The sequence below is a fragment of the Nothoprocta perdicaria genome, unplaced genomic scaffold (genome assembly GCF_003342845.1).
Source record: "Nothoprocta perdicaria isolate Ctin4 unplaced genomic scaffold, notPer1 scaffold_238, whole genome shotgun sequence".
Taxonomy (NCBI): Eukaryota; Metazoa; Chordata; class Aves; order Tinamiformes; family Tinamidae; genus Nothoprocta; species Nothoprocta perdicaria.
The window spans coordinates 23,021-77,636 of NW_020455464.1; the positions used below are offsets into that span (position 1 = coordinate 23,021).

Consider the following 54,616-nt stretch of genomic DNA (forward strand, 5'->3'; position numbering starts at 1 on the left):
GGGCGCGGCGGGGAGGCGGCGTCGCTGCCCGGCGCCCCCGGAGGAGCCTCGCCGGCCCTCGGGGCTGGGACCCATCGCGCCCGCGCGTGACTGGGGTGACGCGGAGCGGGGAGAGCATCTTTGGCCGGGACGTACCTCCGCTGGGCGTCCGCCCGGACCGCGCCATCTGCAGCCTTTGCTGCTGGGCGCGCTGCTTCCCCGTGATTTACGCGCCGTGTTGCGTTTTGGGTGGGTTGTGGCCATTTTTGTGCATGTCTGCTCTGCCGAGGATGGCTCCTCTCATGGGAGCCCTACACGGCTGGTTTTCAGCTGCAATCGGAGGCATCCACGGGTGTGCGGTGCACACGTGAACGCTGCCCTSCAGACACTCAGCCCTGGAAGGAGCTCATCCCCTCACACACCTCTTCAACAAGAGGAGACATTTGATGTGATTCCGAATCACAAGTGCCAAGGGCTTTTATTGAAAATCTGCCTGTAGCAGCTGGAGGTGCTAAACACCAGCCTGGTCGCGAAATGTGGTCCTCGAAGACATACGCGGACGTGCACATCTGCACAGTGACTTTTCCAAGTGTTGCATTTAGGTGCACTTCATGAGCTGGCGGCTTATTTCCCAGGGGCGGAGGTGGACAAAACCTGCTCACTCCTCGTTGCCTTCAAGCACATGCAGGTAGAACTGCAGTGTGTGACGTGATCCTGCAGGCTGGTAGTTCTGAAATGAGGATTTTCTCCCAGTCCCACTGAGCCTGACAAAGTGGCACCTGTGGGCAGAATTGGTCAGAATGCCAGGACCTAGCTGCCCATGGCCTGGCACCCAAGCACCTCCTGTGTCTTTAGTCTCTCTCCCTGATAACACTACCATTAACAGCACTCTCTGAAGCTGCGTAAAATGGCAGAGTAAGTCCTTAGACAGATTCCTTGCATTTTGTAGCAAATTCCRTCTTGCAACAGGCTGTGTCTGTCACATTTTCAGTATTTTCAGGAGGTGAAAKAACTTCTACTGGAACAAAGAAACCCTTGTAAAAATGGCTGTAGTTACAGTGCCTGTCACCATGCAATGTCATCTCCTTTTTATAGCCTGAGGAATGTGTGCAACAGACCAGCTGTCCACAAACCCCTGGTAATTAAGCTTACATATTGCTTTTTTCTTAGCGCACCCTAGGTAATGACCTTTTGGTTTATTAATTAACTTAGTTTGGAGGCACAATGTCACACTTGTGAACAGAAGAGACATACATTAGAATTTTTCATAAGAACGTGTGTGAATGGTACTAAGCAAGGCAGAAAGTTAGTGAAATGTATTGTAAAGGCTGTTCAATTTTTCTAGAAAGTGCTGGGTTACCAGAACATGTCAAATGGAATCGTGTTTATTGCTATTAGATCTTTGTTCAGAAATGCAAAAGGATAAAATGTTTATATTTTCCCTGATCATGATACAAATCAAATTCAGCTTTGACCTAAAGCCCCTCAGAGYGCATCATTACCAGCGTCATGCTCAGCCTTTTGAAGCAGTGCGCTTATCCTTACTAATATCCTTACTCTGGTGAAAATTTTTGATGATTACCTGTGACTGAAACTGAAGCCTCTCCAGACTTGGAGCACTTCCCCTTCCAAAGACTTTGCTTTTTGGGAGCATTTCCCTATTTGTCACTTACATATCCAAAGCATTGGAGTTTCTTTGAAAAGAGTCTGAGGAAGAAAATCTGATTTAAATGTATCTTAGCAACATCACATCTTTTGGCTACAAACACATATATCTGAATTATTAAAAGAAAATAACATTTGGGAAAGTGTTTGACACTCAGTTACTTTCCTAACAGAGGTTCTGTTTAAGAGAGATCTATGAACTCACATCAGGAGTGTGAAATTTACAGACTTTCAGATTTAGGGTTCTTTCTGAGACTTGTCACTGGTCTCATTTATGGGTGAGATTTGCCTGAATCCTGGGCCTCAGAAGTTTGTTGTCTCTTAGTTCTTAGTGCGTTGCTTAACGCATTTGAAGAAATGTGAGGCATCACATTTTATCCTGAAAATCATCAGAACTGTCTCAAAAGCTTTACTCTAACCCGTATGCCAAATGACCTTTGTGCTGTAAGCTGTCAGAGGGAGGTGAAGGGGAAGGCAGAATCAATGAGCTGCCTGGAAAACATATGGACAGGGTGGCTGCTTCTTCCYAAGTTAACGTGAGCAGTGGCCTCCTGTCTCTGTGATACACCAAGAGCACWGCAGCAATGCTACAGCAGCGCAGGATTGCAGCTTGGCTGTGTTTTCCTTGCACTGCAAGGAAGCAGTGAATGCCCAGGTGACTTCTTCCCTGGACTTGCCTGGATTGCCTACAGGAGGCAGAGGAAGGAGAGGAGTTATCCCCAGGTCAGGAGTTGGATTGCAAAAGAAGGGATGTCTTGCATCCCTCTCCTCTCCTGGCCTTCCTGAGTCCAAAACTACTGAGCTAAACAAAGCAATGACATCAGCTTACTTCAAGTGGATCTCCTACCTTTCCTAAAGAAGAGAAACTCAAAATATCCCTGAAATGTACTCACTGAAGCAGCTGTTCAGCACAACTGGTACAAAGCACAACTAGGAAGGGAGAGCTCAATTCACTTTGTAAGATTCCTGGCTTCTCTCTTTTACYCTCTTATTGTCTCTCAGGGATCACTGCTGCAAGGCCACCAAAGCCAAAGTGATGAGGATCAAAGGCTGAAGAGAGGTAAATGATTATTCATTCAGTAAGCTGTAGGACCTAGCGTAATACCACGTATCCTWGTATATGGCAGTGTCTAGTGCCATATTCATGGGAAAGATGTGAATTAAAATATTTAAATGGAAATAGCCATCTATCAAGAAAGACTGTGATGAGCAGGTTTTCCTACTTCAGTACGGAATGTTTACAGAAGGGATTTAAAAGCTACTTCTGCGTGAGTCAGATGAAAACATTCCTACATATTGCTCTCTCTCCCTTCTTCCTCTTTCTTCCTTTCTTCTTTTTTTCATTAATATTTATTCATTCAGCCGTCAGGCTTAGGATCTTAAAAACAGGGCTTTCCTGCGATGTATCATCCTGTGGCAGGAAACATGGAGCACTGCTCAGAGAAGCAGGAAAGGAAGCTGAAGAGCCTGAGGAGGGAGCTGGGAGCTGTCCAAGGTGTTCACGCAGTGAGAGGTGATGAAGCACAGGGCTGCAGGAGTTCTGACAGGGAGAAAAGGCAGCGAGTGAGCATACCACCCCCCTGGCATCCCCAGCATGCCTGAGCACCTGCTTTTGCATCTCAGAATCAAGAAATTTTCTCAGTCCCATTGCAAGATTAGACACCCGACTTGTCCCATTCCCTTCTTGGAAAAGTCACAAGCATCTCAGCTTCCTTTCTGCCTACTCTCTTGAGACAGCAGTTACGTTATATGTAGTTCTTATCTATAGCAAGAACATTGCAGAAACTTTAAATCATGGAGCTGTAATTTCTTTTTGGAGTCCAGCAAGTGCAACAGCCACTGGACCATCCATTCCATGCTTTATGGTATCATTCTAGTAGTCCATATGCCAAAACTTTGCTCTTTGATTTTAACAAAAATGKTTTTTTTTWTATATTATCTTAGAATAATGAGTAGTAATATCTCAGTATTTTAGTATGTTTTCTATATGTGTCTCTGATTTAGAAGGATACAAATGCTCAGGTGTATTCTAGAGCTACCAACTGTAGTTAGGAGGACTAGGTGCCCTCTCTATTCAGRTATGAGGACGTTGGACAACTTCTGAAAGCACAAGCACCTGTGGGTGCAGTGTCCACACGTGGTAGCACTGCTGGAAGCCCACCAGTGCGTTCCRACGAGAATGAATGTTTCACAGACAGAAGGAGCAGCAGGGCAGTTAACAACGTCCTCCACAATTGATGGCTTCTTGCCACAAGGAAGACCACACTCAAGTCAGGGAGCACATTGTGCTGCTGAGGCCAGGCAGGTTCACGTGCAAAGGTAACTTGGAAGCACTGAAGCAGAGAGCCCTGTAAGATCATCCAGGTTTTCACAATAAGGTGTTTGAGTTTCTGGCAGCCGTGGTTTAAAAATGAAAAGCTTGCTGTGCAAGCTTCACAGCAGGATTCAATATTCTTCATTTCCTTTTCCTCATACTTTTACCAAGAAGTAATCTAGTAGTTTAGATCAAGCTGCTTTCTTCTGGGCCAATTGTCTTTGCTTACACAAGGCAGTGTGAACATTACACAGAATGAAGACAATTAGTTGCCCTGTTGCCCTGGAAAATATATCAGCAAACCAGAGCTGTTTTCTTCCCAGCAGGGAAAAAATGACGGGAATATAGTAAAGCAAGTAAATTATTACCCTCTAGGTTTCTAACAAGGGCAGTTGAACAGCAAACATCTGATCTCATTCTTGAGTTCTGAAATGTAATGTTTTAATTACTTGAAATTTATGCTAAACATAGACAAAACATCCTGAATTCAATGTGATCACCTYAGAACATAACAGAAGGCTCTGGTGTTCCTACTGTTATTTGGATTTTTCAGATCTTTCCTTTGACTTCTTAGGTCTTTCTAAGACATTGTGGTATTTCTCTGCCTATTTTTCTCTATCAGATGCCAGACAATTTGATGCAGGTCAGATTCTGTTCAGAAAAGCTGTGTAACACTGCAATTGTGGAAGAGTCTTTGATTGTTTCTATGGACAAAAAATATAATGCAGATGGCCAGCATTGTCTTTTGAGAGTCTCCTATCCTGCTGAGGCTCAGAAATGCCCAGAGATTACAAAACTGGATAACAAATGAAAAGGAAGATTAAACTAAAGTTAAACACATTTCCGTATGCTAACAATTCTAAGCCTGTTTTTCAACAAAGGGAAAACCAACTGTTATTTGCTCTTCTGACACATAAAGGATTTCCCTGTTCTCCATGTAATATATGTTCTGTTTTTACATAAACCTAGGATTTTACTTCATATGCACAGATCACACCAGTATGGCTAAAAGCTGARTACAGAGACCAAGAATACTCTGCAATCCTTTGTCTTAAAAAAAGAAAAAAGACCTTTGGAAAGAATCAACCTCAGATCAGTTCACACTTTTATAAATCCCTGAAGCTAGAAAAGCCACTAAAATTGGTGAAACATTCCTGATATTAACATTCATTAGGCTAACAAGCCTAATGAAAACACCAGAATGATGTTTCCAAATTCTCAGAATTATTTAAGGRAAAAACGTATTTTTGTTTGTTTRTTTTTTGTCTTATAAAAACAGGAAGATGATTTACAGACCCAGGAATCAGCTAATGCTTAGGTGACAGTTGCAATATTTGCAAATCTACCTATTCTTCTTACAAGAACACTGCAAGATTTGTRAGCATACTTACTAGCCTGCTTGTAATATTTACACATGCCTCCGAAGATTCCATGTAGCACATGATGACAGTTTCCATGGATTATAAATGATCTAACCCTAAATATTTTCACAATATCTTGCAAAACAGGCCTTTCTTGTTCTTTGAATGCTTTTGGAACCACAGACAACTTGTCCTTGCTTAATCTGAACAAATTTTCTAGGTCATCTGTCTGATTTCTCAACACTTTGATGTGTTCATTAGTTTCAGAAGAATGGGGTTTCTGCAAGTCACTATCAGTCTGTCTTTGGTTTCCACTGAATTGCCTTTCCAGCTGCTTATCTCAATTTATTGCAGTCAGAATCATTTCTCTTACAGCAGAGGGATGGCTAGAACAGTTTGTGCTGCTTACTGTCCTTTCATCTCCATTTAAGACCAAAGGTAAGACAGGAGTCACGATCTGGCAAATATAACCAGTTACTACCCTTCCACTTCTCTCATGTCCTAGGCAGCCATTTAGTTTCCTGTATGTTTCTGGAATCTGAAATGAAGATGCCCATTTCCAGAAGTGTGCTGTTGAGCTAACAAGATGTGCAAAGGCACTCAGAGGGCTCTGGGAGAACAGCAATTGCTATGAAAGATAGGTGTACGAAGAGGATATTGGTGGATCTTTACAAAGAGGAGGAAGGAGTGTTAACTTTGTGGGTGGCATTGGAAGGGTGGCGTTGGCAGGGTAATTTGATAAGCCACATGAGCAAATTATCTAGATGGTTGGTAACTGTCCCAGCAGCCAGGAACACCAGAGCTAGAGACATGGCAGTATCTCAGATGAATGACAGAAGGGGTCAAAGGAAAATATGTAGCACCCTGAAATGRGGTGGACATGGAGATAGGGAGAAAGCAACAAGAGGTGTACGTGCCTTGCTGACTGCAGAGAAGACAGGCTTCCAAATGACCGATGGGTGGGGTGGAGAGYGGTAGTGTTTTTAGAAGTGACAGATAAAAGGGCCCTGGCCAAAGTTTGCAAATGAAGATGACTAAGTGAGTGTTGTCACATTACATTTCAATTTTATGATGAACTCCAGGAAGGTGAGATGGAAAGGTACCTGCTGGATCATCATGTCTGGCTTATTGCTGCCTTAGGCTACACCATTCTGTAAATGTTTCTGAAATGGATCATGCTCCACTGATAAAACCTGGGAGGCTTTCCATCCTGCTGCGGGGCTATATTCACCAGTCAGCCCTCTGATGGTTGATAACCTTAACGATTCCAGTCTAAATGTGTTCAGGTTCAGTCTGYGACAGTTTGTTCTCAGATCATGTAATGTTACTCATTATAGTATTCAGCCATCTGCTGTATTTCTAGAGAACCTTCCTGTGTGTTGGACTAACCAAGCTGTAATATCCCTTCATAAGGCAGACCTTCCATTGCCTTCCATCCCTCCTAGTGCTTCTTCACATGTGTTCGAGTCTGAGGTCACTCTGAGAAGCCTTGCTGAGTTTCACRCAGTATTCCCCATCAGGACAGTTGCCTTCTTCAGGACTCTCCCAAACTCTTCGGGAACGTTGCCTGTACAATTATAATTATTATGATTACTGTTACTAGGAGGCAATTATCTTTTTCTTAGATTATTCGGTTTATGACCTCATCTTTATGATATGGCATTTATATGGCATTATTTGTTGGGAGGATTATAAATATTCACTTCACAGATGTAGGGAGTCACTAATTTTATTGAAAGACCATGAACGGGACAAATTGTATGTTTGGTAAAATTTCATTCATCTTAACAGAGTTTGGGACTAACCAATGAATTGATTCATTTTTTTTCTCACAATAACTGATTTTTTCTATAATATAGAAATTAGTGTAATAAGATAAAGCAGCATGATAACTTTTTTTTCTTATAGTGTACAGTGACTGTCTAGCTTTATTATTTTATCATCTATTCCTCAGCTAGAAATTACATCTGTATCCTGAAAATATTTGATAGATGAATGGACATGAAAAACACATACAGCATATCCATTGTAAATGGAAGGAAAACTGAGATAGGGACTATTGGAAGAGCTGGAGAGGCTATGTTACAGCTTTGCCACTTGGAAACAGCAATTTTGGGATAACAGTGTTTCTGCAGAATAGTTGTTACTCATAGTCATAGGAGACTGCCTGTTATTTCCCTTTTCCTAGGTGAATGGCATATGGCCTTTAACATAACCAYGCTTGGTTTGACTCGGGAAGCGTGGCTGGTGTGCAGGGCTGTGCTGTGGGGAGGGAGTAGTGACTCTGCTACAGGCTCTGGTGGCACAGAAAGCTGTGGGGCTAGGGCACTTGGCCAGTGGCAGAGGCCTTCCTGCCTGCTGTGMGAAGCTGGCTTTTTCTTGCTTTGCTCTCTGGACAGTACTGAATGTCTCCTTAGTTCCCAAAAGTCCATCATAGGGAGCCACTGTGCGCTGAATGTTTCCTAATGCTGCAATCAGATGAGGGCATCATTCGTGTGAAGGAATTTACAACTGCTGCGCCCACAGCAGGCTTATCAGAGAGGGATGCAGAAGGTCTCAGCACGACGAGAGTAGTAACACACCTTCCTTAATGCATTCCAGAAGAATGTTTTCCGGAAGACTGAGATCTGACTTTGAGCCTTTCTTCTTCTGCAAGATTTCTCTAAGGACTTTTCTTTACAAATCTTTGTAAACAAACTGGTAGCCTGGAAAACTCTAGCATCCAGAAAATTAAGACCTGCTGCCATACAATTAAATGCTAGCAAGTCTGAATCCTAGCTCTGTGATGGCATACAGTTTTCTAACAATCTTGATTTTCATTCAAAGAATGCTGACTTACAAGTTAACATGTACAACAGCAAAATGTATAAAATTAGGAAAGGATAAAAGTAAATATAAACATCACTGATTTAATAAGAGTAATAATTTCTTCTACATCCTCCATTTTAGAATTGTGTAGTTGACACTCTTTAGTTAAAAAGCAGCCAAATATAGTATAAAACCTCTAGACAGAGCAGAAACAAAATGGATTTTATACAGTGTTGCTCAACGACCCCAGCTATATGGTAGAGTAAAAAAAAAAACATTTCCTGCCTGTGTCTCAATCTGGCATAGTGTACATTCTATAYTTTGTTTAAAATCAATTCAGTGAACTTTGTCATCCGGCTTTTTCAACCCAATCAGTCTGCTGTAAAGATAAGCCAATTAATACCCATCAGTTTCATAGAAGTAATTGCATTGTTTAGTATGTCACGTGTACATCACATAAAACAATTTGAAAAGATTAATTACTTTGTTAATATTGTAGTCCTAGTTACTACAGTATGATAAAAATATCAGCTTTGAACCATGAGACATGCCTACATTTTTTCTTTTTCCAGTGCTGTTTCAAAGAAGAAAATCCTGGAARTTCTCCATTTTCCCTCAGAATCAGCAAAAATCACCAATTCTGCTTTGCAGAAAAAGAATTTTCGTGTTTTAGGATTACTTGAAACCAAGAAAAAATAGTTCCATTTTGTTTTGTTTTTCCACATAGGACGTGGTGGATTTTCAAACACATCATTTTCTAAAACTAATGGATTTTTCTGCAGTAATATTCCCTGCCTTTCTTTTTCCATCTGAGCAATTCACTGCTAGGAGTCCTTCCTGTTATGAAGTCCTTTCTGTGATGAAGCTGTTTTGTATTTTCCACGTTGCTGAGCACATTCATGGAGTCCTTCACAATTAACAGCACCAGGCCCCTTGTTGATGTTGTCATCCTTAAGCACAAATACACAACAGAGAATCCTACCTGTTCARTAGGTATTTTATCTGGATTAGATTCTCGTTCAGTCAGAAATAATACGAGGAATGCCTGTATGTGGACCTCAGTTATTTGCTTCTAAATCTTACATTCATTTACTTGGGAAGAGGGGAAGTTAAAAAAGGTAAAAACATGGCATGTCATGTCATGTTATGAAAGGTTGAAAGTTTCTAGAAGAGCATCAAACTCAAGATGTTAAGGATATAAGCAATAGAGTGACTTCACACTGGTTTTCCTGGGCAGACTAAGATACCTTGTGGTCCTTAGATTTTAAATTCCATACTGGTTTGAGTTAACTCCACATAATTGGAGTTTCATATAATAAAAGCAGTTTCAGGATTTAGCCATGTCTCCATGCCCAAGAGAAAAATAAACAGTTTTTGCATTTGTTTGCTCAGGCTGGTTGATAAGGATTCAGCATTCTGCTCCCAACACATTTTTAGGTTACAATAGCTGTAGTAAAATCTCTGACACTCCCCATGTATGATGCTACAGATGAGTTGTGAAATGATGGCAGCTGACAAGGGTGCCTGTTTTCTTCACTTGTTTCTAAATTTGTATCATTAACTTTACTGTAGTTGGAGGAAAATGTGGTAAGACCATACCTGTTTCCCTGCWGATGATTTGCCTTTTTCCTAAAATAACCTGCAGTCTGGTTATGGGCCAGGTTGTTGTAAACAGATCCACCAAATACTCAATAGTCCCGGTACAAAATTTACTTGGTATCTGTTGCTTACTCCCAACATATGCACATACAGGGTAGACTGGTTCTGCTTCCTTCTTGTCGATAGTGCACATCTTCCAGACCCTGCAAAGCCTCAGGCTTTACATGTGTGATGGAGAGTGCTATGTGCAGCCCAGCCCCTTGCAGTCCTTCCTTTTCCCTGTGTGTCACAACAAAAGAACTAGGTCATCCCATGAAAGGAGAGTACATCCTCTCACTAGCTTTTTGTGCTGGAGCTCCTGGGATTCTCTGAAAGATGGGTTTCTCTTGATATGTTCATTCCCAGTGGTTTTCTTTGACTCTGTTGACACACACTTTACAAAGTCATAGACATGGTTTTGCTGAGTTTTCACCTTCATCCTTCCCTCCTGCTTAGTGCTGCAGAAGAGGACTGGACCCTGTGTAGCACATGCCACTGAGAAATAAGTACAGGACTGTTCTTACAGTAGAAACATTAGCTAAGTTAACTATGTGACARGAAGGGAAAACAAGAGGAGTTGGGAAAGGAAGAAAACAATTTGGAATGGAGAGAAAGGAGGAATGAGTGAAACTTATGCGAGGAAGAGGGCAAGAAGGAGAAACAGCATATTACACTGTCTTTTAAAACGCAAAAGTAAAGTTCTCAATAAWTGAAAAAAAAATGAGAGGAAGGAAAAACCTTAACAAATAACAGAGACCCTGCTTACTGTAGAGAGCTTTGTGATGGTTGGAGGTAACTCCATACTGGAATGAGCTCCACAGATGATGGAGTATAGTTCATGCAGACAGATTAACATTGTAATAAAATAACTACAAGAGAGTGTAATCATGTTAACCTGGTATCATGTGAAATATGGCCATGCCAGACCACACTTCTTTCTGTGTATTAGAATTTCCAGAACAGCTTTCCAGTGATTTGGGATTGAGGCGAGGATGAAAATTTTCTATATAAAGTTCTATATTGGTCCAGTTTCAGTATGGAAATAAATTTATTCATACTGACCTTTTCTTGTTTCTGTTACAAAATCAAGTTTATTCTTATATTCAAGAACTAAATTCCAGCACCGAATGGTAGATGCTAGCTCCATTTAAAAGGTAGCTGTATCTCACTTATTTTTTTTCATACTCAACAACTCAATATAATGATATAATTGCCACATTCTGTTAAAAGAATAGCATAAATAAGGAAGTGAGAGCAACAGTATCATTTCGAAAGATTGTTCAGATGAGGAAGACTTTTATGCTAGTGCCTCTGGATGAATAGCATCCTTTCCAAAAACAGAACAAATACACATGTGCAAGGGAAGAAGTGTAAATGCTTTAAAATTTTTAAGAGAGTATGGGAAATGTTCATAGTGAAATCCAAGGAAGTGGAAAGGAAAATTCTGAAGAATAARAACAATGGTGAATCATCTGACCTGCTTGTGATCCTGCTAAATGTAAAACAAGCAAGAGAAGAAAACTTGCCAGCTGTGCAAACATGAGAGTCATCACCTGGCATGAAGGCACACACATAGAAAATGTCCTAGATGTTTAGCAGTTCACACCTGCTGAACGTAACACCCCTGGATGACAGAAAGAAAAAAAATATGCATTGACCTTTTTAACTTCTTTGCCAAGTACAGTGGATCAGAAGTTGTCCTCTTCCTTCTTTCCTGTCCGGAAAACACCTGAGCTCTCTCCCCTGACCATGCACTACAGTAGGAGTCATTCAGTTATTTCTGGTCATATCGCGTGCATGCATCTGCAACTGTGCAGGTCACACTGCACTTGTAGTGTTTCTCTGGAAGTGCCAATGCTGCCTTTTAGGCCATGGTTCTTGTTACTACTTGGGACAAGACTGGTGTTCTTCTATCAGAGATAAGACCTATCAGACAAGACCTGTCTACCTTTGTTAGGATTGTTGGGGCTCTTGAAGAATTGGGGTTCAAAGGCCACTTGCACTGTCGTCTTTGCAGGATCAAAGCAGCAATGAGTGGGACTCTGATTGATAAGGAACTTACTGCACGTATATGGCTGTGATTGTGTCATGTGGGGATACTCTTAAGTTTGTGTCAAGGCATGCAAAGGGGGAAAATGTCTYCCAGTGTATGATACAAAGGGGCAGAGAGCTGGGGCTAGGGCAGCTCACCACTGTGAATATCTTGCATGCTTTGGAAACATGGGAGCGATTGTTTGGCAAGCTGATGGTTCCGTCTAGTAAGTGAAGTTTAATGTTCTGTACTGTATGATAAAATGGCATTGCAAGACTTGAATTAACATACAGTCCAGTCTTGCTGTAATTTAAGCATATGTCTTTCCTTATGCATGTGAATTGTCCGAAGCCAGGACGATAGATATGTGCTTAAGTTCAGCTGTCTGCAGTGGCATTTGCAGGATCAAAGCCTTATCAATTTACCTTGATAAATGTTAACATTTTACAAGTAGAGTTTTATCTTCCTCAGGCTTATCTCAAAACGCAGACTAATTCCTTTCAACACATTTGGTTTAGCCACTAGATTAAAAGTAGAAGTTTTCATGTGTCTTCCATCTCTGATTAAGTGCATTTACATAATATTGTGAATATTCTCAAAGCCATTAAGATTCAGGGCATTGCAAGGAGGCTAACCTGTTAACTGGCASAGATGACAAACTATCAGATATCTTCTTTGTTGCTTAGAACAGCTTTTTTTTTTCCATGTTGTTAACAATAAAGACTAGACAGGAGTTTATAATTTGCCCCTCTATTCCTTCATCTTGTTCTTCAATTGCAGAAAAGATGATTCATTATCTTTTTGTGCTGTGAGACCTTAGAGAGAGATTCTATTAAAGTAGCTTAGTTATTTACATTTCATTTCGTCTAACACCCACATACAGGGTAATACAAACCACAGCACAAGTGAATGTTTTTGGAGGATTTTTGAAGAAAATCATTCTTTTCTGGAAGAGAAGATGTGAGTTTTTTCTCTAGGACAGAATTGGATAAAGGATTCCCATCTAYTCCCTTCAGTATCCAAGTACAAACTTGCTATGTTTGGATTTGTCTAATTTTCTTGAAGCTGCTGGTGCTGTCTGCCCCCACAACATGGGTCAATTAGAATAAGGAGCTGTCTCGTTAAGCCCATTTAATTAAACTGTACAGTGGCTTCTTGGGCACTCTCTCTGTTGTATGTGTTTTCACTGGATATCCCTTTGCAGAGTCTGGCTTATCTGCCCTGTGCACCAACCAAAATAAAACTTGAAGGGAAGAGGAGATTCTGATTTAAGCTCCAATAGCRTTCCTGGGACCCCAAGTGTTTACATGAGCCAATGAGGCTGATAAAGCAGAGTGGAATCACCTTTATGTGCTGTTGTAACAATTCTGCTGCAATACACACCGAAATGTAGAGGGATGTATATAATTCCATTAATTCCAGGGAAGTTATTAATGTGAATAAGATCTTACATCACCTTGTGAGTAATGAAAGGCCCTAAATACTCTTACCTCTCATTGAATGTAGTAAGAATCATAGAATCCTTAAAGTTGGAAAGGACCTTTAGAGATCATCTAGTCCAACCCCCTTGCTCACACAGGGTCACCTAGAGCAYRTGGCACASGGCYGCGTCCAAGCGGGTTTTRAAGATCTCCAAAGAAGGAGACTCCACAACCTCYCTGGGCAGCCTGTTCCAGKGCTYTGTCACCCTCACTGTCAASAARYKTTYYCTCAAGTTCCTGTGGAACTTYTGGTGCCTCAGCTTGTGGCCGTTTCCTCTAGTCCTATCMCTGYCCACCMCTGAAAAGAGGCCGCYCCCTCCTCCTCACTGCCTCCCTTGAGGTATTTATASACRCTGATCAGGTYCCCCCTCAGCCTCCTCTTCTCCAGGCTGAACAGRCCCAGCTCTCTCAGCCTTTGCTCACAGGGCAGATGTTCCAGGSCYCTGATCATCCTGGTAGCCCTGCRCTGGACTCTCTCCAGCAGCTCCACATCCCTCTTGTMCTGGGGAGCCCAGAACTGGACACRGTCTCCAGMTGTGGCCTCACCAGGGCTGWGTAGAGGGGGACGATCACCTCCCTCGACCTGCTGGAGACGCTYTTCTTAATGCACCCCAGGGTCCCATTGGACTCTCTAAATAATAAGGACCAGATTTCTTGTACCAATGATTTCCATTCCACAGGAATCATCTGTGAAATTAAAGAAGATTATCTTTTGGCCTGAAATTTATTTTCTGATTTGTCTAGGTAGCCAGAACCATTTGCTAATTTAAACCAAAGATAAGAGAAAGTAGAAAGGTGCCTTGTAGCGCAGTTAGATTGCTTATTATACAGATAGTCCAGTACTCTGTGCATAAAGTGCAATAATATAAGTGAGAAATATGCAGAAATGTGTTTTTAATGATGAAATTTCTGGAAATTAATAAATGAATTTAGTGGTTGCTATTCTACTTATTTTTCTTACTTTGTAAGAGTGGCAATTACTGAATGTAGTGATATTGATCTTATATATTTACCTATGTCTGTATGCCAGTATCTATATAGGGACATATATTTTACCCAATACAGATTATCCAAAATACTTGTATGACATCATTACTTGTTTTTGACAGGACTGATAATCAGAGGATTAAAACAGAATTTTCCCCTAAAGATGCACCAAAAGAAGTCCTCCCAATTCAAAAAAACATATRTTGTGCTTTATTGTTACTACCATCAATGCATAATAGAGAAAAGACATGCCCAAAGGGCATGAGCTATTTTTGTTTTATTGATCTTCTATTTTTCTTCACTGTTCCCCATGTCTCATAAATGACAACTGAGTACCTAAGTATATCATATTTTATGTGTTTTGCAGGTATTGGAGTTGGTATGCTGGTACGGGAATACGGCAGTCTCTCTAACCTGGATAAGTTCTACTTTGCTTTTCCTGGGGAGCTGCTGATGAGAATGCTCAAACTCATCATTCTGCCATTAATCATATCGAGCATGATCACAGGTATGCTTGGAAGTGCTGTTGTTCACTGATAGGGATAGCATTGAAATTTGTCTTTACTTCCTAATAGAAATCACGTTTAAAAATCTCTTATGGAATTCTTTAATAAAAGAATAAATTGCATATATTTAAGATTCCATACATTTAGCTTTTCTATGTAAAACAATGCATCCAAAAAGCTGTAGGATAAAGAAAAAATCCATCTATGAGCCTCTCTTTCTGTGTGATCTGTTTGGTTCAAAGGAGGGTTTTCTTGGAAGTGCGAGTGGGTAGAATGCATAACCAAGGATGGGGTCATGGAAAGTGGAGCAAAACTCCCCCCTTTTGGCAGAAGCCAGGAAGCCATTGGCTGGTCTCCCCAACTTGGCATTTGCGTCCAGTCCTTCTAGTAGGAGAGATCCGAGAAGATTTGCAGGAGCACACCCAAAGTGAAATGAAGGAACTGGCTGTCAAATAGACTTTCTTAAAGTAAAGAAAACAGAACAAACTGTCTTTGTTCAGAGAAGGAGAGTTTATTTGCTTTCTACAGAATGTCACCTGAGCGCCACTTTACRAAGTTTCTATTTTGCAACTACGTTCATGTCAATGTGCTTGTTAATGGTTGGGTAGTCATGGAAAAATATCAGATATTTCACTACAGAAGAGAACTTTTTGTGATTAGAAAATGAAAGGGGAATTGTGAGTATGCTTTGAAAGTACTTTGATGGAAAATAGGACACAGAAGATAAATTTTCAGACTCCTTGAATTTTATGGCAAAGATACCACTAATGTCAGTAGTGCATCCAAAAATTGACCTTTAATAAGAAGAGCATTAGTGGGACAACAATAATGGAAGGGTAGCAGTCAGCTGATGACAGTATTAAAATGGACTGGCAAAATAGGCAGAGAGCTAGATTTGTCACTAGGAAGGTAGTGGCAAATAGGAAAACATATTTTCCTATTAGGTTTTAGGAAAGTAAAAAACCTGCAAGAGGSGGGGTGAGTAATGGCAGTAAAAGGTAGTCAAGACCTCTGCCCAGAGGACTAAAGGGAGATGAAATGGTCTGCTGATCACTAGTATGTAAAGGAGAAAAGAGCAGAGAGAGGAATAAAAGGGCTTGATGTTTTGCTTAATGGAGAGCACAAGGTTGTTTCTTATGTAGAGAAGGAGACAAGACAGACAGCAAAGGAAAACAGCTCTATTTTTATCRTACTTAAGTCTGTGACAGGAGACCCAGGAAAAGCTGTCAAGAGAAGATTATTCTGTTTTTCTTTTCAAACAAGCTTTGATTTGTAGTTTGGGGCTGTGTCTTTAGAAATAAATGATATAATCAGGATAGTTATGCAGGCTTCCTAAAAGCYAAATGAATTATTTATGAAGTATTTCTCTGACTAGCACTTCGAAAAAGAAAAAAAGTATAGTACTGTTAAAAACCTCTTATGATGCTATTTAATATTTCACATTTGAAGTACGCATAAACTGTACTTAGTAACAGTAGTTACAAATGAGCTTAGAATTAAGAACCAGCAAGAGTTAAATTTATTATATAAAGAAATAATTGTATGAAAAACAGATACTTTACTTCTGACATTGGCATATCCCATTTATATAGTGGAGCTTTTTCTTCCTACACATTCATATTAGGTTTTTAGGCAAGAAAAAGAAAAGCAAACAGTTCTCAATAAAGAAGCTAATAGCATATGTTGAGCTGTGTTCCTCCTGCAGACAAAAGCATGCTGAACTGTGTGGCATCCAAGTGAACTGGGCATGTCTGTGTGTGATGGCTGATTATATTGCTTGCAATTTTTCCCCTGCACTCTTCTCCCCTGAACCCGATGTTCTTCTGGACATTGATGAGATATTTTGCCTTCAGTTAAAGAAATGTGGAAATAACATGGGAACATGCATGGGAAATGTAAATTTAGGCTGAATAAATAGGCCTATTTATAATTGTAAATCACATAGTCTTTTTCTTTGCAGCTCTGAATTTAAGTACAAAAGCAAAACYGACATTTTCAAGAAATACTGTGGGGCGGAGCAAGGATGGGAATAAAAATTTRAAGGATGATCCAGAATATGTCTTGAGATGTGTATGTATAAACGAGACAGCCCTGCACTCTTAGTGGCAAAGAAACCTCTTACATTCTGAACATTCTCTGGAACGAGACACAAAAGCATTTTCCTTGAAAAAAAAATATGACAGGGGCTTCAGAAAAAAAAAAATAGCTGGAAAAAGTAGTACTCTCTTTTCCRATAACCTCATCCTTATTGACTGAATATAAGACCATGGGACACACCACAGCCTGCATTCTGGACATCCTTTGTGGTGCCAGATGCATTCTCAGTACATCCACCTCTTTAGGACATTTTAGATTAGGATATTATGCAGACAGGAGGATGCCAGTATTTTGATGCCTATAGGGTTTATGTCTGACAGTCTGGGTTACCACACCAGACATTTAGGGTTCCACGAATGTAATCACGTTACTGCGTGACCATCTTTTGGGTTGCAAACAGTGGGATGCCATGTAGTTCCCTGTGAGGGCAGGGTAAACCTTAAGTTATGTTAATAGGCTTTTGCTGCAGGCTAAGAATGCACTCAAGAGACAATTGCAGTGATTCGTTTGGTTAGTATTTTTAACCAAACGATGTGTCCATAGGAACATAGTTACATAAATCAAGACCATAGCAAAGCCTATGACAKTAAGAATCCCTCCTTCATGAAATTTGAGGATTTTCTGCAGAATATAAAGTATTGGTAATTCTAACCTGTTGTAGGATTCGTGCTAGAGAAAAACTTTTTTTTTTGTCTATTTTGAATTTAAAGAAGCAAAATTCTCCCTCTTGCAGTTAAATAGAGGACTTTGCAGCAAATGTTTTTCCTTTGCAAACCTATTTTTTCAGACAATAAAAAAGGAGGGCATTATTTGCCTACTTATGTTACAAACAATACAGGTAAAAATGTGGAATCTTTCCTCCCACCTGCCTGGAAGCTGAAATGGAGCCTAATAAAAAACTAATGTAAATGCTAAGCTTTTTTTTTTAATAAAGAATAGAATCGTTATTAGATTATTTAACAGAGCGCTTTGGGGACAGAATAAACTTGAGTATTTCTGTGTTCTTTTAAATTATTCTTTGTCTACCTCAGAGAACTGCTTGTAATTGTAATCTTCTCACCATTATTTTAATGGATGTCAGATGTAAATTTAATTTACTGTGACCCATGAGCCACTACTGACAATTTGTCCCAAAATATCTTGCTCTTCTGAGATTTCCATCTCTCCAACTAGTTAATAATCCAATAATGTCTCATTTGTGTGAAGAAATTCTTTGTATTTTCTATTTCCTGCTGTAATGGCATGGGAAAATTGAAAATGAAAATTGAAAATCTACAGTGTTATTCAAGATGATTCTCATCCTTTAAAGGATTGTATCTGCACTGATTGTTATGTTACAAATCCTATATACAGTTCTTGGGAGTATTTTCCAAAAAAAAAAAAAAATGATTTGGTGAATATAAAAAAAAACACAAATTATTTTCAGCTTCCTGGTAGGAGGGAAGATTTAGGGAAAAATGTCCTGAGTACTTACAGGGAACTGAGAGGCTTAAGTTTGGTTGTTCTGGAGTATTTAAAAGCCTACAAAATGTCCTTTAAAGTTGTGGCAACTCTCAGATCGAATTGCAATGAGAAAATGAAAATTTTCTAGAGTTGTGCAGAGTGTCTCAACACATATCTGCATACAGAATAGACTAGTCTCCTTCCAGCACTTTAATCTTCATTCTCTGTAGAGTGAAATTCTCGATATGGTAGTTCCAGTGGGAAAACAGAGTAAAATTATGTGCAGAACTGCTTATGACTAGATTGCAGCTGGACTTGGGCTGGAAATATATGTCCAGTTTTCTAGGCTGTTGTGTGCCTGTGCTTGGACTTCCATTCTCTAGGCTGTACAAACTTTGCTGCCCAGCCTGGAGCTGTGTAGTCAATACAGGAGTCCTGTGTTCTTGCACCTAAGTCCMGTGCCAGTATCCAGAGTTAGGATTTTAGCCTGCTCCCCCAGCCCTACAGGTAATCCTAAGAATCTGTGGCTTTGCTTCCCACCTCTTTTCACCACTTTTCTAAGCAAGCCAGAGGTTTTTCAGTCTGCCTTTCCCACTCATTTCCAGCAATGCACCATGATGTAGAGCTCTTTCTGTAGGGCTGTCTCGTTTTCTGTCAGTAACATCTCTTGTGAGATGGAATCACTTCTGATCACTTCTGTAGCAAGACAGTTCTGGTGGCGATAAGCAATTCTGCTATAAATACCAGAAATGTCAGCTGTCTAGTGATTGTGTTATATTTTCTGCTTCCTGCTTTGGTTTCAAAGATGCAACATGCAATTCAATGAGTGCATGCCTGAGATCTTTGTATTGATGAAATGCTTTTATCAGTTATCCAACACTTTGATTTTAATTTCTGGCAACATCTTCTCCTTCATCTTTTATATTTTTCCTCAGTGAAACTTTATCTTAATAACCAATAAAGTTAAAAGATCTCTCACTCTCCTTGCCCTTTTCCATTCTCTATTATCAGCTCTGAAGAGGCTTAAACAGTGAATGCAAGTTTCTTGGCTCACAGACTTGTATAAGGTCACCTGTGGAGAAAGCTAAAAATCTTGGAGGCCTGAGGCAATTGATGTCCTATTTATACATCACACAGAGATGGCCTCAGAAATACTGAATAAAACAATATCTCTTTAACTCTCAGGAGAAATAAACTCTCCTGCAGGCTGTTTTGATTGTCTGCAGTACAGTAAGAAGCATCCCATTCCTCTTTTTATTCCAGTACCAAATACCCAATCTCTTGTTGTATTTGCATTCCTCATTCCTAGTACAAAAATGATTACCTCAGATCTGGCTTATTCTACTTGACAATGACCAGCTACAACTGTGTGGGTGAGAAAGGTGGCCCAGTGAAGTACCTAGCAGTGTTCCCGAATGCAGAAACCATAGCTTAACCTGTGGAGTTCATTGATCTGTTGCTGATAGAAGGAGATTTTGAACAGATTGTTTGTTCTTGTTCATTGCTCAAAATTGAAGAGTCTGTTTCCTACCTTGGTTCATATTTGTGAAGTTGTTAGTTTGTTTTATCATAATGCCATTGAGTTTGGTAAGGAAAATGGGAGAGAGAAAGCTGGAATAGATTAGAAAATTCAAAGTAGAATATCAAACAGACCGCTCTTAGTCCTCATGTTTAAAACTGAAGTCATTAGAATTGAAATTTAAACAATTTCTTTTTTGTCCTCTCTATTAGTAACTAATGTTAAGGCACATAGTTAATTGTGCAGAGGCCATAGACCTGCTTGCACTGTTAATGATGAAAAAGACAGTATCACTGTCTGTGACACACTAACCAATGTCTCTGGTTAAACCCTGAATGCAAAATTCACATTGACCATATCTACAAATCTGATTTTATCTTTCTAATGAGAGTAAATTCTGATCACTTTCACTAAAAAATCCCAGTTATCCTTTTAGTTTATACGTTAARGACCTGTTCTGGTGTATCAGCCGCTATTGCTCAAGGCCAGTGGACCTCAAGGCCAGTATGGGTGCTATTTTCAGTCACAGGTTATGTTCCTAATGGAGGCGTGAGAATTTTTCCTCTCACATCATTTCAGTTCTCACTTTTGTACTTTCTCCGTTTCACTGTCTCTTCAGATAATCACAGTTGTCAGAGCAGAGTAAACACGGATTTCTTGTAAAAATCTGCAGATTTAAAATTTGTGGCTACATACACCCATAAATATTCACTTCTTCCTCATATCCTATGAAGGATCATAGGAAATGAATTGGTGGCAGAACTGCACTTTGTTTTTCATAAGTGCAAGACTTCCAGATCTTCCTAATTACTTTTGCTTTAGTATCACCCATCCCTGGAGTGCCAGCTGCCTCAGCAGTTCCCTTTCCTGCAAGTTGAAGAAACACAGCTGTCAAGAGATGCTSAGGTTTAGAGGCATCATTTGCAGTCTTTGTTCATCAGTAGCAGCATACAGAATTCCAGCCTTGGAGAAGCCCTGATCTAGCTTGAGTGTCCCTAGAGTATCTCCTGAGATATATGTGTGGTGTCTAGTAGCTTGTCTGTGTCTGGAGAAAGTCTGAGAAAGACAATCATTGTRTTATATTACTAAAGTAATTATCTAGGCTCAGGGAATTCACCTTGTCCCTTGGTACTATGTACATTGTGCAAAGGGCAAAGATACTACGCTGCTGCTGTGAGTTTTTCCTAGAGGGATACTAAAGGATACTGGAGGCCCAGTATACTCCAGTATGCACAGCAGCTAAGGCAGGGAGGAATGCAGAGTCATGGGCTGCTAACAGGCAAGGTTTTGTGCCCGTCCCSTTCAAATTATTCCTGTCTTAATCATCTACTCCTTTCCCGTCAATATTAGTTGACCTTATGCAACTGAGACAGTCCTTACATTATTTAGGGTTTTAAATTGCAGTAATAAAACTTAGAAGTACACTGCTGGTTCACAGAGCATGCCCCTTCAAGGGCAGTGAGCCCTAGTGCAGCAGACTGATCTGTGGCATCAGCAGTCACTGCCCGTGTGAAGTCCAGTAGTAACTATGCCAGCTGCCCAGAGTGCAGCACAGCAGTATGTTAGCAAACTGACACGTTGGGGTCAGAATATTTTATGGATGTCTTGCCTCAGCTATTGTCTTTTCTAGCAATTTTATCACATTAAGTGCCATAGATTGTTCATCTCCCTTTTTTYCCCCTCCATTTCTGTCTCATATTTAGAAAGAGATCATAATATCTCAATTTTTAGAGCCCYTAATCATACTGGGCAACACCTTTTAGCATTTAGGATATTCTTTATAACAATTATTGCTGGTCTGTTTCTGTGTTTTATCAGTGGCTTTCCAAAGCTAGAATGTGTTAGAATTCTTATTTTGCTAATCTAGTGAATTAAAGAACAGTGAAATGTTAATAGACATGAAAGCTTCTAACTGACAGAAGAGGAATGGAAGAATTCTGTAACACACATTAAAGACAGAGTATGAAGACCAATAATATTCAATGAGTAACTGCATAGCACAACATCTTTGAGGCTTCCATTTGACTTAGCCGCTTCATCATTTGATCTCGTCAGCCACCATCTGGATCAGAATGCCCTTTTAATGGGACTCAAGTTTGTTGAGAGTGATGGACAGGGAGTATCAGATACCAGCATCTGTGTCCCATGTGTCGGTTGAATGCTGATGTCTTAAATCCCTTATACAGGCAGTATTTGAGTAGATGTCTCTGAGCTATTTATTTGGTCTGCACAGCCTCTGTAACTTGTAGGGCACATGGTACCACATTGCCTAAAGAGTCCCGCAGCACAGATACAAAGACAAAAGATGTTCTCTGCAGTCCTCAGAAGGAAGACATCATCAGTTTTACTTAACCTCATTTATAAATTTATGATTCAAGGAGAACATGGAGAAGGTTGTCATGCCTTTAGAGTAAAATGAGAGTATACTTGTACTGCAAGGTCATTCCAACACGAAGGGTTGGAAAAAAAAAATAGCTCAGAGTCAGAAATGGAAAGAGGGAAAAGTGCCACACAGGTCAACGGCAGCTTCACTGAAATATGTGCTCTAAATTCACCGGTGTTACGGTGATTCCCACTGCAACTATTATTATTTTAAGTTTATGTCAGCAAGACATTGACTAAAAARAGCGTAGCATGGGAAATACTGGCCCAAGGGCAAAAGGAGTGAGGAGAGCTGGCTTCAGCACTCCTTTCCTTTGAGAGCTTTGAGAGGGACATTTTTTCGCTCAGGATAGAACAGGTATTTGGCAGGACTGGTGAAGTCAGGTTGTTGCGCTGGTGAAGCCAGCCAACAAAATGAATCTAGCCACATCACCAAGAGTATGGATAGATGAAAAAAAAAATCAGGTTAGCTGGTATATTTAATTATCTCTGTCTTAGGGCAAGTGATTTCAACATAAGTCCTTGTTCAGGAAGAATTACTGTGGATTGCTAATTCACAAAGAAGATTGCCATGCAATCCGGACACAGAGGTCTCTTGAGACCTGACTTCATCTTTATGAATTTTCCCAAATTCCCAGAACGAGAGAAATGAACCTTCTTTTCTTGCTGTGTGAAGGAACAATTATCAAATAATAACATGGAAATAGGATGGAATCTAATAATGCATATATCAAATGCCTTCTTTTAAATTTGTGTTTCTATTTCATAGAATGTGAGGTTTTTCTTGGTGCTAAGTAGAGCTGGTAGTAGCTCATGGAGGAGGAATGCAAATTTGGAATCTCTTAGCCAMGTGAAGAAACAAGAAAATATGCAATAAGCTTCCTACAGAAGTCAATACTTGAGCTAGAATTTGGAATCTAGTTCTTAAAGCAAAATTCTTCTGTCATTTCTGAAATATAGGCCAAATATGGTTTGTACTAGCAATCGTTCCCACTGTGAGAAGAGGAAGACAACTAATTGAAAATGATCATGCAGCTTTAAGCATAGAGCATTTAAGAAGGATGACAAGTTATGGCTTGATCACATGTTCTGTGATGATCACAGAATTAAGTGAGGTAAGGGACAATCTTAAAATGCATCTTGTGATACAGTTAGGACCAGTTGAAATTTTGATGCTAATGCCCCATGGTTCCTTTAAAAGAATTAAAAGAATTGCCTACTGACTTGCTCAGAATGCTTTTAAAGATTCTCCTCTTTTTCTCCTTTCATACCTCTGTTACAAGGTTCTTTAAACATCGTTTAAATGGGTTTGATGATGGTGAATGTTGCAGTATCATTTCTGTGACTTAGTGCGTGTAGCAAAATGCCRAAGCTTAGAGGGTCATAGGAGAGGAGAAGGGAGAGGGATGGTGTTAAAAACTTGGAAACATGAGAGGATGGAAATTGTTTAATGATTCCTGATTCCTCTAGCTGCTGCAGAAATTTCTCAGATAAAGCAGTAAGGCTGAAGCAATTTGGAGCAGTTTTTGAACTGCATTTTATTCTTAGTCAGATCCTTAATCACAGAACAATAGGTATAAAAGCCACACCATTCTCTTCAGGAACTTTTGTTGCTATATGATATTGTTACAACAATGGGACAGATCCTGGAATTCCAAAGAGAGTTCTCCTAAGGGAATTGTGCAGCTCCATGTGTGCCTGGAAATGTAAATACCAGGAGGAGGTCATGATGTGGCTTGCAGTCGCCTGTATATGAGTAGCTCCTTAGCCAGATGATTTCCCCAGCACTGTGTCACATTTGATCAGAAGAGCCTGCTGCCTGTGCTGGGAGCTGCTCAGGCAACCGTCTTTGTGCAGAGAGATTTTATGTCTCGATCATCAAGAGCAGCATTATTGGCAAAGGAGTTAAACAGCGCAGCCTTTAGTTGGTCATATTTAATAAGTAATTTGCTGTGCAGATTAAGTGAGGTGGTGTAAGGAGCGGATCCTGTCAGCTACCACTGATGTTGATTCCTTCTGGCCTCATTAGAAACCCTGAGAATACCTGAGAATTACTGCAGAAATGCATTGGTGATGACTTCCAGCATTTGTGGAATGGGTTCCATCCATTAAATATGTGAAAATACATAATTCTTGCTGCTGGGTAGGGACTATTACAGCGCCAGGTTATAGATATAAATTCTTAAAATCCTTGGGAAAAAAAGAAAAGAAAAATTGAATTCTTGTGCTAGGTTATGACAACTATAATGACAGCTCCTAAGGGTTATACCTTAGGGAGACAGTAGATAAGATGATAATCACTGGAAATGAGAAGAGCCCTGTCATTATTTCCATTTCTTAACTCTAATTCACCCCAAGATCTCCCAGAACCACAGGTTCAACAAAGCGTAGTGAACTGGAATGGCAGTATTATGCCTAGTGCCCAAACTCTGCAAACATTTGTGCATTTCACATAGCCATCCAGAGTGAACACAGAGCACTGTAATACCATCTTGTGCAGAGAGCAGTTTTGTTGGCTTGATTGGTAAGCATGCTTGGCACTGATTTACCTGTTTCTGTTTAAATAGTTATTCAAACTCCACACATTTTGGAGAAAAAATCTCCRTAATTCATGGATCCCACAGTCACAGTTTTTCACTCTTGTCGATATATCTGTTACAGAGCAAATGCTCTGCCCTAGCCTGTGAAGATCTCTCTAACCTTAGTAATTTTTCTGTGATCATAGCAATGGCAGTCAATAATTTGGCTGTCACATCTTCATATACTACCTCTGCACTCTACAAATGTGTAGTTTTATGACAGATTTTACTATGAATTTCCAAATGTTGATGCTAGCATAAAATTTCTGTTCTATATTGGAAATGTAGGTCACTCCATCAAGCAGGACGCAGATAGGAGGAGTTGTAGGAGGAAGGGATAACAAGCTTTCAACATCTTTGAAAATTTCATTAAGGCACTGTATGGGGTTTCCTCTCTTACCTTATATTCTTCTTCCAAATCAACAAATAAAATGAAAAGAGGAATTATTAATGACTTCTTGATGTGTTTGCCTGCCTATGTAGGTTGCTACTGAGGAAATGTCTTCAACTATTAATCAGAGCTGAGGGAGAATACCAGGTTCAGAGGAGGATAAAAGTGCTTTATAATATCTAAAAATGCTTTAGAACATCCAGACACAGAATAATTTCACYTCATGAGAGTTTCAGTTTTGTCCAATAATTAAATACTACCAAACTCAAGCAACTAGCTTCTGTCTCTTTCACACTGTATTAACTGCTAAGATTTTTGACATTTTTATAACCACTAAAGAGATATACAGGTTGAATAGCTCTGTCTCTTCTTAGCACTTGGCCTCAGCCATGCCCAAAGACAAAACATGCCACATTTAATTACAGGAGCCATGAAAGGTATGTGCCTTATTGAGTTTGTAATTGACACGCACAAGTTCTGTAGAACGTTCCCCTTTTCTAGAGTCAGGAGAGAAAGAGGACAGGAATTCACAGTCTTCCCATTAGAAAGCATGGAGTAAAAGACATTATTGAGGTATTTGGTCTCAGATATTTTCTCTCACTTCACAGGATAGGTTCTCCATGTCTCACCTCATGTTGGCCAACCTGCCCTACGTCTCATAATTGTGAAATAGTTTCTTGGAGGTGTTTTATCTAGACTATTCTACCTACTTAAACAAATAAAGCTAACAAAAAAGTTACTGTAATTTTAAGAAGTCTGGGAACACAAATAGTCAAATTTCAGGGACAATTTGGAAATTACAGATAAGACTGCTTTATCTTTCAACCATATAAATTTGCTTGAATAATCTCCCTGGTTCTGACACCTGCAGAGTTTTTGGTTGTTTAGTTTCTGTTACTTGTAACATTAAGCTTTATTTTTAGAACATTAACCTTCATTTTTAAAGGCTTTAAGTAAAGCTGAACAGCTTTCTGAAAGGGAAGTATTGAAATTGAAAATCTTTTTATATTCACTAACAAAATTTCCTATAGACTGACCTAGGTGTAGCAAGAAAGGTTGAGTCTGTCAGTAGTTAGATGGAGGCATTCCAGTATTTAGCAAGGGGCAGAGSTTTGTTTTCAGTAGCAGAGAGAGCACAATAAAAACTAATTTTTTTTTTTTTGCATTAGGACATTAAAAACAGCTTTTTGAAGCAGCATTAAAATTAAAAAAAAAACTTTTTTGTTACCTATTTTTTCACAGAAAGCACAAAAACCTGAATTCCTCATTCTGAAAGAATCTTTGAGCAGTCATCACTATTTGATGATATATATTTTAGTGATATTTTAAACCTTTGTGGCAACCTTTCCAGCAGTTTGTGAACTTTAGCTTCATTGAGAAATACTTTCTGTTCCTCTGTGATACCTAAAATAATGAAAACAAATAACTGAGATCCTATCAGGAAAAAAACAGCTATGTAAATATTTGCATTCAAAGAAGCAGCAATCTTACATTATGYTAGCCTGACACTTTCCCCAACTCTCTTAGGACCTGAAAGAATAATTCATATGTCAGTCAGTGTCTACTAATGAAAATTTCAGGAGTGATTGTTCCATATTTTTGTCTCGTTTTGTTTAAACCAGAATATTCCTGTGAATAAAGTAGCTTTCTACAATAGAAGGTAGCAAAACAGGTCTAAAAAGGTACAGCAAAATAAGATTGTGAAGGAAATTCTAGAGATACTTGAAAGATTCCAGATTATCTACAYTATCGCCCAATCTTACTAGGATACTTTCAACCAAGGAAACAGTGTTTCTAAAGAAAAAGTCATGGAAGCAATATATCCTTTCTTTTGCTTTAGCAACATGTGTTCCAAATGTAAAAGTCAGTTTGAATGCAACACAGGAAGAAAACAATAATTTCTAATCTTGTGCCAAAATTCAGTTTTGCTTTTTTTTTTTTTTTTTTTTTGGGGGGGGGGGGGATGTGTGTGTGTGTTTTACAACATTCTGGTCTTTTTTGTTTATTTGTTGTTTATTTCTAAAGAGGAAATCCTCTAGTTGTAATGCTAAAATGTCAGCTATGAAAATAAAGGAAAGCTAAATTAACAATATCATTTAAAAGGTTCAACTATAAAAAATTCACATACATAGAAAAGAAAAAAAAAAGAAAGAGAAAGAAAGCTCTTGTAGTGTAGGTAATAGCTGACTTTTACTTTCTTTCCTAAAACTTAAAATGAGAGGTACACRTATCTTAACCACATGTAGGTATCTCTTCAGATCTCTTCAGATTCCTATACCATTTTCTTTCCTGTTGTATTTTGGTGCTTTTTAATAGTCATGATTAATATGACTAAATAATAATAATATATTACCTATTCTTCCATCCTTTCCATAAGAAAATGTGCATATTCAGTGCAGAATGTCATATTTGTTGAGTTTGAGGTCCTGGGACAAGAAAGAGAAGATGGGGAGATTTTATTGCACTGTTTCCTTATTTTATTCTTTAACAAGAGCATATTTTACAAGGTAGAAAAGACAGGGCAAAAAGAGAAAAACTAAGCAAAGAAAAAAACTAAGCAAAGAGTGGGAGATTGTGACAAAAAAGCATGGAGGTCAAATTGCAGAAAACTAGCAATTTATTAGAAATTTGTCCCCRGGTGTTGAAGCCTTGAGACTCTTATTGAGTAAAATATCATTAATAAAGAGGTGGCTATATTTATAGATTTTAAGACCAATTCATGGCCTCTATATACTATATGTATATTCTTCTCCTATACTATGTACTCTCCCCAAAGCTTTGCTAAATACACAGAATTAAATTCCTGCTCCAGTGAGTATGGGTGAATCAGAACACTGCTCACGGAAGATCTTAAAGAACTAATCTGAGATTTTAAAATGCCTAGGGGTGGAAAAGCCTCCTTAGATTTTCTACAATACACCTACAGATAGACTTTATCTGCTCAAATATATTTTTTAAATGTTGTTAAAAATTTGTATATTAAGAAGTGAGAGAAAGACTAAATAAACATAAAAGTTTAGGAGCAAATCAGGGTAGATGAACAAGATTTGTTATACTATTTTGTGATCTTATATTTTATTTAAAATTGTTCACATTTTCAGTTTTGAACAGCATATGTACTGTCTTAGTTCGAGAAATTAATAAGTTTGAGAAATATTTTATTTCATAAAGCCTCCATGAACTCTTGCAGTTATTCCCACAGGAGCTATAATACCATGGTGTTATTTCAAAGGGGATTTTATTTCTAGTTGTTATTGGGAGGAAGCCCAGCAGCTATCAGAATAACCTATTATCATGTGCTCACTAATGACAGTAGCTATATCTGTGATTAAATCTATTTTTGTGCATTGTTTTCCTATAAATGACAAGTTAACATTAAAAAGGCCACTCAGCAGAATAAAAGACCCAGTGCCTACTTGTGTAGAATGCATGATGAATGTGATTTCATTCTTTAAACAGAAGTATAATTMTGAATCCAGTTTTGTTTCCTGAGTACGGCTCTTTTCTGAAAAGATCATACCTAGGAGAGATATTCCTCTTACTTATCCAGTCATGCCAGCATGACCGATTTTGTTCTTCTTTTACAGCTACTAGAAAAACATGAATGACATGGCAGCGAAAGCACAAGCTAGATTCTAACATGRCTTACCCTGTAAGAGCATCCCTATCTGATTTAAAAATGCTGAGTAAACACTGTCTTAAATTATTCCTCTGTAACTGCATTGGACGTTKTAGTTTGCAAAGGGCTTCATTTGGAGCAGGCAGAATTGCCATCACAGGAGTTTTATGCTGTGGTAGTTATAAAGTCTTTATAACTGACTATCCTGGGGAAATAAACCTGAATAATTATTACAGTAAATTGAGTCAGCTGCACTGTCAGGCAAAAATATTTAAAAAYGAGCTTTGTGGAAAACTCCATCCTTTGATAAGATGTCTTACCTCTGCTGACTGCTTAACCTCTACTGACAGCTTATATAGGTATTAGTATAAAATTAAGAGATTTCTAATCTTTATGGACTTCTCTAGTAAAGACATAGAACATTTTCCTGTTTTCAGTTGCAAAAGCTACAAAAGCTTGCCTGCATTTGAAACCAATTTTCTGTTAACCACAGAACAAACATAATGCCCATTACTGGCTATTAACTATTTCCAAGARCGATGTGAGTGTCTTCCTTCCACCCAGTTTTACCCCAGTTCCCAGRTGAGAAATGAAAATGATAGTGCAGCCTCTGTGTCCATTCTGTTTTTTGTGCTCAGASAAGACTGATAGTGCTGACAGCCTCCCATAATAGATGTGGCAGTGTTTTTTGTTCAGTGTTGTTGTTTTGTTTTTCTTTTCCTGTGCATTAGTCTATACTCCACTGCCATACAAATACATTTTTATTGTATATTTGTATGTCCTTAGACCCAGGAAATCACTATTTGCTTTTGCAGGTTAGATGGTCTCTAAATCATTCTCCATGTATATGTAGTTSTTTATGCTGTCCCATGGAAGACCCCAAAGTAATCAAATAGATGATAGAATAAAATAACCTTCATTCTCCCTCACTACATGCATTTTGAATAACAAGAGAACAGGTAAAGCATTATAGAAGGCTCTAGGCTCATGCTGTTCCTGTTAATGTATCTTCTGGAAAAGATGCCAACAAGTGATTGAAATATAGTTCCTAAGATCCCTTCTAGCTCAAGGATCAATAAAATACATTATTGTCAGAACTGTCTTTGACTTGTTTTAGTTTGTGAAGCATCATTGTCATTACAAATCATGCTCCTGTGAGATTAAACGTCATACTGGTATTTTTTCTGTCCTATGCAGAGCAATCTGGTCAGCTTTTGAGAATAGGACTCAATAAACATAAAAATGTAATGGATCACAAATGTATAATCAATAGATATCTGTGAATAAATAACTTGTGTGATTATAGACTGTCAAGTTCAACAGTCACAATGTTACTGAATTGTAATTGCAGAGGTATAAAGCTAAAYCTTTTGAATGTTTTAAAAGCAGTTTGATATAATGTTGTTGCAAGAAGTGCAATGTCTATGTCAGCATTGCTCCACCTACACTAACAAAAGCTGTCCCCAGGTGCTGGCAATGACACATTCAGACAGAGGACTAGGAACAGCCCAGTCTTGAGAAAAGAAAGAAGAAAAAGAAGAAAAAGAAGAAAAAGGAAAAAAAGAGAAAATAAGCCACTGTGCCATAATGAAACAGTTTCTTACGTATCCTGTTTGTACCTTTGAGCAGCCTGGGATAACAGCTCTGAGCAGCACAGATGCTGCCTTCCCCGGTCCCTGTTTTTAAAGATGAAATGCTATACATTTGAGGAAAAGGGTTAGGTAAGCATGGTAACAGATGGAAAGATATTGTCCTTAGATCCAGGAAATTTAATCCATGATCAACTTAAGGGTATCAGTAACGCTTAATTAGCTTTTCCAAAGTTAAAATCCAGGGAAAACAGTGAAAAAAAAATAGTGTCAAGTTGGTATGCTTTTCAGAGCGGCAATGGGCAATTAGAAATATTTATAGAGTAAGTATATATTTCCTGTTTAGATATAAGCCATAAGCCATTCTGAGGAAAAAATAATTAAAAAAAAAGGCTTCTTAAGATTGTTTCCTAATGCTTTATTTGCGCTTYCTTTTGCAGGTGTTGCTGCTTTGGATTCCAGCATTTCTGGGAAGATTGGTTTGCGGGCAATTATATATTATTTCTGCACTACTGCCCTTGCTGTGATTCTAGGTACTGTAATATTGTGTTAACCTCCTCAGCACGGCCTAATTGCAAATGTACAGCACTGTAACAATGCTAATTTTCCAAAACTGTATGGGGAGGGGAGGCAAGAATCATATGAAACATGATGGCATATTTGTAGCAGAAAGAAGATGGTCCCGCTGTTCACATTAGGCTTTGTTYAATTTCCTTATATAAAGCTACAGGAACTATGACATAAATTTCAGCTCAAAACAGATGTCTGGCTTAGGTAAACAGTGACCCTTGTAAGTTTTTGGTACAAAGTGAATTTTCTCCATAGCAAAATGATAGATTGTGGCTGGTTCTCAAATAGAAAAATGTATAATATAGTATTGAAAAAAGTGGTGTGAGAGAAAAGGCAAATGGCAATTCAAAATATCACCGTGCAGAATTTGCAAAATACTTAATCTGAAGCCCAGCTGAAGTAATTTGTCCTTCCTAGTGAGCAGTGATTTAGTAGCATAGAAGTAAAAATAAAGCTAGAATGCCCAAGTCCAGTGGCAATGCTGCARTTGCTCCAGTTTTGAAAGAAGCCACTCATTTAAGGATGCTAGCTGAGGACTTCTCTTTCTGAACAGCCCTGGGTGTCCGGGAAACATCACTGAGCAATAAGCATTTAGCCACACAAGATAGGCTAAGACTTGCCCGAGTTTGCACTGCGCTTTTTTCCATTCTGCAGGGATTGTGTTAGTTGTGATTTTTAAGCCCGGAGCATCTCAAAGAGCAGAAGAGATAGTGAGAGTGGGCAGTACCCCTGAAGTCACTACTGTTGATACTTTGCTGGATCTGATCAGGTGAGAAGTTTTCTTAAACATTTCCATACCCATGTTGCAGAGACCTAGAAAATAAATGCATATGCATTTCTAAGTGTAATGTGGTATAAATGCTGTCCAGTGTTAYTTGGAGAAAACACTGTTCTAGACAACATCGTAACAACTGATACTGTATTTTTCCATATGTTCCATATGTTTATGTTCATCATATGTAATAGCCAAATACAGTTGATCTTGTAAAGATAAAGCTAAATCATAAGTTTGTACAAGCTACTTTAAAAGTCAGTATTTTGCAAGAGATCTGGAATGGAGTTAAAGGCTCTTGCTTCGTTATGTGAATTGTCATCTTCTTCACTGGGCCATGCATTCCGTAATTACCTACGTACTTCTGCTTTCTGCAGTCTTCCTTTACATCTTGAATGGGCCATTGGAAGGAAGGAGGCAAGCAGCTGTGTTTCAGTATTTCCGCACTAGTTTTATAACTTTTCAGTGCATGAAGTAGTTTTTGATTCTGTAATAAATACATCTTCCGTCAGCCAGCATTAATTTCTGAGTTCAAAATTACAGCATACTACCAAATGTCTATTTCTCTTGTAGCTAAATCTATTTCAGCCCAGTGTTATAAGGACTATTTTTCTTCTTTCTAAGTTATACATGATAAATCCTATAAAATTGACTTTAGACTCTCTCTTGTATTCTTTGGGTAATTAATCAATGGAGAAAAAGCAATGAGTTCAGGAGCTGGTCAAGGAAATGTCATATATTGAAAAATGAGCTTAGGAATTCTACAACAGGAAAACAATCACCTGCTTTTTGGAAATCCTGAAGCYCTGTCTCTATTGGACTTGATTTGGCAGTGCTAATTACACTGCTTTCTGTTGAGGCAACGTTCTCTAATCTGTCTTTCCACACCAGATCATATCATTTTTTTAAAAATTCACCTTATTCATAGTATACTATAATATTGAAATGTCTGTAATTTCTTTAACAGGAATATGTTCCCAGAAAACCTTGTCCAAGCCTGTTTTCAACAGGTAAGTTGAACATCTCTGTTTGTTACTGTACTTTTCCTTGCTAACAATTCTACTTAATTAATGTCCTCTTAAAAACATACCATGTTTTCCTTTGGAAAAGTCTGTAAGAATTATTTATGAGAAGTCCAGGAGTCTCTTGAATTCCCATAGAAAAGCTTTTCTTAGGCATCTTCTTTTCCTTTCCATTTTGATTATACCTTGTTCTCAATTCATAAATTCTTTATCATCCCTTACAAAAAGACACCACTGAGAAGTTAGCAGTTTATTAGTACACCATTTTTTCCCTTTAGGAGCAGGCAAAGTTATAAGAAGCATGTTATTAGAATCTGCAGCCTTGTTCCTAAAAACTCTCAATATCTGATGAAATTTATGTAATTCAACCCTCACTCTGTGTGTCTTTCATCTAATGTCCATTGMTAGACCTGGTGATACCTTGAAGAAGAGATAGCCAGATGTTAGAATCTATTTGAGGCATCTCTGAGATTTGGAAGATGAAAGAGGAAACCTCTGCCCATATAGCAGTCTTCAATCACATTTATCCATAAATAAATCATGTTTTGTGACACTCTCTGCTTCCCTTTTTTCCTTTTCTGCAGCAGTTTTCTGCTAATTGCACTGAAATTTGTATGGCAGATAGCTAACCTTTCATAGGAAATGGTGTTAACTGTCTTCTTTACACAGCACTGAGTGTATTTGCAGTTTACAAAGCCTTTCACACATTTATTCTTGCATGTTAACTACTTCAGGAATAAGCCTGCTACCTTGCTGAGGTACAGAATCCTGTCCTAAATTTCTCTCAAAGACTGAAGCTGGAAAAGACCCTCAATTACACTATTGCTGTAATTATCTTCAAAGCAGGATGCTAGAGATTCCCTGCCGGCAATGAAGGCTGTAAACACCTTCACTACTTACCTATCCAAGAACCAACTGCTTGTTCCAGCAGAAAATGGCCTAGTCGTTGTCAGAAGCTTTATCTTATCCCRTAAAGGACTGTCAGACATCCAGGAGCCTCAAGAGCCTGGTTTATAGTGTATTTTCCTTTCTCTGTATCATTTGCTTCATTTAGTGTCTTGACTAGAGAACCATGATGGCTCACATTCCTCTTTCCCTTAGTGCCTTTCCAACAGCGCCTTTGTCCACTCCTCAATTTCCTCATATTTCTAAGTAACTCTTCTATTTTTTGAAAAACTCTTTCAGTATAAAACCAAACGTGAAAAAGTGGATGTTACAAGTGGCGTGTTAAAAAATGGCTCCATGTCTAGAGAAGATATTGTGGCGATTGTCATGATGTCCGAGGTTTCAGAGGTGCGACCTTTGTTGATTGTTTATATTTCTGTACAATCTATATAGGTAGAATTAGACTGAAATTTGGTTTAGTTGATATGTTAAAGTCTCAGAAAAGGAAGGAAATGGCACATAGATAAGCCTTATCAAGGAGATAAAACTTGCTAGGTAAATGCTGAAGGTAATTTTGAGGCTCTTCAGTTGGATATCAGAAAAGCAGAGGACTCCAATTAAACATGGTAAAGATAATAGAAGATGTGGAAAATAACCCATATGTACTCCATTATGGTGTAAGCTCATACACTGTAAAATTGCTGTGAAATCAAAGAATACATTCTTTAGGGAAGTTGAGTATATATTCACAGTTGTTTAACTCAGTTTATATTATCAGATGTTTAAGCAGCAGTGAGGTAACTATGGGAATGGCAGAAAGAACAGAAAATCGTACAAAAATACTTGAAATGGAAAGCAAAACAATGGCAAGTATGTTATTAATTAAAAGCTTGCTTGTTGCTGTGCCAAAAAAAAAAGCCTAGGATTACACTGAAGGGAAGAAGAAATTCAATAGCATTATGAATATAGAACTATGAACAATACAAATTTCATCTCATAATAATAACAGCATGGGATGCGAGCTAAATGAAAGGAGGTTAGTTAAATCCCAAAGCAATATGCAGTAGAGAATCGCACCCTCAGTGAATAATTTTCCTTCATCTATTCATATTGCATTCACACAAAGGACTGTGTGTTTAGTAGGGTTTTTATGTGATATGCTTCAGAATCTGTGATTAATTATGCAATTTCATTGATTTTATCTGAGCAATAGATTTTTAACGAGGAACAAAATTGGACGTTATTTTCGTACTTCTCAGAAAGTGGACAATTTTTCATAAGTCTGACCATAAAACCTGTGTTACACAGAAATGACTACAAGGATTCTACATCCATATTTTATTCCTCACAGTAGCTGGGGAGTAGCCATTGTATATGCTGAATTTATGATGGAGGATGCCTAGATTTTGCCATTCTSTCTGTCAGAAGTGGTTTGAAAGGGCAACATAAATTAGTCATGCTTTATGCAGTGCTAGGATATGATTAGGTTCTTGCATAATTTAAAATACAGAGATTGTAAAGGTAATTTAACTACTTTCATTTGACCACTTGACACTGTCAGAATTAGAATAGATTGCCTGGGAAGAAGATGTCCGTATCGTTTCATAGAGAAACCTAAAGGCATTTTCATTTTAGCACTCTAAAATAATTTCAGTGTTCTGAGATGGCAACCTTTTTTCTCTTCAATCTACAGAACAAAACCCAAGAATATAAAGTTGTGGGCATGTATTCTGATGGCATCAATGTGCTGGGCTTGATCATCTTTTGTCTTGTTTTCGGAGTTGTTATTGGGAAAATGGGAGAGAAGGGACGAGTGCTGGTGGATTTTTTCAATGCACTAAATGAAGCTACCATGAGAATAGTTCAGATAATCATGTGGTAAGTCCAAGGACGTACTGGCATTTTCTAATGCCTCTTTAAGTGCACTTTGTCATCAAAATTGTTGGAGCAGACTCCATTACATTTTCTTTTGTATAATGCTTTGCAGCAAGAAACTTTGAAAGGAAAGGTGGTAAACAGTTCTGTCTGTACAAAAATTGGATCCTTTTGAGGAAACTGGAGAGAACACTCCCACTTACTATATTAAAAAAATAGTCCCACTTGGACACAGGAAACTTCAGTTGTTCAAACATTCTGCCTCAGGGTTTACATCAAAGTAGTAAATCTGAATGTAGTTTGAGGACTGTAAAAGCATCACTGTCTGTATTCCCTTCTCCATTTTGAACAAAATACTATGAAATAACTYCTAACAAATAGCCATTGAATTCACATATTAACTGTCCTTGGAGCTCAGTTGCTTTAGAAACAGAAGTAGCAAAAGCCACAGCACAGACCAAAATCTAAAATAGTATTCAGGATACAACTTAGTATTTAGCAGTGCTAATAGGTTTTATAAGATGACACTGTTTTTTTAGGGACAGAAAAAAACAGATGACACTGCTTATGTGTGGGAACATAGCAGCTCACCTGCCGGTGCCCGACTGGACCTCACAACGATTCACAGAGCTTCTTCCTGCAAAGCTGGTGCAGTTCACAGTATAGAATCAGGTTTATAAGCACACCCAATCTTTCTCGAGTTTGATCCTACAATTGGGATGTGTTGTGTTATTTACTGTCACAAACTACTCATATCCACACGCTTTACACTATTAGAAACTTACTAGATGAGGCCCTTTTGTGAATTTTCTCCCCATTTTAGCATAGCCTGAGGTCCTGTAAAACAGCGTAGCTRTGCAGGGCTACAGGGCTGCTCTGCAAGAGAGATCTCTGGAGAGATATGAACGAGTCTCTGCAACTTGCCCAGTGCTGGCCAGGGGTGCCGTCCTCCGCAGAGCTGCAGCCCTGTGAAGCAGACTGCCTCGCGCTGCAGCAGTCGCCCCCAGCAGCACCCCGGCCTGCTCCCCTGCCGTGAGAGCAAGGATCCCGCCTGTAARCTGACTGTAGCACTGCAGAAGGAGCAGATTTAGGTCGCAGCCCCACAAGTCCTTCCATCTCCAAGTATGGCTTAGACATGTGGAACATTTGCTGCAGTTAGGCAAAGCATGCACACTTTCTCCCAAATTCTCTGTGTCCTGTGACTCCAAGTCATGCAGAATAAATGTATTTTGATCTTCTAATCCCTTTTCATYGCTGTGGTTGTAATCTTGCAGCAAGTGAATAAATTCAGTTGTGTAATAGAATACCAGAGAAAATTTTTACACCTTTTAAAAATTTCTATTCTGCAAGTTGTTGCATACTGATGAGCACATAACATTTCTAAGAATGTATTTTTAATTGCTTTACTTCTGTTTTCTAGGTATATGCCGCTCGGTATCATGTTTTTAATTGCTGGGAAGATAATAGAAGTCGATGACTGGGAGATCTTTCGTAAACTGGGTCTTTATATGGCTACAGTATTAAGTGGGTATGTCATTTCCTAAAGATGAAATTAAATATAGGTCATTTTTGAAGCTCAGCTGTTTATAATTTCATTATCCACAAGAACCAACCTTTTCTGCCTCAGAGACAAAAATTGCTCCCRATGAACATTATGTGAGGCTGTTTTGAATGCACTTTTGTTCTAGAAAGTCAGTCACTTGCATTCTGAAAAAAAAAAAAAAAAAGCCAGTTCTTGTTCTCATTATTTTATCTTCCTCTCACTTGATGCTGAAACAGATAAGATTATTGTATTCTTCAGAATGTAATATTTCTTTTAGATTCTAGGAGAAGTTGGAAAGGGTGAGGAGCTGCATTATAGCCCACTGAAACCCAGCCCATTCAAACTATTTAATCATGGAATCACAGAAACATTATGGTTGGAAAAGACCTTCAATATATGGTTTCATTCAGAATCTCCTCGGGATAAGGTGTACCAGCATAGATCAGGTTCACTGCAGAACACAGATGCACCGAAAAGGCACTGAACATTAAATTATAGCCATAAAAGAAAATGACCCCCACTCTCCACAACCAAGAGCAGCTAAAACCCAGGGAGCCCCTCAGAACAGCTCTTTAGTCATCCTCCTTCTAGGTAAAGGAACCTGGTGAAGCTCCAAAGCAGCATTTGTTACCAGCATAACATAACCAAGCACCAAAGCAGGTTATATCCTGACTCTAGGCCTGTGACAGGGTAGAACAGTCTGGAGTGTTTGGGARGGCCATGCAGTTACCCTGCACAAACCCTTTCTCAGATGTGGGCCTCATGCATAAGAAAGGGCAAATAACTGCTCCAAGTGATATAGTTTGTAATGCTAGATCATTATATAGCTGTGGATAAATACCCTACAAATGACCCTTTGGAAAGAYAAATGGATATTACAGGCTCAATAAGTTAAATGCATTTACATTTCTATTTCCAACTCAGTGAAGCATAGCTTCTGGGCTGTTTTGGTTCATTGCCTTAGCATCCACTCCTATAATTCTTTCAACATACTTAGGATTTATTTATATTTTGTCTACAGACTAGATCCAAAGTTGTTCAAGAGCTTCTTCTTTCAACACCAACCCTTAATACTTACATATGCTATCTTTCAAAAGTAATTCACAGTTTTYTGACAATCAAGCAAAAAGATATTGTTTTAATTGAAAAAATCCCAATAAATTGTCAAGAAGGATATGCTTTTTTGTTTGTTTCTTTGCTTGTKTGTTTCTTTGTTTTATACATATATGCCAATATGTTTGTACTAGTTGTTCAAAAGACATTTGAGATGTAGTCATTTTCTAAGTGGATAATACAGCTTCAGATATAACACTGAATCATGATTCTTTCAAAATACTACAAGTTGAAGCTATGCTTGTCTAATGCATAATGCTTGTTTCTATAAATTTCCATTTTAATCTTGGAAAAGAAATCTTCCTTCTAACGGATAAAAAACAGTGGTGTTTAAGAACAGACAAAAGACTAATACTTTACATATAAATTGTAACTATGATCACACATGAGGAAGATATAACTTACAGAATGATACTATATAACTTAAGGGGGTTTTAGATTTATAACTCCAAGAAAGACTACTGTAGATGGATTATTGTTGCCCTTTCCCTTCAGTTTTAGATCAAACAAGTTTTATGATGGTTCAAAAAACTGGTTCAGGTAGCAGTCAAGTAGCAGTTACTATTTGTCCCGTGACAAGATGTGTATGAAGACACAGTCACTTCTCCAGAGTCCTTTGCAAAGCGAAGTCCCAGCACATAGACTCTGTCGTTTAGCTGGAAAGTGTGTGCAGGTACAGCTAGTGATATTTGAGTGAGTGACCAGCTTTGCMTCCTGACAGCAGCCACTGTTTAGCAAAACCCCGTTACATATTCCACAGTTTTCCCCAAAGGCTGCTTGGACAGAGGTCTGCAGCTGTCCCATCTCTTATGCGTCTCTTGCATCTCTTATGCCCTTATGCAGAAGGGCAAACAGCAACACTCTTTACTTGGAGGCTGCCCTGCAGGGAGGGCTTGCAGTAGAGAACACCAACATATCCATGAGGCTGCAGGGAAGAGGTGCCTGTCCTGCATTTCCAGCCCGCAGTGTGCAGAGTGCCCTTTCTTCTGCCTCTTGGTGTGCAAGAGAACATGTTCCTTCCTCTGTGTTGGGTTCCTGCCCTCACCTGCTCCTCACACTTTTCTTGCTTTTCTTCATCCTTGGCCATCTCTGCTGCAGTTCCAATAATTATCGGCATCTTCTGCAGTTATCTTTCTCTTTGCCCCCACCTTTAAGCATGGTCCTGAGAAGTACCTGTCATCTTAGACATTTTTCTGATATTTCTTGGAAAAAAAAAAAAAAAAAAAAGATACTTGCAAGCACAGGGATGTCTCATCCTCTCTTTCACTCCTCTGCCTTCCCTTTCCAGCTCATCTCCTAACTTAGCTTCTTCCCAACTCCATTATTCACAGCCTTTCCTATCTGCATTCAGCTCTCACCTCCGTGTCCGCGAAATGTCTCAGCCCTTCAGTCTCGTGAGGTCACTGTGAGAGAACAGTCGTTCCCTCTCCAAGCTCCCCTTCCTCCATTGGCCACTTAATATCCCAAGCCTCTTGCTTTCCCTCATGGCAGTGCCAGGACAGGGATGTGATGGCAGTCAGGAAGGACAGAAACTGAGTGGGACGCCGAGAACAAATGTCAGAGGAACCTCAGCTTGAGGAAGAGAAGGGAAGCTGTGCTGAGCAGGCGCCTCTTATCTTCTCCTTTGCCTCTTTTGAAAACAGCAAGGAAACTGAATATCCATGTGCTGCAAAAACAGCCACATTGGGATTTTGAAGGATGATWTTATCCTTCCCATCTTAGAGGGAATGATGTAAGAATTTCTGTTTTCAGTTGCAGATTGGAATATCTGCTACCAAAAATTCTGCTGTTTGCAGGGATTTGTATTTTATGCATGCAAATCAATATTATAATTAATTTTGTGAAAAATAATATATGCACAGCTGCGTTTATTTTGTTTAATGCTGAATTCTTGCTGATGATAATAAAATGCAGAACTAAGATTTTCATAATAACTTTATTTGAAAGTCCTTAGGCTTCTAAATGATACAGACATAGCTGAAAATTTTAGCCTCTGTATTTAAGACACACAACAATATAAATATTCCATTACTAATATTTTCTTGTATTTGCTCTTGTGAATTCAGTTTGCTACTACATAGCATTGTGTAAAAGTGTTAGGGTTTTTTTTAGATTTCTTTTACAAAATTTCATTGATAAGTCATGCAAGCTTTCATTTACAATTCACTATAACCAGATCATTTGTTCACATAAAGAATGAAACTGTTAATACTCTTGGGCTTTTAAAAAATATTTTTCTTTCCAAGGAAATAACTATCTAGTTGTTTTCTTTTAGGGGGAGACATTGTTCACTTGTAAATGTCTGCATGGTAGGTGGCTACTGCTGTCTTAGTGTCTAGATTTGGCAGAACAAGTAGTACCATGATTTATCAACATCTTTATCAGTTGCTTTGAAATCATAAAGCACTATTACAACAGTAATGTGCCCAAGAACATCCTGTTAGGACATAATAAAAATCCCAAGGCTGTGCACACCACAGTTCTGAGATGGGTTTCCAAGCATCTTACGATATGGAAGATGGTAAGACTACATATTTGTATATTTGCACAGTCTGAAATACCTCAGTGTTTTTTTAATAAATCAATTTTAAAAATATTTGCATCATAGACATAACCTTATACAATTTTCCACTACATAAAAACATGGGGGAGAGGGGATAGTTTATGATTTTCTTTGAAGCTTCTATAGAAAGGTTAATCTGGCCCAACCTAGAGACCTTGTTTGTAATTTGTAAAATTAAAATACATTTCCAATGTATTAATTAATCACATCTGCTGCTGTAGAGGCAGAGGCAAGTAACAATCTYTCCCTCTCCTCTGATAGAATAAATAGAAGAGCTAAAGCTCCTCTGCTGTCTGCAGTTTATTTAGACAGTATATTCTCTGTACTTTGAACATAATTATCTTTAAAGTCATGAGAAATTTCACACTTGGATCTGATGGCAGCTCTCACCATTTTATTAAAGCTATGCAGTGAAATGGATCCAATGTTTTGTTTTGCAGACTTGCAATCCATTCCACTGTAATTCTGCCATTGATCTACTTAATAATAGTACGGAAAAATCCTTTTCGGTTTGCCATGGGGATGGCTCAAGCACTTCTGACGGCCCTCATGGTTTCTTCCAGGTAAGCAGAAAAAGAAATATTTTATATAATGTTTTTAGTAGTAATTGCATGATTGATTGTTTTTCTGTGATTTTACTGCTACTTGGTCACTTTTCATGACTTCACCTGGACAATTATAAATCACTGAAAGCTGAATGCTAAAATACTCCATTAGTTCTGAAGGACCTAAAAAGGCACTATAGATTGCAATGGAATCACAATGGCCTTACACCAGATTTGTGACTTTCTCTCCCAGTATAAATTCACAACATAATTCTTTGGCCATTCATTTTGTTACTCACAATTAAAACTCTTTTAGTGTTTCTATGACTGCACACATCATTAAGATTTTACTCTGTAGAGGATAACTAACTCAATCTTTGTTCTTCCTTCCCTTATTTAGAAGACATAGCGAGTGTTACTTAGTTTTAAGAGCAAACTTCATAATCAAAACCTCATACTACAGCCTTTCTGACTGTCTTAGATCTTCATTTGATCCTTAGAATAGATCATACTTATAAAGAGAATGGTACACTCTAATCTGGACTTATTTTATCTATTTATCTGTGTTTCAGTTCAGCAACTTTGCCTGTCACCTTTCGCTGTGCAGAAGAAAAGAACTTTGTTGACAAAAGAATTACCAGGTTTGTGCTTCCAGTTGGAGCTACCATCAACATGGATGGCACAGCTCTGTATGAAGCAGTGGCAGCTATATTTATTGCACAGCTGAATGACTTAGAATTGGATATTGGCCAAATAATTACCATAAGGTAAGACTAAAACCATCACAGAGATCTTCTTTGTGTTTTTTTTTTTTTTAATGAGTGATCCGTTTGCTTTGGATACCCCTTCAGAAAGCTGAAACTATCAATCGCAGCGGTGGAAATGACAGACATATTCCCACTTCTTGTTCCAAGGCCTTGCCTGTGCAACCTGATGAGGAGCTGGCCTAGGCAGGCAGTTGGTAGACAAGCACACTGTTTTGGATATTGACCCCATTCTCTTAAGGCAAATACTTGCCAGTCTAACCCAGTCTTTTCCACTCCTATCCCCATTTTGTACACCAGAAGTATTTTTCCATCTTACTGCACAGTATAACTATGATAGTTCTTTTTGGCTGGCCAAGGAAAAACAGAATCTGCTCCAAATATTATAAATTACTGTATCTGTAGAGGCACTGGTTAAAAGTATCTTTATATGACTTGTCCCATAAATTTGTCTCCAGACTGTATAGATACTATTCAGGAGGAAAACTGCATGTTTCTCCAAGTTTCTTGCAGTGTAATAAGTGTAAGTGTGTGGGAATACGCAGCCTMTGTGAGTGGCGTGTTTTCTGAGTGCCCTTTCCTGCCCTTCTTTGGCTTTCCAGTGTGACAGCTACGGCAGCCAGCATCGGAGCTGCGGGCGTGCCGCAGGCCGGGCTCGTCACCATGGTCATCGTGCTGAGCGCCGTGGGCCTGCCCGCTGAAGACGTCACCCTCATCATTGCTGTAGACTGGCTCCTGTAAGTGTGACGCACTTGGAATCTAACCCCTTTGTTTGTTTATTTGCAGTGCTTAAAAAACTTCTTTTGGGAATAGCTGGAAGCRAAGGAAGACAACAAACTTGTTCTAAGGAAGTAAACAGAGATTCTTGCTATGACTAGTCTTGTTCAATACAGAGATTCTTGCTATGRCTAGTCTTGTTCAATATGGAGTTGGTTRTAGTAGTGTTTTTAATCCTGAAAGAAGTTCTGCRGCATGGGATGACAGTGAATGACTGYGCATTTGGAAGCACTATCTGCCTTGAAGCACTGATCACAACATTATTAAAACTTCAGCATCATTAGTAAAGACAGTATTAAGGAATACCTCTGGAGCGCCTCAGCTCCCTCCATTTAACATTTATTATGTTAAATACATACACCATTTGCAAAAAATGAAATGCAAGACACARGTAGAGCATCGCAGCTGATTTCCTCAAAGCACATAAAGCGCACACATTGATGAAGAGGGCCTGGAGAGCAATAGGCAGGAAGCAAGTCACACACATGGCAGGTCCGTGCATGGCTCCCTTCTGCCGGTGTCAGCAGCCTGGGGGTGTTCCTCACTGAGACACTCATTTGAGGACCCAGCCCCAGCCCCATGGCCAACAAGCACAAACACATTCAAACTTAAAAAGCTCCTCAGGTCCTTGATCCCAAGCACTTCACCTCAGAGCACATTAGAATGCTTCAGTCCCAGTGTAACAGCTTTTTTCCAGAGAGAAGCATTGATCTCCTGGTACAGGGTCACATTTAAAATTTAATTCTTTTTTAATTTAAAATCATTTTTAAACTTAAATTTTGCTTATCTTCAGAGATCAGCTTACCTTCATCTTCACAGGAAAAGGCCTCAGGAGCTTTTGTTTTGTCCACGTGTGTATTTTAGGGTTTTCTCTATTGAATCCAGCAGGTCAACAGAATGAGACAGAAGTACTTTATTTGATATGATAAACCGCCAAGGCCCTCAGCAGAGGGCTGTAACATGGCACCATCAGTGTAGGAGTCCTAAGTCTGGGTCAAGTTTATCACTGCATGAGGACTTGTTTTCTTGTTTTCCTGGAGTGCTTTGTCTCTTTCCAGCCATAATGTTTCTCCTTGTTCCATGGGGCAAAGAGTACTATCCTCCTACTCCACCTCTCTTCCTTCCTTCCCCTCGGCTACTCACRTTGTGGAAGGCATTGAAACTGAATGGCAGGGGGATTTGCCAAGTTGTCCAACTCAGGAGACAGGTGTACAGATGCAGGTGTAGGGAAGAGTTTGGTTTTGAATTCATATCAGTTTGATCTGTGATTTCTATATCCTATGCATACAGACTATGCATGTGTCTATTAGTCACAATGAATGTTCCTGATTTCCCAGAACAATTAGGAAAAACTTTTCTAGCCCCCACTACTACATTAACTTTCCCAYAGATCAAGTGCTTTCCCAGTATCTSGAATGGGCTGATAAATGGAAAATAATGTCATCCTTCTGTTGAATGCGGTCTAGRCTTTATAAATATCATTATTTACAGAAGCATTCTTTTTCCCTAGTCTTGACCCAGGCTGTCACAACTCATGACAACACTGTCCATGTGGAAAATCACTGTTCCGTTCTAAGACTTTAGATTAGCTTTGAAGAGTTTGTCTGAGTCCTTCCCTTACAGTGCTAACATTTTTCACACAGTTCCTCATGTCACCTCTATCTCTCCTGCAGAACATCATGATCCAACAATCATGCCTCAGTTTTCACCAATATTTTCTGTTCCACTTAGACTGAATTTTTAGCTGTGTTCTAAACTGTGCAAAATATAGTGCTCAGACCAAGGTCCTACTATCCGCATGCTTACTAACTTACATTTTCTTAGACTGCTTTTTGTATTCTAGATAGATCCATTCCTTTTCCCCCACTTATTTAATCATTTTCATGAAGGATTTCTTGGCAGCACCCTCTGTATTTCACAGATACATTTAATTTATTTGATTCTATAGCTCAATTTTGCAAATTGTTTTGAAACACTGTTGGTTTCCAGAAAACCAAGGCTATGAATGCATTCAAAAATGAATTCACTTTCTATATAAAAGCATAATTGTTCCAAACAAAACAGATCCAACAGGAAGCGCATTCTCCCCATGAGCTGTCTGAAGTGATGGGACATCAATTTATCTATTTTGCTCCACAATCAGTTCTCCTCAATCCTCCGTTATTTCAAGGAGGGCATTTGATTTTCTTACAAATGAGTAAAATCATTACAAATCAGTGTTCCTAGTAGAGGTGTAAAACAAGCAGTGACACTTCTCCCAAAACACTCTTCTAGCACACTGAAAAATCTAGAATTTGTGTAGTTCTTAGGTATAACAAGAATACATGGAAGCTACCTATTCCATCATGAAAAAGACAAGGAGTTCAAGCTGTCTCCAGTTCTGATGTGGTATTTTTTTCAGATGAAGGCGTCTTGTTGTGTAAAGCAAATTAAAGTTTAATTTCATGTACCAGGGGTCATTGCTAGGCCATTTTGCATCTCAGCAGATGGAATGCACACCATGATGGCACGTAGATTATTAACACTTTTGTCTTTTGTACTTATTGCCTAAACTGTATTATTTTACAACCTCAGTGTCTCATTAACAATACCTAGTTAATTCTGAACTTACAAGGTTTTATTGCACAGACTTGTGGAGTTTTTCCATGTTCTAAATGAAAAAAAAGAGAAGCATTTTATTAAAGACAAGTTTGCATAGCCATGGATTGCCTCACTTGTCATGCTGATTCTACCAGAATTTTAATTCAATTTTTCTTCCTTCCCTCACTCAACTTGGGGAATACACAGTCTGTTTCTGGCAGAGAAACTCAAAAACTGTAGTGGAATAACATGTACCTGAGATACATTGATTGACTTCAGTGTGAATTGTTTTTGCAGTCCCCTCTACTTGTGAACATGTCTGGCACCCATGTCTGCATAGCCACCAAGGCACTCTCAGCTTTCTGGGCTGTGTCAAGGGAAGGCGGAACAGGGAAGCATGAGCTTCCACAGGCCTTACCTTATTTCCATGCCAGCTTTCAAATTTTGCTACGCTGCTTAGTTATGTTGCTCCTGTGGCAAGCAGCAGCAGATTTTTAATGGCTACAAGTCCCATTCCTGTTGGGAGGAAGATCAACAGCATGGAAGTGTCCTATTCCTTAATATGATTTTTTAATATAGCAGGATATATTTCCATCTTTTTTATGCATAACCAGCATTCCATCCTTTAAAGCAGGAGAGCCAAACAGCACATAGGCACTTTTACATTGCAGGGGCTTGGGCTGGAAAACTGGAGATCCAGGGCTAAGCGCTCCTCTGGCTGAGGAAATGACTGTTAAGAAGACAAAGGCATAAATCAAACTCTGCTGCTGCCTCTCATCTCCTCAAAAGCAAGCTCACCACAAAGACACCAGCAGCGCAGTGTCAAGGCCTGAGAAGGGCCCCCACAACATTTCATAAGCCTGTATGCATATGTCTAACAGAACAGTGATGTGACTTGCAGTTTTGCACATCCTTTACAAAGTCATTTATCACAGCAATTACTCTAGAGGTTTTTTTCAAGTACCTGTGAGGAAAGTTCTATTCCTCACTCACTGTACAACTTTTTTTTAATACCAGAATTACACAGGATCTGCACTTGCAAACAGCTGTTGCTGTGCATTTCCAACAGTAGCTTACTTTTACTAAAATGATTTTCTAAGTAACATACAGAATGACTGGTCTGCTCTCATTTTTATTCCATAGGGATCGATTCAGAACAATGGTGAATGTCTTGGGAGATGCCTTTGGTGCAGGGGTAGTGGAGAAACTCTCCAAGAAGGAGCTGGAGCAGATGGATGTCACCTCTGAAGTCAACATAGTCAATCCCTTTGCCTTGGAAACAACTACGCTCGATAATGATGAAACAGAGACCAAGAAATCCTACGTCAATGGAGGCTTTGCCGTGGATAAGTCTGACACCATATCATTTACGCAGACATCTCAGTTCTGAATCCAGAAGCTTCAGCTGAAGCAGGTGCACTAAAGGACATGACTATATGCATGATCTCAAAAAGTTAAGGGGATAATTGAGAATGAATTACATCTCAACTGTATTTGATTTACTGCACAGACTCTGATTCCTCTTACCCATTCACCCCTCTTCCCATTACCTCTCCCAGCAATCTGAACTCACCACTTTTGGTCTTTGCTGATAGATTGAAGAAAAGAAAAGCTGTAAAATATGTTATTTTTTAAAGAATATATACTATTGCTGAGGTTACAAAATGCCTCTTTGGAATGAGCATGTTCATAGATGGATATTGTAGCTGGGGCAGCCAAATGTGTTTTTCTCAGGAGTAGCACAGCATTCTACATCTTACCTACATTACAAAACACCTATGTGTAATCACTTTTAACATCCTTGCCTTCTAAACAGATTGCACTGTACCAAACACCTACTATAACTTAATTATGTGCCAAATTGTTCATTTCTGCAGCTGATAGGACACCACGTGGGCACAGTTATTCAGAAWGTGATAGACCAGAAAGGCATTGTAATAAGTATTTTAGGATCTCAGCTTCCAGTTTTCTTTAATGATTGTAAATATTGCAAATAATAGGGCATGGCAGAGTTTCCCAAGCTTATATAGTTAGGTTTCTCCATGCCCTTCATCTGAACACCAGCTGTTGGGAATCAACCTTCAATTGTGAAATGAATTGCTCTTCTTGAAGAGTTTTTGTAAAGTGAAACATCACCAATATAGGTCCACTTTCATGGCCTTCTGGTACATTTCCATCAGAAGCAGAAAAAAAGTTAGTTTACTATTGTCCACCTTTAACTCTAGCCAAATATTAATCCACTTGAAAGTAGGCAGAGGTCGTGAAGATGAAAATAGACTGTACAGTTAGTCATAGAGCAACCTCTAAATCTTTCCTTGATGTGGAAAAAGACTACAAGTTAATATAAAGAATATAGGAGGCATGCCTTTTGTTAGAGAAAAAAAGACACTGTCTGAGATTTTCACACAGTCTGTTGGGTTTTTTGCTCCTTAGTTTAACTCCCCAGATGAACATGCAAGTTGGTAGCTGCAACACTACTCTAGTGCCAATAAATATACCAGCTAAGTTGTATCTCATTAAGCATTCTGGACCTGGGAAGTCAAGAGTTCTGGTGGCTTATTATAGGGGATCCACCAAGAACTTCCTCACAAGCAAACTCCATTTCTGAAGCATTTTATACAAGATTTCCATGGTGCAAAAATCACTCTCTCTGAGGAGGAGTTGCTGTAATGAACTAGTTTTCTTGCCTTGCACATTAAAATGTTAACCATTTTACTTGTAAACTGAAATTCATATAAAGTTCTTTCTTTGTAAATAAGCTTAAATTAAACCTAAAACTGCACTTACATTAACTGTCTGGAGAGGAGGGAAAAAAAAAAAAAAAAAAAAAAAAAAAAAAAAAAAAAAGCAAGTTCCTGCAGTGTTATATAATCACTTCAGCTCTACAGTTTTGTATTTAAATAAGCCAGGAAATGTGCCAAAGAGAACTGATGAAGAGAAGAAGAAAATAGTTACTATGGGTTTTGATAATTTGCACCTTAAATGAAGTCAGTAAGAAATAATGCTGTATTTAAATTAAACGTTGTGAATTGTATGAAGGCATTAATTAAGCATTGGTATGTTTATACGAAATAAAGAATATGTACAGATTGAGTAAACCAAACATTTAGCTGTGCAGAARTAGTATGAAAAACTTTATTTGTACAGCTTTGCTTATGAAAGGAAAAAAAAAAAAAGCAACAGCTTCCACAACTAGCCAGTAATCTATGCTTTGTCCTTTCTTTGCTTTTCTTAATCACTCTTTTACGATCACCTTATTATGTAACYATCCTGCTATGATGTTCTTGGAATAGTGTTCCTAGTGTGATCAAAATAAATAATTTCTCTTTCATTCTTGTTTCACCAAGCCATCACCTCCTCACCTGTAGAATTTTGAGTTTCTCTAGCTACTGCCAGAAAAACAAAAATAGATGGTAATTTATGTTATCTTTAGTAATGACTCAGCTGTAGTTTTGGCAGGAATTAACCTCTTGTTCCAGTAAGATGAATAGATAATCTCTCAGTAGCACAGTGCTGACATTGCAAAAAAAAAAAAAAAGCTTTTTAATTTGGAGGATTCAGAGGAGACATTTTTAAAACACATGTGAAGCAAAGGATTATTTATCATTTTTAAGGATCACCTGCAACTAATGAGAAGTTAGCGGTGCTGTGGCTCCATCTGCTTAGTACCAAAGGAACTGACTGTATACTGGAGATATTATTAAGTCCAAGATTGCTTTTCCTGGCACAACGGGCAGAGCTTGTATCTACTGCATACTTGGAAAAATCCTGTGTGCGCAAAGCACCCTCTTCTTCTCCATAGTTTGCTGGCTTATAGATCAGCAGAGAGGCTTCCAGCAGAAAACCCTCTGCAGCTTTTGGCCTATATTGTTGTGTTGCTCTAGTATTTTCTGAGGCTGCAGCAGCTATCTTCGATTGGACCCTGTGCTGTGAGTAGAGCAGTGGCTGTAAATTACCTGCTCATACATGTGCTCACACACTCCTGCTGGTGCTCACACGTCCCCTGCAATACTAGGTATGTTGCAGGTGGTTTGTTACAGTGGGGAAAGCAAACACCTGCATGTARCATGCACAGATCCATCACTATGCGTGGGTCACCCAGACCACCTCCATAGGAGCTTAAACTGCATAAATGTAAACATAGCACAGGCAGCGTGCTTGTCCTTGTGTCCTTCTACTTAATCTTACCAGTTAGAAGGGAAGGGAAGGAGGAGGAGATGGACTTTGCTGGTTAACAACTGGCTGTGCCACTSGTGTTGGTGACCGGAGTTTGGTTTTCTATGACCATGGGATCCTGTTTGAAGATCGACAACTGATGGGGAGAGTTGGGAGCCAGTTCAGTAGGCAGGGCCTGCGTGTCTTAGCCGATAGGTTGGCTAGCCTGGTCAGGAGGKTTTTACACTAGGCAAGGTGAGGAAGGGGAGAGCCACAGTGACAAGGCAGTCAGTGTAACAYGGCTCAAATCAAGATGCCTCCAGTGGACTCATGCAGATGGGGAGGAGCCAATGAGACAAAGCTACGGAGAATCCGCTTGCACCCTTCCTGGGAAACCTGCCTGCTTGCTCACAGTTACCTCCCTGAAATGCCAGTAACACCAATGCACACCACAGCGTGAACTGGAGATCTCTGTGCTGCACAGGGCCGTGATCCCAGTGCAATTACAGAGACATGGTGAGAGAGCACACATGACTGAAGTGCTATCACAGATGGCTTTGTGCTTTTTAGGGAAGTCAGGCCAGGAAGCTGAGGTGGGAGAATTGCTATTTATGTGAGAGAGCAACTGGAATGTTCCCTTGCCTAGGGGTGGGTGATGAGTAAATCCAAAGCTTACGGGTGAGGATTAAAGACCAGGATTAAAGATTGGAGTGAAGGCCAACATGGGCAACACTGTTGTGGGTGTTTACTGATCAGGAAGAGAAAGTCATTGAGGCCTTCTGTAGGCACCTGGAAGTAGCCTCATGATCACAGATCTTGCTTTCCATGAGGGACAGCAAAATACTACTCTTTCGAAGGATTATTACATTTTTCATTGTTCTTATTAGGAAAATCTGCCTTTCCATATAAATCAGTCTTAGTTGGCCCAAAACTGTTAATGATGAGTACTGATCAGAAAGAAAAGAAAAATCTCTGGTAAACCTGAAAGATGCTGTTTTTCAGAGAGCAGTAACTTTAGGATGTTTATCCTGATATGAGTCCATCATCGTCCGTGGGATTACATTACAATGCCTTCTCAGAGCAACACAATTCCTGACACTTTTTCTGCTTGACAGGGGCAGGAGGAGATCACCATCACTGACAAATGCAAAGACCAGATACCATACAAGGAGATCAAGAAGGTCACAGCTGTTGATCGACAAGGCTAGCAAGGGCAGATTTTGCCTATTTTCATGACTTGCTGTTGGAACTGTCATCTGTGTGACTGAATTACTAGACTGTGTGATAGGAGATCCAGACACACATAGCATTAATACTAGCCAAGACCAGACATCCTAAGCAGCTTAGGCAGAATTATAAGTTTATCCACAATCAGTAAATGTTTTCATAGCTCAAGAGAAAAGGTTTCCTGGGAAAATGGATCCAATTTTCACATAGGATCAATAACATAAAGAGAGTGATATATTTAACTAGTCCAGACTTCTTCAGATTTTCACTAGCCTGAAGGTTTTCTTGCAGCACCACATAAAGTACCTTTTTCAACCTGTCTGCAGGTTGAAAACCTGTCACCTAGAGCCTGAGAAGRTTATGTTTTGTCTTATACCATAGCTTATTATGTCCAGCTTACAAGTTCAGCTTGCTAGTTCTTAGCTTCTTAGTAGAAGTGAATTTACATTGAATAGACWTTTGAAATATTTAACTTGCCCAGATAGCCTTATGGAAAACTCTCTTACCCAGCCAAAAACACCCAAGGRTACTAAGAAATAACTGACAAACCTTGTTTTCCCAGTCATCTCCACAGTTGGAGACTGTGGTCAGACTGTTAATAGGTCTTTTAAATCCATTTTCAAGTCAATCAGTCATCTTTAGAAGCAACATCTCTGAGGGCCCATAAATCTGCAACATGTCCTGAGATGACCAAGACCTGCTGCAGGAAGGGATTAGGCATTTGGTACAAAAACTGGATGCCAGCAACAAAATGCAATTATTTTTCTCGTGTGTCTTACCACAGCAAAAGCAAATTGACACTAGAGCAACAGGCAGCTCCCATTTCTGCCTTTACTCCACCGGGGGGAGAGGGRGTAATCAGAACCTCCACCTGGAAGACAGAGATTAGAAGATCAGAATTCAGCTGTGAAGGCTGAACCTGGTGCTAAACCACCAGAGGAACCTGCTAAAGTGGCAGCAGAAGGCAGACTGAGAACAGTCCATTCACTGTCCATTTAAATGGATGTCATTTAAATTCCCCAGAGCAGACCTAGATGAAGCTTCCAGTAAGTCCCGTCAATCAAGTTGCACTGCTAATAGCAGCATGAGCACCTCTGAAGAGGAAGGTTGGTGACAGTGTACCTAAGACTGGTGTTATGTGGGCTAAGTCCACAGCGTGGCTCCGTATTTAAAGCAGCATAACAACAGAATCTGGCTTATCATATCTGCAAGTATGAAAGAAAAAGAAAAAAAAGAAGATTTTTGAACATGGTACACACAGAAATCTGAGCAGTCACAGCAAAAAAAAATGARATGTTTTAAAGACAGAATAGGAATGATACATCTTACTGCAAACCCTGCTGATGCACAGGCAGGGGCAGGCAAACAGGTGTGATGGAWAAACAGCAGCCTTGTCTGAAATAAGGGCAGCTGAAGCAGCTCTGAAACCAGTAGATGCCACTTCTCTCAAAATATTTTTTTAAATAGAGACCAGTTTTCTCCCAGCTGTTGGGAGGTGAACATTTTGTCATCCAGGAATGAAAGTCACAAGAGCTGCATCCCAGGGACCAGGATTTAAGTCTGGGGTGTCATCGATATTACACACGGGCAGCACACACAGAAAGGAAAGGAAGAGCGAAACAGAAATGCCCTGCTGGGTGAGGAAGCTGTGTCCAGCCTGTGTCCCACATCCCCTCCGCTGGGACATGTTACTCCTAATGCACACGAGCTTTCTGGGACTGATGCTGGTCTTTTATGAGCATCTGCATTCACATTGCATCTCCATCTTGCACTCAGCTCTGTGAAACAGAGACCCGCACAAAGCCTGGCTCTGAACATCACTGCTCGGCCTATGTCCACACTGTCCTCATTCTCTCTTAGATTACACAGTATTTGCTGTCCATCCTCTTTCACAACTCTACAGTTTATTCTTTTCATTATCTCCCTGTATTTGGCTCACTTTTAACAAAGCAGCAAATCATTCTCCTGTATCAAGTTTTTTTCAAGGTGATATGTTTTCTTCCCCTGTTCTCAGAAATGCTATTCAGGCCTTGGTGGGATATTTTTTGTATGTTTGTTTTCAGCACATGTTCTGTGCTGTACCGTAAGCTTATTTTTGATTAATACAGTTTTCCTGCTGATTAAATTAAAACATAACTGGCCTAGCAAGGTAATTGTTTTCTTTGATTGCCAAAGCCACAAGCAGTATATCACAGAGATTTATAGTACTTTATATATAGCACAATGGTACACTTAAGTGTACTCAAGTATTAAGCAGAAATACCGTCCTTTTTCTCTTCTGAAAGCTCAGGGTAGGAACTTCACTGCATATGAGCAGGAAGGGCAGTGACTTCCATTTTCCAAAAATATAAGCAAATCCTTTAATTTAAAATGCATTCCCTTTTGGAGAAATGCAGGCTTAAATATAACAATGTGTCCAAAGAACACCATTAGAAAGGGCCCTTGGTGATAAAGGCAACCGTGYGATGAATGTCTTCTATTTCTGCCCTGACATTGCTACTGGGGATCAATAAACCATGAAGCCGTATCATCACCTGCCACAGCATTCAAAAACAAACCAAGAAAACACATTAGTAAGCTAATTCAGACCRGGACAGCTGTCACCATACTGCTGCATTAGAGTGGGAATTACGAGAGTACTGTTAGTCCCACGTACACACCGTCTTTCAGGGGCAGCTTGAGTTTGTCCTTGTCAGGCCAAGCAACACCAGGAATGCTAACTTCCTTCCACACTCATCGTGCACCCACCTGTCAGCRCTCACATAGGTCCCCAAGGACACTGTATTTTGTCCTTCCTTCCAAACTGCTGTTTGTGACTACTCCTTGGGACTCCTCAGCCCAGCACTGCAAGGCAGGTCATGCCAGTCTCCTTCTGGGCAAGGAACAAGGACCTATGAGTGATTTGGGAGGAATGGTTTCTGCCTGCCACCCTGTGTGGGGCTCGTGTCTGCTCTCCACATGGGYTCTGGAGCCCCTTGGTCACATATCTCACTTTTGATTGTAGGGTTGTGTAAGAAATATTGAAATATGTACATTTCCCCACCTCGGGAATGGAGGCACACTGATTCTTCTTGCATTTGTTTCTTTGCTTGATTCTCAGTTTCAAGCCATATGAAAATGACACTGTAGTCTATCATTTTATCTGTAAAGGGGAGTAAAAGAAACATGGGAATGGCTTCCTAGCCCGCTAATGCATCTCCTGCACGACTGTCAATCTGCATGTAGCAAACTGGATTATATAGCTAATGATTAATGAAGTGTTTGCCTAGTCAGAAAAAAATGGGCCCTTTAATAGCATATTTATAAATCTGTCAGTGTAATTCACACAGCCTTCTGCATAATTTAGCAAAATAATTTACTAAATGATTATATATATATAAAATATATATTAGATTATATATATTAGATAACACCTATGTAAGATAGTGAGAACAAACCATAAGGGTCTTTGTGTATTCTGGTATCTTCCTTTTCAGTATAATCACCTACTATGTTTTCTAATGGTTTTCTTGCATGACAATATTTCAGTGCAATTCCTGTCCCTGGGTTTTCTGCTGCACAGTTACTTGACCAAGGCACTTGCTAGTGCCTGTGAGATGTTAGGGTTGATTTTGAACTAGGAAAACAATGACAAAATCTACACACATGGAGAAGCCCCCCCAAAAAGATCTGTAGATGTTGAGCTACATTTTTGAACAAATCTTAGTACTCATTCTAGGGAGACTCGACACCACAAATCCATGGGCCCTGATGGGATGCACCCCAGAGTGTTGCGGGAACTGGCAGATGTCCTAGCCGAGCCGCTCGCCATCATCTTTGGAAGGTCCTGGAGAAC

General features: G+C 39.2%; 1 protein-coding gene across 1 annotated transcript; it reads left to right on the forward strand.

Moving 5' to 3' along the window:
* Nucleotides 1-14,637: 14,637 nt before the first annotated feature.
* On the forward strand, nt 14,638-47,935 carry SLC1A1 (solute carrier family 1 member 1). The gene is made up of 11 exons (XM_026039698.1): nt 14,638-14,773; nt 30,831-30,923; nt 31,615-31,729; nt 32,700-32,742; nt 33,940-34,047; nt 35,333-35,517; nt 36,935-37,042; nt 41,174-41,296; nt 41,851-42,045; nt 42,645-42,779; nt 46,543-47,935. The coding sequence occupies exons 1-11, from the start codon at nt 14,647-14,649 to the stop codon at nt 46,787-46,789; spliced, it is 1,479 nt and encodes a 492-aa protein (XP_025895483.1). The 5' UTR covers nt 14,638-14,646; the 3' UTR covers nt 46,790-47,935.
* The last annotated feature ends 6,681 nt before the right edge of the window (nt 47,936-54,616 follow it).

Bases quoted from the DNA above. Each gene is read 5' to 3' on its own strand.
- SLC1A1 (XM_026039698.1), top strand. From the start codon at position 14,647: ATGCTGGTACGGGAATACGGCAGTCTCTCTAACCTGGATAAGTTCTAC. The intron at 34,048-35,332 runs GTGCGACCTTTG...TTCAATCTACAG, and splicing joins TGATGTCCGAGGTTTCAGAG to AACAAAACCCAAGAATATAA. The intron at 42,046-42,644 runs GTAAGACTAAAA...TTGGCTTTCCAG, and splicing joins GGCCAAATAATTACCATAAG to TGTGACAGCTACGGCAGCCA.